Source organism: Papaver somniferum, unplaced genomic scaffold, assembly GCF_003573695.1.
Source record: "Papaver somniferum cultivar HN1 unplaced genomic scaffold, ASM357369v1 unplaced-scaffold_21, whole genome shotgun sequence".
Classification (NCBI taxonomy): domain Eukaryota; kingdom Viridiplantae; phylum Streptophyta; class Magnoliopsida; order Ranunculales; family Papaveraceae; genus Papaver; species Papaver somniferum.
Window position 1 is genome coordinate 2,360,505 of NW_020631041.1, and position 71,375 is coordinate 2,431,879.

At 36.3% G+C, this 71,375-nt stretch overlaps 7 protein-coding genes across 9 annotated transcripts; 4 read left to right on the forward strand and 3 right to left on the reverse strand.

Moving 5' to 3' along the window:
* Window positions 1–5,802: 5,802 nt before the first annotated feature.
* On the reverse strand, window positions 5,803–10,928 carry LOC113340353 (F-box protein At3g07870-like). 2 transcript variants are annotated; one of them, XM_026585561.1, is made up of 2 exons: window positions 9,675–10,928; window positions 5,803–6,295 (listed from the first exon to the last, which is right to left on the reverse strand). In XM_026585561.1, exons 1-2 carry the CDS (start codon window positions 10,209–10,211, stop codon window positions 6,290–6,292), a joined length of 543 nt encoding a protein of 180 aa, XP_026441346.1. In that variant the 5' UTR covers window positions 10,212–10,928; the 3' UTR covers window positions 5,803–6,289. The 2 variants fall into 2 exon arrangements, with proteins under 2 accessions (XP_026441346.1, XP_026441345.1); XM_026585560.1 differs by having other exon boundaries at window positions 9,670–10,928.
* Window positions 10,929–17,746: 6,818 nt separating this feature from the next.
* Window positions 17,747–19,450, forward strand: LOC113340159 (F-box protein CPR1-like). Its single transcript, XM_026585362.1, has 3 exons — window positions 17,747–19,044; window positions 19,151–19,289; window positions 19,427–19,450. The coding sequence occupies exons 1-3, from the start codon at window positions 17,747–17,749 to the stop codon at window positions 19,448–19,450; spliced, it is 1,461 nt and encodes a 486-aa protein (XP_026441147.1).
* Window positions 19,451–22,566: 3,116 nt separating this feature from the next.
* On the forward strand, window positions 22,567–24,672 carry LOC113339319 (UPF0481 protein At3g47200-like). The gene has a single exon (XM_026584610.1). It carries the CDS (start codon window positions 22,705–22,707, stop codon window positions 24,424–24,426), a length of 1,722 nt encoding a protein of 573 aa, XP_026440395.1. The 5' UTR covers window positions 22,567–22,704; the 3' UTR covers window positions 24,427–24,672.
* Window positions 24,673–27,084: 2,412 nt separating this feature from the next.
* On the reverse strand, window positions 27,085–27,729 carry LOC113340160 (40S ribosomal protein S26-1-like). Its single transcript, XM_026585363.1, has 4 exons — window positions 27,700–27,729; window positions 27,490–27,582; window positions 27,283–27,367; window positions 27,085–27,170 (listed from the first exon to the last, which is right to left on the reverse strand). Exons 1-4 carry the CDS (start codon window positions 27,700–27,702, stop codon window positions 27,085–27,087), a joined length of 267 nt encoding a protein of 88 aa, XP_026441148.1. The 5' UTR covers window positions 27,703–27,729.
* Window positions 27,730–32,082: 4,353 nt separating this feature from the next.
* On the forward strand, window positions 32,083–33,856 carry LOC113340273 (F-box protein CPR1-like). 2 transcript variants are annotated; one of them, XM_026585477.1, is made up of 2 exons: window positions 32,083–32,249; window positions 32,900–33,856. In XM_026585477.1, exons 1-2 carry the CDS (start codon window positions 32,113–32,115, stop codon window positions 33,351–33,353), a joined length of 591 nt encoding a protein of 196 aa, XP_026441262.1. In that variant the 5' UTR covers window positions 32,083–32,112; the 3' UTR covers window positions 33,354–33,856. The 2 variants fall into 2 exon arrangements, with proteins under 2 accessions (XP_026441262.1, XP_026441261.1); XM_026585476.1 differs by having other exon boundaries at window positions 32,083–32,666; window positions 32,900–33,854.
* Window positions 33,857–42,549: 8,693 nt separating this feature from the next.
* LOC113339735 (mavicyanin-like) lies at window positions 42,550–43,582 on the reverse strand. Its single transcript, XM_026584965.1, has 2 exons — window positions 43,268–43,582; window positions 42,550–43,084 (listed from the first exon to the last, which is right to left on the reverse strand). The coding sequence occupies exons 1-2, from the start codon at window positions 43,437–43,439 to the stop codon at window positions 42,741–42,743; spliced, it is 516 nt and encodes a 171-aa protein (XP_026440750.1). The 5' UTR covers window positions 43,440–43,582; the 3' UTR covers window positions 42,550–42,740.
* Window positions 43,583–44,548: 966 nt separating this feature from the next.
* Window positions 44,549–50,580, forward strand: LOC113339373 (histone deacetylase 6-like). Its single transcript, XM_026584661.1, has 2 exons — window positions 44,549–45,221; window positions 50,015–50,580. Exons 1-2 carry the CDS (start codon window positions 44,549–44,551, stop codon window positions 50,578–50,580), a joined length of 1,239 nt encoding a protein of 412 aa, XP_026440446.1.
* Window positions 50,581–71,375: the final 20,795 nt, after the last annotated feature.

Sequence of the window (71,375 nt, forward strand, 5' to 3'; positions counted from 1 at the left end):
AAACAAACTTTGTTAACCCTGTTGTCATTTCTCCTATATCTATCCAAACAAAGTGGAAGTCGAATCATCATTCTTTCTTGTCAAACTATTCTCTGTTTATCTGCAAAAAAAAAATGACTTCATCTTCGAAAAACCCTGTTACTTCCATTACCAATCAACTTCAGAATGCCAACATACGAAACATCTCGGCTATGAAACTTAGGGAATCTGTTGGTTCAGTGAAGGCTCTCTCTGTATCTACGGAAGAAAGAAGTCATACTCTCATAGGAAAGGTTTTCAACGAAGATTCTTTGTAAACAGATCTAGTGAGGAAGGAACTAAAGTCACTTTGGAAGTTCAGAGAAATCCGTGCACTTGACAGAAACATTTTTCTCTTCAAGTTTCACACACAAGAGAAAATGGAAGCGGTGCTCAAAAAGAATCCGTGGAATGTCTGTAAGTCTCATCAAAATCTACTTCCATATGATGACTTTGTGCCCCTCGGGGACTGGAAATTTACTCATTGTGAATGGACTATCCAATTTAAAAACTTATTACTTGAACATCATTTTGTACAAGTAATTGATGAAGCTTTGGTTGAACTTGGTCCTAAGATATCGACTGATCCTCCGAATTGTCGTCCCACTTACAGAAGTATGATATCTGCGAGGATTAAAATAGATCTGAGTAAGCCTCTTTTTAGAGGTGGTTGGTGGAATACTAGAGCTGGAGGAGTTACTTGGGTGAGGTACCACCGGGAGCGCCAACCTCATAATCTGTGTCCTCATTGTTGGACAATAGATCACAATAAGGAGGAGTGTGCAACCGTGGCACATGATCTGAAGGTTCACCGTTATACGAATGAGGAATACATCGATTACATACATAACTTGGCTACATCACATGGTGTTGAAATATGTGACGATCTGGATCTCTTAATTCAGAGAATTTGTGAAGCTAGCAAACAACAATTAGCTGCTCAAGAGGATGACGACGAGGAACAGAGAATGACTAGAAAATATCTAGAAGATCTGAAGATGAGGATGTTGAATCTATTGAGAACTTGGAGAACAATGAGTCGACTACCCATAATAAGCAAAATTCTGCTAAGAATCCATCCTGTGTTGAGTTTGATGGAATGGAGCATCACCTAATAGAGGAGGGAGAGAATACTTCCAAGGAGTACCCCTAGTTGATGGATGACGCTGCTGCTTCTCCAAACGATCTGGTATACTTTTCTTTTCTTTTTTTTTTTTACTTTTTAGACATTGTCTTTCTCTGCAAGTTTTTCCTACGATTTTCCCTTGCATTTACTTACTCATTCATTACAGTTCCCACGACTTTTTCAATATTAAAATAATAAGTTGGAACCGCTAAGGTTTTTCAGGCAAAGATACTAGAGACCATCTCCTTTATCTTAACAATTTACATCACCCAGATATTATTTTCATTTATGAGACTAAAATCAATCATAATATAATTATTAGATTATCAAACTTTCTAGGAATGCCCAATAGAGCTTTTGTTCGGTCTGTTGGTTTAGTAGGAGGCATACTTCTGCTTTGAAAGGATGGATTCTCCCTAAATATTACTCATCAAGATGACAAAATCTTTCATATGTGCATCACTAATGACCCTAGTAGAGGGGATTGGTACTTAACCTGCATTTATGGTACTCCCTACAACAATGAAAAAGAAGCTCAATGGGCTTTCATTAAGAATCTTAGTTTGACCATTACTAGACCTTGGGTTCTCATTGGTGATCTAAACATCACCTTTTCTGCCAATGATAGAAATACTAGGTGCAATAACATAACATCTAGTGATGTTCTAGACCTCATTAGGGAGTCAGATCTTACAGACTTAGGGTTTAGTGGCAAGCCTTACACCTGGACTAGTAACAAACATGGCACAAGCCGCTATAAATCTAGACTAGACAGAGCTATGGGCAATAGTGAGTGGTTCCTAGCTTACCCTGAATATGTCCTAAAGCACCTTCAGCATTATGGTTCTGATCATACCCCTATTATGCTTGACATTTCTAATAAAAATAGGGTTACTGGTAGAAATTGGAAGTTTTTTGAGCACTGGCTCAAACATGATTCTTTTTCTAAGAATATTAAAGTTGCCTGGTCTATTAATTTTTTTCTCTGGTTCTAATGCTTTTGTCCTTACTAATAAGCTGTCTAATACAAGACATCTGTTGTCTTGATGGAGTAAAGGTACTTTTGGTGATTTCAACAACCAATTGACACAACTTCAATCTGAATTGAATGTGTTACAAACTGCTGATGTCGATGGTTCCAACATAGAAGCGGTTATTAATATAGAGAGTAAGATCAGACAATTAAATGAAGTTCAAGCAAGCTCCAACATACAGAAGTATCGTGATCACTTTTGTAATGATATGGACTTGAATTCAAGGTATTTTCACATCAGAATGAACCATAGAAGATGTCGAAATAGAATTGATGCACTCTTGGCACCAGATGGGACTTGGTCTAATGATAGAGATTCTCTTTCATGTCTACTCCAGCGGCACTTCCAAGATATTATGACTACCTCCAATCCCCCAAGCAGCCAAAGTTTTCTTAAGCACACACCACGGTGCATCTCAATACAAGACAATGAGGAACTAAAAGCTATTCCCACAGATCAAGAAATCTATCAAGCTCTCATGACAATGGAGCCTTGGACATCCCCTGGACCGAACGGTTTACCCCCAGGTTTTTACCAAACTCAATGGAAGTTGGTGAAAGAGGATGTCTGTAAGATGATTAAGTCTTTTTTTCACTCGGGATTTCTACTTCAGCAACTTAACAACGCTAGAGTTTCCTTGATCCCCAAAGTTCAAATTGCAACCAAGGCGGAAGACTTTCGTCCTATAGCATTGTGCAACACACTATATAAGATCATCTCAAAGATTATTACTCTAAGAATGAAGAAACACATAGAAAGAATTATCTCACCAATGTAGTCGGCTTATGTACCTGGCAGACTAATTTATGGGAACATTTGTCTAGTGCAGGAAATTGTGCAAGCCATGAAGAAAAAAGAAGGAGTAAGTGGCCATCTTTCTCTCAAAATGGACATGTCCAATGAGTTTGACAGGCTAGAGTGGAACTTCCTTCTAGACATTCTCAAGCAGTTTGGTTTCTCGGAAAATTTCGACAACTAATAAGTAAATGCATCTTTACAACCCATATTGAAGTTATGCTGAATGGTTCCCCCACTCCAGCTTTTAAGCCAACTCGAGAGATTAGACAATGTGATCCGTTATCACCTTATCTTTTCATTCTGGCAATGGAGTCGTTCTCAAGATTCCTATCTTATTGTGAATCTACTGGGCAACTCACAGGTATGAAAATTTCTCGTTCATCCCCAAAGATCAATCATCTGCTGTTTGCGGATGATTGTATCTTATTTTTCAAAGCTAATGAAGTTCAAGTACACAATCTGTTGAATGCAATTCAACAATTTTCACTATACTCAGGGCAACTGATTAACTTTAACAAATCAGCAGTGTACTTCAGTTCAAATCTTTCTCCTGAAGACTGTCAATCTATTAGTGGAGAGCTGCAGGTTAGATATATGAACATTCCAGATGAGAAGTACCTTGGTCTCCCTTCTTTGTTAGTAGGAAAAACGTATTCCTTTTTCAGTTCTCTGTGATAAAATGGATAACCGGTTCTCGAATTGGAATGGAAGTAATATGTCGGAAGCAGCGAGATCAGTTATGATCAAGAATGTTTCTAATGCAATACCGATCCACCACATGACCAGTTTCATACTTCCAGATGTTACCATAAAAAAGATGAGCTCAAAACAGCATCAATTCTGGAGAAATAAGAAGACTTGTAAGGGCAAGCACATCATCACCTGGAGACGAGTTCAAAAACCTAAAGAGGAAGGGGGATTGGGCTTTCGTGATATGCATGTCTTTAACAGGGCTTTACTTGCTAAGTCTGCTTGGAAACTTTGTTATGACATGGAATCTATGATGGCAAAATCTTTACAAGCGAAATATTTTCCGGATAGAGATCTTTTCAATCTGAATAAGAAAACCAACACAACATGGTCTTGGAGAAGTCTGAGTTCCGAGTTACCGTTCGTCCAATCTAACAGTTGCTGGTGCCAGTGATATGGAAAGAATATCTTAATATGGCAGCACATATGGATTCAAGACCTGCCACATCTTCCAATTCCTAAACAAGGATCAGTGTCTCATCGAAATTTCAAATTTGTGTATAAACTGTTTAACCACAACATCAGTTCATGGAATCTGGACATACTGCAAGAACTATTTGATCCCAACACTGTTAACTTCATCACGAGGATACAGATTTATAACAGCTGCGAAGACAGATTAATCTGGCTCTTGGAAAAAAATGGTTGTTTTTCTATGAAATGCGCTTATAGGAAAATGTATGAAGAACAATCCAATTCAGAATTGATGGGTGCAAGGATGAACAAGATCTACAAATCTTTGTGGAAACAGTTCTTATGGAAATCTGTCTCCACTTTACTTCCCACTAGAGATATTCTGCATTCTAAAATTCCTGGTATCTCTCATGTTTGTCCCTTATGTGAATTGGTGCAGGAAACTCCATCTCATGTTTTGATGGAGTGTAATCTGGCTCGAGTTGTGTGGTTCTCCATTACTGGTTGGTCTGCAGATGGTACTATTCCCTTCTCAGTTTGCGCGCAGAGTTGGTTTGATGACCTTCATGCCAAGAGCATAACTATTAATGAAATCTGTAGAAGAGCTATCATAGCATGGTGTTTATGGTCTGATCGCTGCGACAAAGGTTTCCAAAATTCTAATCCTAATCCAGAAAGGACTATTCTAAGGGCTCGTAGTTTCATTAGTGACCACTTAGAACAATATACTATACAACATGCCTCACCAAGTAGGCTTTGTTGTTCTAATATACACTGGATACCACCACCTGTTGATGTTGTAACCATTAATATTGATGGTTCTTTTTTGCATTTAAACAATACCTGAGGCATTGACTAATGTGTCGTAACTTTGCATGTGAACAGCAGGCAGCAAAATGCATCTACTTGACGGAAATAAGGGATGCAACTCAAGCGGAATGTATGAGTTTGTGGGAGGCTGTAAACTTGGCAGAAAGATTAAAGCTGGAGAAAGTATACTTTCAACTTGATGCAAAGATTGTCGTGGAAGCCGTCAACAACAATACTTCCATCGATTGACAATTACTTAATTTAGTAAAAGATATTCAAAGTTTTTTTTTATTAGATTTCGCTTTTGGAAATGTTCATACATTCCAAAAGAAGACAATAAGGTCGCAGATACCCCTTCTAAACTAACTAGAGAGAATGCTTTATCAGTTGCTTGGTCTAGTTTTTCTCCTGTTGAAATTAGATCTCAACTTAGTCGAGATAAAACTTATGTACTGAACTAATTCCTCTTAATATATCATCTCATGTTTCAAAAAAAAAAAAAACAAAAGAAAACCACGATTTATAAAGGGGATACTAGTCTTACTAAGTGTTGAAACCATTTCATCGATCCAACGGCCAGGATCGATGGGATTTTTTTGTCCTATATAAAACGGTATGAACACTTAGTAGAACTGGTATCCCCTTTATAAATCATGAAAAAAACCCGCAGGTGAGAGAGGAATTACATCATTTTCTACTGTCAGTTTTGTGCAACCCATAGTTCATGTTCACAAGAGCAATCTGGTTCCTCAATCTCATTTTTCTATGCACTTGTACTCGGCAATCTAACAATGTATATTGTCTTGGTCTGACACTATCTTTCATAAAATTTACATTCCAAAAGCAAGATGATGAAACAGAAAGCAAAAGTTCCAATTCCGATTTTTTGTTATTGTTGCCACAAAGTATCAACATCAGACAAATATTTCAAAATCACCCGCTAAAAGCTATATTCCCTCTTCTATTTTCTTGAACAGCATCTGACATAAACAGTGTACAATCTATCAAAAACTAGCAAACTATGTATAGCAAAGCATGAGGTAGGTTCAGTAACCAGTGATGCATTCATTGGATGTATTTAGAAATTTCTCCTTTTCTTAAAAGGGAAAGCGTACTCTCCAGTATCAATAAGGTCCTCAATGTTGTGCAAGGATTCCTCTTCTGCGCCTAGCATGAAGTTAGCACGCGCCTCTGCTTTCTTGGCCAATCTCGCTGCTAAGTTCATGGGAAGTTATATCTGACGATATAGAGAACGGACTCGTCCTCTATTTCTTGCCACGTCCTTGGCTGTCGACGAGATAGCTGTCTTCTTTTGGTTAATCAAGTTACTTGATGTCGTTCACTCCTGTGTGCAAATCAAAAAAATTTAAGTCTGCATCCAATGCTTTATATCTAAAGTTCACATATTCCATAGTTTGGTCTAATTTTACTGAGGATTATAGAGCTGACACATCAAAAGCTAAAGCTCCAGGGAAATCAAAATTCTCATAAAGCACAATTAAACACAAACGAAGTAAGCTTATAAAGTTGATTAGTTCTGCATCTGTTTATTCATTACTAATTAAGTAAGACGTGGATCATTGTTCTTCCATATCTGACTGCGAATTAGAAATAAAAGAGAAATGGCTCATACAACTTCTGCAATCCAAAATGAGAGCATAGTGAAACACAACTACAACCCTGACTAAGGCTTTGACGGTTGATGTATCATTGTCAAAGACAAGCAAGTAATACATGGCAAAGGCAAACACAAGCTAGTTGTCGACTATAACAACGACTGATCTTCACATTCCCAAACAATGACTGATCTTCACATTCCCCATGTATTGCTGGGGGAAATTGAAGGAAAAACAAAAGAAGCAAGAGGGAGAGCAGTGGATTGTAACACTGGAGAACAACTTGAACTAAAGGAAGCCGAGGAAGCTTACCAGTGGGCAAAAACCTATTGGGAACAACACATCATTTTCAAATGTGACTTAGAACTGATCCTCAAACTGATCAGCAAAAAATATACAAAGGCAAGAGCTAGAAGATTTAAAATCAGTGAAGACGTCGATGATAAACCAATGGATTGTATAAAATTTAAGGCTCATGATCTCATCTTCATTCACATAACCAAATCATAAATGCAGCTCATGTATCACACAACTCTAATCGAGTAGCCAATTTTCCATTAAACTATTAAGCAACAACTCACATTTTAACTAGCACATGATGATGAAGGTCAGCCACCTAATGCAATGGCACTATTTCACTGTTCTGAATTCAATGGCACTATTTCATAATGCAACGATCCACTATACAACTTCTGTAACAAATCCAGAGACAATACTGGCGGAACAAAGCAAACTCAAAAGGTAACTACTTTACAGCTTGGAATTCTCTTTGCCTTAAAAATCCCAATCTTTTTAACCTTGCCATGTTATCCAAGCTAGCCTGGAAATGGCTACCAGAACCCAATACAATATGGGTACAACCGTACAAGCCACAAGAGCAAGATATTTTTATAAGAAATACCTACTTAAAAATCTTTTAAGCCATCGGGTATATGGATCTGGAGGAGTATTTTACAAGGTCTATAAAAGATATTTCTGGAAGAAAAAATGCATAGCAATCGAAACCCAAACCTTATAATGAGCAAGCTTAGAACATTAAGTGGTATAAGAAAATTTTGATGTGGGTGTATAAGACAGAAAAACATAGAAGGCTCATTAGTGGGTGTGGGTCACATTAGACAGAAGCTACATATTACCTTGGCATGTTCTTCTAAGTCATACTATCTGGGACAAAACATGTTTTTCTAAAGCTAGTCTCATATAAGCTTCACCATTAGGTGGTCACTATATGAAAATCAGCTCTGTTTTCTTCACCTTCCTGATCCTTGAGAAGAAAATTTTTATATGTACCTGGGCATGATTTTTTTGGACCACCCTTAAAAGGCAGGCCTTGCATTTGAACTTGAAGCATTGTTCTAAACACTAAAACAAGTCTAAGTGTTGGAAACCCACACAAGTCTAAGTTATCCACCCATTGGCGATCCCGCCAAAATGTACCAATTACGGCAGGAGGATGAATATGCCTCTAGTGACAGGGTGCACCTTTCGATCTTCTTTTACAGGGTGATCTTTTACAATTAGGATATCCAGAACAAGCAAAACTTTTCACCAGAATGTTCCACAATAGATACACCCAATGTACCAAAAATCAGATCACACATAGAAAGCGTCAAATGTTGCGAAAGATAATAGTAACACGTTTCTATTTGACTACTTTTCATTATTAACTAAAGTGTTGTTGTAGTTGCAGATTCAAACATATAACAACTGCAACAAAAAAGGAACAGAGGAAAGATAGACAGAGAGGAGACATGCCCAATAATAATAATTCAATGCCATCTAAATGCACATGATGCTAAAGCGTTATTTTACCTATTCTCTGATGCCAACAACAAAACCATGTACATAAAGATTCTAGCTGACTGCACTAAGGATATTGCTAACTCAACTGTTCTTGCATTTCGTCCGTTTGCAGGTAAACTCAATATGCAACAACCACCTGTAGGTCCTATACATACATAGTTTTAAATTTGCTATAAGAATAGCACTGACCACAAAATCCAGCAGCAAACATGGTTTACAAACAGATCCAAACAATGAGGTCGGGCCAAAGTCCGCACCCATTCTGGTTTTCGGTCATAACATGCTGGTCTTTTGTAGCACTGGAGTATATACCGATCGTGCTGAGTGAGACTTTGTCAAAATAGGAGTCACATTAATGGTTAGTGCATAACATTTTTTTTTCAAGAAGCTAAATAAACAACCAGATACAGAAATCATTAAATAGCAACAGCCAGAAAAATAAAAAACCAATCTGAAATTCTGAACCATTCAAACTGGTTTGACAGTTCCTAAAACATCAAGAAAGGAAGAAAAGAAAAAAAGACATGCCCCCAGCAATAACAGGTAAGGGCTACTGCATCAATGAATCTGAGAGACATTTCAAGCATCTTCTCCATTTCAAGGAAACCATACAATGAGCAACCTTAGAACATTAAGTTATATATCGAAATTTTGATGTTCAACATGACTTTTGAAAAGTCTAAAGTCACATTCAATCAAAAAAAAAAAATCCACTGAATCGCGAGAGAAAAACTAATAAAGAGAAGACACATTGCTGGAAGTTTTCTTATGTACCAAAGCAACAGATAATCAGTAACAAGAATATACAGGTTTAGAAAAATAGAGACGTCATAAGGCTCATTAGTGGGTCACATCAGCTAATCTGCTAAGCTTCATCATTAGGTGGTCAGTATATGTAGAACATCTCTATTTTCTATACCTAGACATTATGGTTCTAAATCATTCTTAGAAGGTCCTTACATTTGAAGCATTGTAATTTTGTAAACAATACACAAAATTGAAATGCACAAAAGGGTCAGAGTGATAGGCTCTTGAGTGATGGTAATGCCTCCCATTCAACAGTGTTGCAAACCCACACAAGTTTTAAGTTACTCATCCACTGGCTATCCCACCAAAATGTACCAACATGCAAAACTGTTTTGCAGAATGTTCCACAATATACACTCAGTGTACTCAAAATCAAATCAAACATAGAAAAACAATAGAAACGCCAAAATGTTGGGGAAGAAAAATAACTAAAGTGGAATTGTAGTTGCAGACTGAAATAATAAAAAAATGCATGACATGTTATGATTTTTACCTCACCTGTTGTCGCTGGGAATTCTTCACGACCCCATCTGTAATCGGTTTCTCCAGATAAGTACCAGATCCAAGTGAGACTATGCTCTCCACATAACTCTCTCGACTTCTGCCCATAGTAATATCAGGGATCACCACCGATGTAACTCTTCCAGTTTTTGGTTCATATAAAAGTATTTGCCTGCCACAATCTACTAGAATTTCACCATTGTTAAAGCACCACTGCGGCTTCCAAAATGGAATTTCTTGCAACTGCAAGCGCGCCGGCAGTCGTGTTGTGGTATATTTTCTGATCCAAGATTCCTTCACTCCATATTCCTGCATCACCCACACATCAATCCTAACTGGATCCCAAAAAATAGCTAAACCAATGCAGTCTCCCCACACTCCCACATTTTTAGTAACTTCTCCGGTGTAATCCTTAGGCAGCATAATATCTTCAGGTAATGGCATATTCACCACTATCTCATTGCTGATATCAAAAGAGAAGATAACTTCGGAGGACGTTTCTGACTGCCAATACTTCCAAACCAATGAAGACATCCATTGAAAAACACACCATTATATCCTTCACCACTGAGACATGAGAATTTAACTGTGCCCTGAATACTACTCCATGAATCTGATTTCACTGTATAAACATCAATTTTACGGCAAGCACCTTTTTCACAATCTGATATCATCACTAATTTGTAATCATCAATGCTGCTATCATAACCAAATCCATAGGCAACAACGGCTTTACACTTTTCAGGCTTTTTGAATTCCTTAAATTCTCTTGTCAATGGGTTCAGAATACAGAATTTAGTCTCCGAAATAAATTCCTTGTGAAAATTAGCTCTATCAATACTAAATATTCTTAAGCAAATCAGGCCATTACATGAACCCAAAATTCAAGAACATAAATTCGGGTAGATTCAAATGGGTAATTTATCAGAAGAGCTCCATCTGACGGTGGTGCTGATGAAATTGAAGAATAATCTATAGGCATAGAGTAAATCATAGGGGGCTTACCTCCCGACGACTGAATTTGAGTAAACAAGAGCTTAGGGTTGCTGGTTTTGCTTTGATTAGTGCGATTGGTATGATTTTTGATGAAATTAGGTTTAGAAAGTAGATTACAGAAAAGCTTACATACACACCTAGATACCAAGATGGATTTCGCTGGTAACTTCAGAAAGATCTCATCGTGAACTCCTTCGGGAAGATTTAAGAACAGAGATACCGATTCTCTTTGATTAAGTTTGGATCTGGTACGAGATGAAATGCTCATTTTTGCTGCAGGATGAGTGAGGGGCTAGAATTTAAGCGGTGCGTAGCAGTGGGCCGGGCTACTGGAGTAAGTCCTCGAGTGGGTGATGGTCAAGTGAATAAGTCGCGTCAAGCGTGACCCCCATATGCTGTGAACAATCCAGGCTCGGCAGTTGTTGCCTTGTTGGTGTTGTGACTAGAAATGCTGCCTGTGAATGCTTGTTAGTTTTGGCCTTGGTGAAACTGGAAATTATAAAGCCGAATTATTATAGCGTGTATGAGTGCACATTCAGAAGTTGATTTTCGATTTCTGGAAGTCAAAAAGTCAGAAGTCAGCTTGGCAATAATATTTCAGAACAATTTCTAAAAGCAGAAAAGTCAGTTTTTTCTGAAATAAAATAGTTTTTTCTTTTGATTTCTCCTTCTGAAGAAGCAGAAGTCAAAAACATATTTATATCCAAACACCTTTTTTAACTATCACGTACAGACCTGAGTTGACTATTCAGTTTAATTTTCGAATAATTAAGGTGTTGTCATATTCTTGCAACGCAATTCAAACCTGTGCTTTTGCAAATTTGCCTTGATGTATATGATATAGATTTTTAGCTCAGTTGCTTGTGCTAGCTATGAAATGGTAATCTTTGAGCATGCTCATTCGGAGATGAACTTTACAATGGATAACTTGGCTGAGGGGGGTTGGTCTTTGTAACAAGGTGAAAACGTAAGTAACATTGGGAAGACGGACTTATTAATAATATTGAAATCCCAATCACCAAGCAGTCTGGTGGTTGGTATGCTCCTTCGTACTACGGAGGTAGGGGTTCGAATCCTATAATTACTGAAATTCACTCCAATTGTAATATAGGGACCACTAGTCTAGAGCATAGAAAAAAAGAAAATATTGAAATGCTTCTTATAGCTTATTTTAGATATTAATAGTTTATGAGCAGTGACGGAACTGGAAATGTTAACTACCCCGGGCTTAAACCTAAAAATAATACATTAAATTTTGACCAACAAGATTAGGTAGTAAAAGAAAAATGTATCTTGTGGGCTTTAGCGATTAGGGGCGACCAAATCCGTTGGACACGTGCCCGATTCGTCTTTCGGAGGATTGGACACGGGTGAATTTTTAAACCCGCAATTTTGACGGGTTGGACGAGGGTAGAATATCACCCATCCGTTAGACACCCAATCCTAAGGTTGTATGAAATTGGTAGATAACATATATAGTTTTCTATTGAGATGCATTAAAGGTCTTCATATATATTCCAGAATTGCGGTCAATTTTGGATTGGTCGGAAGCCTTCATATCGACGAATATTTTGACTTTGGTGGTTCAAATAGAAGTTATGCTACTCTTGCTACGTTATAATTACTTTCAACAATATAAGTTTTAAAACTAAATTGTGTTATTCTTATTAAATACTCCCTTTGTCCCTAAATGACTTATTCATTTTTTAATTTTATCCCACTAATAGATGACTTATATCATTAAACAATGAATATTTATAAAACGACCGTTTTAATTGATTATTGTAAGTATAAGAAATATGTATAATTTGATACGCTTGTTTATATTTGTTACGTGAATCTTTTAAAATGCTTTTCAATTGTGTAATAAAGTTTTACGAATATCCGTGGTATAGTTTAAAAGATAAATTATTTCTAAACTTTACTAATTATTATTCATAAGGATATAATCATAAAAATATTAATACTTAAAAATACTCTCCTCGCCTCATTGCCTTAGGAATTGTGCAAACTTGAGCTACGTCATCTATTCAGGGAGGGAGGGAGTATCTGTTGAGATTATTAGCCACACATTATCCGGGTTATCTAAGATCCTGCGGTTTATAATCTTTATGGCCTCTCCACTCATTGCCAATTGGTTTTGATTTTGATGCCCATATTCTAGCATGGTATCAGAGCAGGCTATTTGTGTCGAGTCATTTGACTGCACCTTTACTCCGCGTCACCCGGTTATTGTCCACGTGTTAGACCCAACGAGACTACACGTGATGGGGCGTGTTGAGATTATTAGTCCAACATTATCTGTGTTATCTAAGATCCTGCGGTTTATAATCTTTAGGGCCTCTCCACTCATTTCCAATTGGTTTTGAGTTGGATGCCCATATTCTAACAGTATTTACCTACTTTCGTTTCTTTATTTTTTAAAATTCATAAATCTATCCTTATGTTGGATCTTCCATAATTTCTTGCCAAAAAAATGCTAGTAACCTGAGTTTGAAAATGTACAGATAATTTTTATTTTTTTTATTTTGTAGTTATTATTTGACAGCTCTTTTGTTACTTTTACCTCTTCATTATTCATTGGATTGTAGTATAAAAGCTTCGTTATGTCATAGTCACTCCTAGTTGTGTTGATTATTCCATTGACATAGTGCACAATTTTCTTGGTCGTTTGAGCACTGTTATGAATTTCTTTCTTGAAGACATGTTCCCATCTCGTTTTCTAGAGGTGCCAGCTTACAATACTACATAATACGTAACATTTCACTATCCTTCCATCTCTTCTGTATTTTGCAAAGCACCTGTTGACCCATTCGTGAAAGTTAATTAGTTGTTCCGTTGGATACAATATGTGCAAGTGTTTCTTCCCCTTGATTGCATAAAGTGCTTATTGTTGGAAGTTGAACCAAGATATGGCGATTTGGTTCGTGGATCAACATATGATGTTGATCCAGTCCGAATGGATCAACTGCTGCAGTTGACGCAGTCAAGTTGGATCAACATACGTTGTTGACACACTGTGCGATATTTGGAAGTTCGAGTTAACTAGAAGAGCAAGTTGTGTCGGTTGCTTGTTTTAGAGTTTTATTATATTTAGAGTTTCTTTGTGTTTCTAGAAGTGTGCATTATTTAGAGTTTGTTTTTATTAGGAAAGTACTTTGAGTGATTGTCAAGTTTGTGAGACTATAAGTAAGTTGTTAATCCATGAGAGAATGTACACCAAACTGATTATCAATATAATCGTTTATTTGCTTCGCGTTGTGCTCTCCTCTCTCTTGCTCGATCCTACATTTGGTATCAGATCCAGGTTAGAGGAAGAGAGAGGAGAAGGAAATAGAGTTGAAAAGTTTATTAGTATTTTCGTGAAGTTTGTTCGCGAAGGCGTTAGGAAAACAAGGATGGAGAGATGGATGTTGATAAAGAAAAGTGCATCAGATGAACGAGTAAGTTGCTGCCTTATAATTCATATTTGGTTGTTTTGTGTTAAGTGTCTCTTTAGTTAAAGAGGAGGTCGTTAAAAAAAAAAAGAGAATAGTTCGAAGGCATGTCAAAGAATGTTGTTGTTCGTTTAGAAGAAGTAAGATGATTTCTACCAAGATTATTGTTCGTTTAGAAGGTGAAGAAGCTTTAGGTGAGAGGTTAATTAAAAGGGTTAAGTCATGGATTCGAAATAGACGCAATAGGATCAAAGTTGGTATCACAGTCAGAGGATTGGTACAGTTTGATAGAGGATCAAAGCTGGTATTGCAGTTAGGAGGACTGGTATAGTTTGATGGAGGTCAAAGCTGTACACCAAGGTGAGAGATGGTTATGTAGAACCAACAGAAGGAGCTGTAATTGAAGGAACTGCGCAAACTCTATTAACTGAAAACAAAAAGAAGAATTCTAAATCCACATATATTCTTCATCAAGGTGTTCATGAATCTCTCATAGACAGAGTGATCTATATCAAGCAAGCTAAAGAAGCATGGGATGGTTTGGTTAGCTACTACACAGGGTCTGACAAAGTCAAGAAGGTTAGATTACAAAACCTAAAGAGAAAATATGAGTTATTGCAGATGGAAACTACTGAAACAATTTCAGATTTTTTCTCAAAAACATTGAATCTTGTCAATGAGATGAAGGCTAATGGTGATACTGTAGAAGATTCAACAGTTGTTGAAATTTTTTTAAGAAGCTTACCTGAGAAGTTTGAAGCAAAAGTAACAACTATAGAAGAGTATAACACAGTTGCAACTATGACTCTTAATGAGTTATTGGGTTCATTACAAGCCTTTGAACAAAGATTACTAGAAAAAACAGTTGCTGCAAAACAAGTTGAAGAAGCACTTCAAAGTCAAGTTAGCTGGAGAAGCAATCAAGGAAAACCTAATGCTAAAAGGTTTCAAGGAAGATACAACAATGGTGGAAGATCTAATACTATAGGTTATCAAGGAAGAAATCCAGTATACAAAGCAAAAATTCAGTATTACAACTGTGGAGACTTTGGACATTTTTCTTTTGATTTTCCAAAGCCTAGAAGGACAACAGAGAATAACTACAAGGTCACTTTCAAAGACAATATTGCTGAAAGTCAAGAAGAAAAAGAAGAAGAACAGAAGGATGAAAACATGCTACTATCATGTCATACAACAGAAGAACAACTACAGATTAAATGGTATTTAGATACAGGCCGCAACAATCATATGTGTGGGAGAAAAGACTTATTTGACAGTCTAGATGAATCTGTAAGATCCACAATGAAATTTGGTAATAATTCTACCATTCCAGTTATGGGAAAATGGAGAATAGGGATTGTTCTTAAGAATGGAGTGAAGACATACATCATGGATGTATTCTATGTACTAGGATTACATCAAAACTTGTTGGTATTGAAGTACAACAAACTGAAAGAGGAATTTTTATTAATCAACAAAGGTATGTTGAAGGAATTTTGAAGCGTTTCAGGATGGATAATTGTAATCCAATTTTAACACCAGTAGAGGAGAGATTAAAACTGACAAAAGAAGGATCGGGAGAACTTGTGAATTCAACAGACTTTAAAGGTCTTGTTGGATGTCTGAGATATTTGACTGCTACAAGACCTCATATCATGTATGCAGTTGGATTGGTTAGTAGATTTATGAAAGAACCTAGACAATCACATCTACAAGCTGCAAATCCTATTATGAGATATGTTAGAGGAACAACTAGCTTGGGAATTCTCTATAATGTTTCAGAAGATCCAAAGTTGGTTGGATTTACTGATAGTGATTGGGCTGGAGATACAGAAGGAAGAAGAAGTACATCAGGTTATGGATTTCAGTTTGGAACTGGATTTTTCTCTTGGTCATCTAAGAAGCAACAAGTTGTTGCATTATCTACAACAGAAGGTGAGTATATAGCTGCTAGCAATTGTGCTACACAGGCTGTATGGTTAAGAATGATGCTGAAGTCATTGTTTCAAGAACAAACAACACCAACAACAATAGTTTGTGATAATAAGTCGACAATTTCACTAACTAAGAATCCAGTGCTTCATGGAAGAAGTAAGCATATTGATATCAAATATCATTACATCAGAGAACTTGTAAGCAATAAGGAGATAGATGTTGAGTTTGTTGAGAGTGAAGAGAAAGTGACAGATATTTTCACCAAGTCTTTGAAGTCTAATACTTCATTTACTTGCGTAGAAAGTTGGGAATGATTAGCAAAGAGTATCTTGGTTTAAGGGAGGATGTTGAAGAACAAACCAAGATACTATAAAGAAGGCAGAAGGAATCAACAAGAGTTGTTGATACAATACTGTGTGTGTCAACATTGAGAGTTGACACAATATGGTCGGGTCAACTAGTACAATTGATATAAAGTGAATGGATCAACAAGAGTTGTTGACGCGTGGTACGGTATTTAAAAGTTTACTTGGGTTGCATGTATTACTGGTTTTAAGAGTTTGTTTACATAAGAATTGTCTAGAAGTTTCTTTTTAGAGTTTGATTATGATTACGAAAGTCTTTTTGCTTGAGAGTTAAGTTTGTTAGTCATATAAATAGGTTGTTGAGCCAAGAATCGTAATGTACATCAATTAAGAGAAGTATTTTCCAGTTTAGTTTTTCGTGTTCTTTCAAGTCTTTCTGAGTCGTAATATACTTATGGAATTGATATTTGTTAAGATTTTTGCTACTCTTGCACTATATGGACGGATATGGTGAGCAACTTTCCAAGCGAAAGCTTTAGTAGTAAATAAAACGATACAGAACTAATCAACTTAATAAACTTACTTCGTTTGTGTTTAAGTATGCTTTTATGATAATTTTGATTTCCTTGGACCTTTTCTTTTTGACGTGTCAGCTCTAGAATCTCTGTAGATTAGACCAAACTCTGGAATACGTGAACTTTAGATATAAACATTGGATGCAGACTGATGAAAATTTGATTTGCAAACAGGGGTGGGTGGAAGACATCAAACAACTTGATTTACAGAAAGAAGACGGCTATTTCGTTGTTGCTCGTAAATATGGCCAAGGGTCTGCTATGGGCAACAACCGAACCACTGGTTCCTGAGCCTCTCCCTGTCATGCCATACATAAGTTGACATACAATGTTACAAATTCTGTACAAGAAACACAGGACAGGAAATATAGCTTAATTTAACAGAATCTATGTGTTTGTTTATGTCATACACTCTAGGTTAAAATCTTTGGAATTGAAACTTTTGCTTTCACCATTTCATATTTTCGGCTAGGATTCAATACTGTCGGTTGCAGCAAAACTGACAGTACAAAATGATCTAATTCCTCCCCCGCTCTCATTCTCGGCTAGGATTCAACACTATCGGGTGTGGCTTAAAAACGCTAACGAATCCATACAAGTGGACGGTTAAGGTTCAGCAACTAAGAGTATTTTTTTCTAGCCGTTGATGTAAAAAACGCTTACAGCTAGAGATGGGTTTTGTTTTTGGAGAACTTTTAAAATGGTCACAACGTACCTACCAACATTCTACTTACACTAGCTCTTTCCCCATTTTAATTTCTTGAACCCTCTTTACTCTCGAAACCCCAATTCTGTAACCCTCACAAATCGCAGCAGCAAACATGAGCATTGCATATCGCACGAGATTCAAAATTAAGCAAGAAGCAAAATCAAAGGAAGAAGAAGAAGCAATAACTCGGTGGCTAAATCTTCCTGAAGAAGTATCTGATGAAATCTTTCTGAAATTACCAGGTAATTCCATCTTGTCATCAAGGTGTGCCTGTAAGCTTTTCAACACTCGTCTTTCTAAGCGTATCTTCATCAAGAATCATGTTAATCTTTGGATTCAGACCAAGAACAGCCCTAAACTCTTGTTTAGTCAATCCATTCGAGATAATCCCCCTATGATTTACTCTATACCTATAGATTTTCCTTCAATTTCATCACAATTATCATCTTTATCAAGTGTTGTATGTGATGGAGCAGTTCTGATGAATTACCCTTTTCTATCTAACAAAACACATTATCACCAATACTTGGGTTCATGTAATGGCTTAATCTGCTTAAAGATTGATAGAGTTGATTATGAGAGGGAACATTTGTGCACTAATTATTTTAGTGTTTTGAATCCATTCACAAGACAATTTAAGGAATTCAGAATGCAAACAGTGAGTACATTTTGTTACGGCATAGCCTATGGATTTGGTTATGATAGCGAAATTGATGATTACAAACTAGTAGCAATATCGGATAATGATGAACCAACTGGTTGCTCCAGTATTGAAGTTTATGCTGTGAGATCAAATTCATGGAGTAGAATTCAGTGCACCGTCAAATACTCATTTTATGTTGGTAAAAGATCTCGTGGTGTGTTTTTGAATGGTGGTCTTCATTGGTTGGGATGGATCGGCACTCGCAATAAATCGTCCGAAGCTATATTTTGTTTTGATATTAGCAATGAGATAGTGGTGGTTATCCCATTACCTGAAAATATTATCCCCCCTGTGGATTTCTTGGGACAAGTTTATAAAAATCTGGGAGTGTGGGGAGACAGCATTTGTGTAGCTTTTGTTTATGATCGTCTTAGACTTGATGTGTGGGTGATGCTGAAGTATGGATTAAAAGAATCCTGGACAAAACTATTTACTACAACCCGGCTACCGCGCTCAAACCGAATGCCATTTTGGAAGCCGCTGTTGTGTTTTAATAACGGGAAAATTCTCGTAGATTATGGTTTGGAGCAACTAGTTTTACTTGATACAACAAGTGAAGCACTTAAATCAGTGGTGGTCCGTGATATCACTATGGGCGATAATCGAGAGATTTATGTGGAGACCATAGCCTCACTTGGCTCGAGTACTTATCTGGAAAGGCGGAATACTAATGGGACCGTGAAGAATCGCAAACGCCGACTATTGAGGTAAAAATATCACATGTTATGCAGATTTTTTAGAACTTTCAGTTGTTATATATGTTTGAATCTGCAACAATAACACCAGTTTAGCTAATAATGTGATTACTCGTAGACATGTGATTAATAATCCTAACCAAGTACCAGAGCTTAGTGGTTCTGCTCTGGTGGAACTTGCTTTGCAAACACTTGCTTGTTTCAATTTTAAGGCAGTTCAGTCATTTATGGATGCTTATCTTTTGATGTCATTAAAGGTGAAACTAGTCTTTGTTTATTTATGTGTGGCAGCTATGTCCTTCTTGGGTTTTCTACAGCAAGTTTTAGGATGTCTAGACTGGATTTGATAGCTGAATTTTTAGTTTTCCTGTAAACATTCTTGATTTTGATGTAGCATCTGTTGCCTGTTTGTGTTTGATGTTATAGAAAGCTGCAGTGAACAAACTTCTGAGTATTCTTTGTTACCAGTACTGTCTCAGGATTTGATTCATAAGTTGTATAGTGAATTGAGGCATAATGAAATAGCGCCACACTGCCATTGAATTCCGAACAGACTGAATTCAAGTTGACCTTCCTGTTTAGTTTAGTAGTTACCTTGCCATCCTTGCAGCTTATGTTTTTCTGTGTTATCTTGTTTTGAGTACTTTGACTGTATATAGTGCGGAACATTCTGGTGCGAAGTTCTGCTTGTTCTTGATATCTTAATGAGATGCATCTTTTACCATCCTTACAGCTACATATGAGTATAAATTTACAAAATCTAAGAACAACCGTGTCAGTAAGCTTAATGTTGCGATTTGTTAGAATCTCTATGAACACAGTTTTTCCGTTGGCAAGATGCAATAGACAAGATCATTTGCATTTGGATGGAATGGTACTTTTGTGAGATTTTTAATTATCATTGGGTCTGTTTCCTCTTTCTTATTTCCCTATTATTTTCTTGTTTTATGTAATTATACTCTACTAATTCAAACTACTATTTCCAGATGAACAGGTACTGTCGGAGAAGATATCTCATCATTTATAAGAATCAGCACAACAATATAATCGCTTGTAACTTTAGACTGACCTTTAAGAAAGAGTCTTGTTCTCTATATCTTCGACCACAAATCCTAAATTCATCCCTTATCATCCCACCAAACAAATAAAGGTAATTAGATGTGTTAATTAATCCTAATTATGTACAAAAAAAACTTGAGATTTGAAGAGATAAAGAAACGAACACTTGATTAGTCATCGATTTCATGACTCGACACATATTTTCGGAAATTGAAATGGGATTTGTTAGAATCAAATGATCATCACCGGATAAACCTGCCAGGTAAACAAAACAACTAAATCCATTGAATAATCTAATACATTTCCCATGTCGAGTTAGACAAAATCCCGTATTTTCTTCTGGTGGATGCTAATCTTTATCTGTTTGATTAAGTTTTAAGATTCAATTGGTGAAGGAAAGGGCATAAACATATATATATATATGTAATTATTTTTTTAAGCCAATCATTTACATAAGTTATAAAAATGAATCAAACATAAATTTTGATACAAGCAGACTAAACCCATTCGTTGTGTTAAGTTGTTCCAGAAATCAACGAAATGTATTGGACAAGGCTACCAAATTAAAAAAATGTATTGAATACGTTCGACTCGGCGAGTTGACTACGATTTTCGTTCTCTTCGGATCGTTTTGTTGCTCTCCCTTGGAAAAAAATCTAAAACAGAGCCTATGTTCTAGTTAGTTATTGACATTTTATTATCGCTATATTGACTTATTTATATAATAACGCATATAATAACTAAATATTTGAAAAATATTTATGTTGGAAAATATTTGTATTAGAAAACATAAAATAAATGTGCCATGTACAACACAACACGACACATCACGTTTATTTTTCTTCCTTATAGCAGGGCACAACACGGCACATCTTAATATCCGGCACAGCATAGCAAGGCACACAACACGCTAAGCATGTGATTTCATCAGCTGGGCTGTACTGTGCGGAGATTAAGACGTGCCGGCCCAGCACACCCCATCCCACGAAATTATGGATTGATTCTCTCGAACTACAATATGATGGTTGCCATTGACCGCATCTACTACCGATTGTGCATCTAGTTCAAAACACGCGTAATGTATTTTAATCTCCTTTGCCCATTACATAGCCAGCAGCAAAGCTGCATATTTAGCATGCTGAGTGTAGATATCTGTACGTATATATACACTTTCCTAGTTGAAAAAGTACCTGCAAAATTATGAAATATTAGTCATATACCAGTATTGTGTATATTATTAATCTTTGTATATCACGCATCACAACAAAATGAGAAATATGCGCAATCCGGTGGATTCCAGATATATATTCTTTTTTTTTTTTTTTTTTTTGAAGCATCAGGTGTGTTATGATTATGGGAATTTGTTGAGCAGTAAATTTTCATTAAAATGAAAATTGAGTTTTCATCTCCTTCGCATTTTCTAGCACATCCTTTGGTTTCTTTTTTTCCAAAAATAGATTTCCTGTTTGTGTTGTTACCGATTAGTACGGATCACTGAAATGAAAATTGAAACCAAGTTGCATTAGACAACATATTTTGGCAGAAAGGTACTACTCTATAAAAGATGTGCTATTTGTGAACTACAACTTCTTTCAGTTAGATTTTAGTTTAGTTTATTGTTTCCATTACACTTGCACCAATCTGTCTCTAAAATTATTAATGTTTCAATCATGATTAAGATGTCCCGTGGAATATATAGATGAAGTCGACATGCAAGCAAGACTTATTGTTAGTCGTGAATCGTGATCAAGGAGTAGAGGAGCAATCACATCCTGTTTTAGTTTTTTAATTTTGCAAATTATACATCATTACAGCTCTGAATATATTACCCAATTCTCTTTTACACATATATTTCTTGACTTGGCCAAATATCTGCATTTTTTGAGAATAGACTAATGTCACAACCCCTAGTTGGACCAGAAAATATCTTTATTAATTAGAGCCAAATATCTGGATTTTTCTTGCCAGCACTCAGATACCTTAATTATTAGCTGCATGATGGAAATATAAGTGTTCTTCTTCAAATCTTATAAGCTAATCCGATACCAATAACCCGAAAAGAAAAAAGAAAAAATAATTAACAAAAAAGAAAACCCAAAAGAAAACACCGAATCAAGGTTAACCTCGTAAGAGTTGACTTGCTCGATTACTGCTGAGATAGTGATGAAGATGTCTTGTGGAATAGATGGAGACATGCATTTTATTTATTTTGTAAGATGCATTTTATTACTCCAGATGCAACCAGTCGTGATCAAGTAGTAGATGAAAGTGAAACATTAAAAATGAAACTAATTTACAGCCTGTCAGCGGAAAACAAAACGTCTACCAAACCAAGTAACCAACCTACCTTGATTGATGTCTCATGTAATATTAGTTAATTCGCAATAGGGTTGGAGATGAAAACAAATGGGAATATATATTGACTTCATTTCTTTAGCAAAAATATAATGATAACTTGATAACCATCTTGGCGACTAACTCTTCAATCGGAGCTTCGACGTCTATATATATGGGGTTGGCGATCAAAGGAAATCGCATTCCAAAGGTTCTCCCACTACTCTCAAGTTGATCACTCTTTTACCTTTTGGTTGTGTGATAATTGATTCGGATACAATGCAATCCGAGATGATTAGCGATGGTGGAGCCTCCATTTCAATTGAAATGGAAAAACTGATTTCTAGTTCTATCAAGAAAAAGCTTGAAATTAGTGCACCCAATTCGCGTATTTCCGGAGGGTGTTCTATTCATAGGGTTCCAGAAAGGTATCACAAATTGACAGAGCCTAGTGCATACAAGCCTGAGGCTATCTCAATTGGTCCTTATCACCGTACTAACCAAAGTTTAAAAGCAACAGAAGATCTGAAGTTGTTGTATGCACACAAATTACTTACCATAAGTGCTGAAGGAAAAATTTCGAAGTTGTATGCGCAAATAGTTAAAGCGTCCGAAGACTCATCGTCATCACCATCAGAAGAAGAAGAAGAAGAACAAGAAAAAGAAGAAGAACAAGAAGAACAAGAAAAAGAAAAGGAACAAAAACAGGAGGAAGAAGAAGAAGAACAAGAAGAAGAAGAAAAAGAAGAACAAGAGGAGGAAACTCGCACTATTAAGTTGGATTCATCGGGAGCTCTATTTGCAACCGAAGCGTGGTTCACAATAGTAGAGGAATGTGTTTCATCTATCAAAGAGATGGAAACAAAAATTCGCGAGTGTTATTCAGAACCTGTTAACATCAACAGTACAGAATTTGTAGAAATGATGGTAATTGATGGATTATTCATTATCGGGATGTTAGTAAGATCCATGTCAGGGAGTTTTCTTGTAGACGATCCTTTAGATGGTAACGATTGGCTCTTGGTAAAGATGGAAGAGGATCTTTTACTTCTTGAAAACCAAATTCCACTGTTTGTCCTTCAATGTTTGTCCAACATAATTTTCAAGGCAGGAGAGTCAAGTCATGTGCCCCTTGAGAAACTTATTCTTAATGTGTTCATGGACAATTTTCCGCATATGTTGCCAATGGAAGGAATGAAGCTTCTTGAAGCGCGTCTAAATCAAGGTGAACAAGCCAAGCATATACTTGATTTCCTAAATATGCTAATCCGACCTCCTGCTCATACAGATTCCTCCTCAGGGACAGAAGTAAAGATTCTTACTGACTTAAAAGAAAACAAGGTAGTCAAGCTCACAAGTTCATTGTATTTTTTTATACAATTTCAGTTCACGAAGCTAAAGCATGTTTTTGTTGCCGATAAGGAAACGGAAAATCTTTTTGATACATGGGATTTTATACCAAGTGCGACAGAGCTAAGTCGTGCAGGGGTCAGGTTCAAAAAGGGGTCTGCAGAAGGGAATTTTTTGGATATTAAATTCAATTCTACAGGTATTCTGGAAATTCCTCCATTATATGTCTATGATGGGACCGACCAACTGTTTAGAAATATCATCGCTTGTGAGCAAATATATGGTGGACGTTACTCTATGACTTCATATGTTTTTTTTATGGATTTTCTGATAAACTCTGCGGATGATGTAAAGCTTCTCCGCAAACAAGGAATTGTCACTAATTATTTAGGTTGTGATCAAGACGTTTCTGATATGTTTAACAAGTTTTGCCTCGGGGTATCTGATGGTGGTGATTATTATTCTACACATATCAAGGACATAAACAAGTTTTATACGAAGCGCCGGCATATTTGGAAAGCAACTTTGAAGCGCGAGTATTTCAGTAATCCATGGGCGATTATCTCGGTCGTCGCAGCAATTCTACTTATTACACTTACAGTCATATCCACTGTATTTGGAATTCTTTCGTTCTTCATCCCTAAGTCTTGATCAAAGTCTGAGTAGTTTTGGATGCATTTACGCGCATCCAAACGAAGCCGCGTGTCCTCGGTTTTATCCTTATGTTAAGAGTGTGTTTTTGTGTAATTAAGGTGCTTCTCTTGTTTGATAGTTGTTTGTGGTGGTGTGGTAATCAAAACAGGTGTTGTAATCGAAAAGTTTAAACTTTTGAAAGAAGGTGTGATTATGAGTTGCCACTTGCCAGTCGGTTGATAATTAATATGTTGTTGGAAAAATTATGGGTGAAAATTAATGCTAAATTGCTAATGCTGTTTCCAATCACTAATCAATCAATCAATCAATCGTTTCGTCAACAATCTCTCTAAGGAATCTTCGATTCAATTTTCAAGAGAAGATTTATCTAGAACTAAGGCCTTCGTCTATTTTTACCCAAAAAAATCTCCAAATCATTGGACAATCAGAGTGGATGCACACTATGCGATTTCAAACCAATCAATCAACGATCCCAAGCGTTGTTTATGGGAACTCATTGGCTTGAAGTGCTAACAATGGGCTACAATTTCCGAATCAAGTATCCCATAACTGATACAAGAGGTGCTAAACTTATGTAAGATGAATCATTCGTTAATTCTTGGCGCCAACTACCAAAAGTGCCTCCAACAATCTGTCAAAATGCAAAAAAAAAAACTCCGTTCACCTCAATGGCTTTAAACATCAGCTCTCGAAGTGCATTTGAAATTGGGATATGGGGGTTGTCCCTAATAGACCACTCAAAGCCACCACCTCTATTTTTGGAAGCGGAATGACATGATTAAGTTGCATTATTAACGCAGAACATCATGTTTAACCTCTTGTTTCCTAAACGTTCCCAGACAAACTATTAGATTTTTCCATGTTTTTAACATTTGGTTAATTTGAGTCATTTGTAATGGACCAAGTTTTTTTATAGTTAAATATCGATGGTTTTAATTGGGGCCTTCCACTGTAGGACCAAAAACTGCTCCTAAATTATTAGTGTTAATAATTAATTTATTTAAGTTAATTAATGTTATTAGATTAAATCAGATTTTAAGATTAAATTTTGGAAAAATTTATTTGGATTTTGTGAGTTGAGAAGAAGAGGAGGTTCTGGAGGAGGGTGCTAATGAAGATCAAATTGATCGAAATGAAGGAATCAACCTTCAAATTGAAAAAAAATGAAACTTAAAATAAGGGAGACTTTATGTTTCCCTCCAAAAAGATAATTATTTTACATTATTCTTTTTTAAATTGCTAACTGGTAAAACCCCTTTCCGTTAGCTAACTCAACAATATAATAAACCACCAATAACACCCTCATAGTTGTCTTCTTAAAAATGGATATCGATTCATAATCCACCACCGTCAATACTACTTCCTCCAAAGTTCCAAACCCATCTATAGTACTTGAAACATTCTACTGTTGGTTGTTGAAGATTAATGGTGAGGATTAATAAAGTGATTAACAATTTCAATGAAATTGAAAATTGGGTTACTTTCAAATCCGTAACGAGGACCTATAAAATTTTAATGAAACTGCAATGAAGAGTTTAGCTATAAAAAGTAATCAAATTTGAAGCTCCACCAGAATCCCTTTGAAAACAATTCATCTCTTTCCTTGAGATGACCCAATAAACGATCAACAAATACATAGATGTTTTTCCTTACCTAAAGCACAAATCAATATCAGCCATTGCTGCTTCAAATTCATGCTCTCCATCTCTACGAATATTTCATTTTCACATACAAATTGAAAACCCTAACTTGGGGTTTCTTTGTATACGGTATACCATCTTTTGATTCGTTTAACATTCTAAATTTTAAGACTTCAAATCGAGAGAATGTTGTCGAATTCTTTACGGCCGTAAATGCCCATTTCAATTGAAGACTGAAGAATTTCTTTGTTTGCAAATGGCGACGACGAACTCCAGAATCATGACTCTTTACAGTAGTTTCATTAGCCTCCACAAAAACTTTAATAGGATCACCAGAGACTTTTTTCCATCCAAGGAAATTCATACCTGTTTCTTTGGAGTCGTCGCCGTGTCTTCTCTAACCTAGATTTATATAGATCTAACTGCGACTAAGTAGAGAAATAAGATTGGTAATTTCTTAAGCTATCAATCGAATAATGATAATTGATGGCGATGACCAAAGAAATTTGTTTTGTGTTGATTGGTAATTTCTTTTAATTGAATGTTCTTTTTAGATCGCTAGGGTGATGAAAATGTTGGGAGTGAATTTCGGGTTTAACGAAGAAGAAGGCTAGGGTATTTGGGAAACGTATCTGACACGTGTTTTATTTTGCCACGAGTATTATAATGTTGAGTAGAGCTCGCAAACGGGCGGGACGGGGCTGGCTTGTGACCAATCCGCGGGTTACGGGTTAATACAAGCCTAAGCTTGCGGGTTGAAATTCTTCACGGGTGGCCATTTATCCAACCCGTGCCCGTTCCGGGTAAAGCTCGCGGGTTCACGGGTGCTCACGGGTTACCTGGTTTTTGTTGAGTCAACTCGCCAGAAATCGATTTCTGGGCTATTTCCTTCCACATTCAGGCCATCTAAAGTTCCTTAACCTACAAGCTACAACCTAAGTATCTAACATTCATCCAATTCATTTGATATATCAATTCAAAAACTCAAAATTGCAAAACTAAACTAATTTTGCATTTAAAGAAACACAGACACAGATACTATCATACTAGCACAGGACACACAGTAAAGCATCTTGGCGTACAATTTAGGCAAAGTGTATCCTACACATAAAGAATCAATCACCCACCCAAAATCAAAATCAATCTATAAATCACAGTAAACACCCAAAATCAATCCAAAAAACAAAAAAAATCATTTCCAAAAAACACATACCATCATAGACACAAGCTTCCTGAACATCTCTAACATCAGCTTGTTCAACGATGTTCCTCACCAAAAATCTCTTGATTGCCTTATCCTATTCCAAATCACCACCTCCACCACAAAAAACAACTACTGAATCAGAAAATCTACATCCATTCATATCAGATCCCAAGAAAAAATCAAATCAAATCTGTGAAAATGAAATCAATTAGTTACCTTAGGGCAACACTTTCCACAGTTTGAACAACGGATGAAGTTAACATGACCAAGGCCATGTTTGTTACGACCACCATTCCTTCGCTTAAACGTCTACAGAAATCAAAACAAAATCACCAGAAATTCAAAATCATAAATTTGTATAAATCAACATCTATCAAGAAGATTGAAACATGATTTAGGGTTCATTTGATTGAAAGAGGGACTTACCATGTTGTGATTTGCAGCCGCTTCTTCTTCTTCCTCATGAAATTAAGAAAATTAAAGATTACCGATCTTCACAGAATCACAATCACAACAATACTAAGAATATTAGAGATTTGTTGGGATTCCTATGTAAAACCCTAGATTCCTAGAAGAAGAAAATAAAGAAGAAAACAAAAATTAAAATCTGATTACATGCTAGCCTTGAATCTTTAGATCAAAGTAACTGCCTTTGATATCTAGATCTAATAGTTCGTCAATTTGTTGTTCTGTCCGTCAGGACTCAGGAGACTCTCTCTGAGTCAGGGAAGAAGAAAAAAAGAGGAAGAACCGAAGAAGAAAGATAGAAAAGCTTAGGGTTTTTCCGATTTATACGATGGAAATTTGGGTGACACGTAACAAGCTACGTGTTTCAGCAGGGTATGAAATTACGGGTTACGGGCCAGACCGCGGGTTTCACGGTACGGGACGGGTTAACCCGTTTCTTCACAAGCCACTAATTGTACAACCCGCGTCCGTCTTGTTTAGTTACCATCCGAAACGGATGCGGATTTTCACGGGACGGGACGGGCCAACCCGCGGGTTTTGGCTTGGTTTGCCAGCTCCACTGTTGAGTAAGCTAACTAGGTAGCGGATGGAATAGATAACGATAAGAAGTTTTACTGATTAGCAATTTACAAAGGTGTAATGTAAAATAAGTATTTTTTTTAGGGGGAAACACAAAATCCCCCTTAAAACAATGAGGTAAATTTTTTACTTGTGAAATTTATTTTGAGGGGGAAACACAAAATCCACCTTAAAGGTTTATGGGAATGAAGAAGTTTATAGTATTTTAGAGATTCAAAATACTGTCAACTGAAGCTGCAAAATCTCCTAGATGCTTCCCTACACTATCTACTAATGTGATTGTTGTTTGCTCTCCTAAACAATTGTTCCAAGATCTCCTCTTTTTTACCTTTGTATTGTGTGTGCAAATTTACCTTCATTAAATGTACGTTCGGTATGTCATATAAGGCACACGAATTACACAGTAGCTATGTAATGATCAATTTTAAAGCTGTCAAGATTGTAATTGTCAAACAATATACAATGAATTACTGTTGATACTTGTAAAATTGTGTAGATTTTAGTTCATGAATCCGGTCTTTAATTCCAAGGTTTATTTACTTATTTTCCAAGTTATGTTCTCTATAAATATGTTTGTTTGTTCTAAGGTTTTAATCATCCAATGAATATATCAGAGTTTTAAAGCTTGTTTTCTTGGTGGTTAATCCCCGGTCAAAGGATTTCTATCATATCGGTCTCGGTTCCTAACATCTCATGAATAATGTCTTCGGGAAGTAAACAAGAAATTGAAATTAAACACACTTTCTTGTATATGCTCTCATTGATTAATGCTATCTAAACAAGAAATTGCAATTTTCTAGATGTTTAAGTACTTTTAGTTTAGTGATCGAGATAAATTTTCAGGGGGGTAAATGCAGTTTTTGGAAGGTGACCTTCATCATGTGCTAGTTGAATGCAAGTTGTTTCTTGATTTTTTTTTTATAATTTTTTTTTTTTGTTCTTCTTGAGAATGGAGGAAAACCTCTACAAAGAGATTACATTTGAGTCACATTCCTCCCTTGGATGTATGCGATTCCATTCCCTTAGTTTGCCTACCAGAACTGATTATATAAATTGTTCACATTTTCTCGTGTCCATTCTTGGTTGATGGCTATTGGATTACAGTAGTTTGAAAACAATGAAATGTGAGCTGCATTTGTGATTTGGTATCTGTCTGTGAAGATGAAACCATGAGCCTTAAATTTGATACAATCTATTGATTTTGTCGTGGAAGTCTTCGTGATTTCATGTCTTGTAGCTCTCGTCTTTCCATATTTTTCGCTGGTCAGTTTAAGGATCCATTCCGAGACACTTTTCAAAATGACCTGTTGTTCCACACACTGAAAATCTGCCTAGGCTCCCTTTAGTTCAAGTTTTTCTCTAGTGTTACAAGCCACTGCTCTCCCTCTTGCTTATTTTGTTTTTTCTTCAAATCTCCTAATGTCATTCCTGTTCCTGAGTTGGTGATTGACTCCATGATGGATATGGCAATGTTGATGTTTACTGCCATAAATCTGTAGTTATTATATGAAATGTTCTGCTTTTCATTCTTGAAGACATGTTCATATCTCGCTTTCCAGATGTGCCAGCTTACACATTATCCTTCCATCTCTTCCGCGTTTTGCAAACCACGAGTTGAGCCATCCATGAAAGTTAGTTGTTCTGTTGGCTACAAATTATATATCAAAGTTAAGGTGCATCCACAATTGTTTAGCAAATTCACATTGTAAGAAAATATGTCCTTTCTTTCCCTTGATTGCATAAAGTGCTTATGGAATTGATATTTGGTAAGATTTTTGCTTTTCTTGCACTGTTTGGAAGGATAGCGTGAGAAGCTTTCCAAACAAAAGCTTCGATAGAGGGGGTTTTTCTTTTGATAGTTGAATTTTATGTAAGACGAAATTTAACATGGATAACAATTTCATTATCTCAACATAAATAAATAGAAGTTGAAACAGATTAGCAAGCTTTACACTATTAGTACAGCTAAAGGATTTGGATAATAAGTAAGTGCATCGTCTTTAGTGCTGGAGCTTGTTGTGTTCTGTAGCTCAAACCTGGAGTTGCTGGAGGAAACTAGTTTCAATTCCTTTTCAGAATTCAAAAGACTAGTTGACACCTCCAGTAGTTTTTGGTGCAGTCGAGTTAATATTAATGGCAGTACTAGAATTGCATTATCCCGGACTGAATCCATCACATGCTGTACACACTTACCAAATAACCGCTTAATGCGCCCACGATGCGGTACACTAAAGTGATCCTCGATATGTATTAGGCTGCAGTTGTCATCAATCTTGGCCAGCAGTTCCTCTGCACGCTCCATAGTGCTTGATAAGATGTCGCGTTCGACTCTCACATCTTCACATTTAAACAAGTTTTCTTCGTAATTACTATGTTCAGAGTATTCTGAACTTGTCTCGGTAGACTTCTTTTTGTGCACTTCTCGACCATCATCACCAAGATTATTCTTTCTTGGTTCATACTCACTATGCTTGCTAAATCTACCTGATTATTCTTTCTTGTCGAACGCTTATAACTTGGATTTTCACCCACAAATTCTAAAACGCCAGCAATCATAGATTTGGGTTCCTCAATCAGTCTCCTCCTTGTTGTTTGTTTTTGGCATGTTTGGCATGCCGTTAGCATGTTGGCATAGTTTTGGGAAGCCAACTTAGTATGGTACCCTTTTGACACAATTTTCATCATTTTTAAAGCTGTGACAGGTTTAGAGCAACCTGATTGGCCAATGGAAGCAGGGAGCCGGCCAAGCATGGGCGTGGTCACCCTTTTGGTGCGCGTGGCAGGTTTAATACGACCTGATTGGTCGATGGGAAAAAGGGCCGGCAAGTATGGGCCCAGACACAATTTATGTGCGTGTGACGAGTTTAAGAAAACCTGATTGGTCGAGGAAAATAGGACCGATTTAGGATGGGGCGTGGCCAATAGAAAACGGCGCCGTTTGGCCTAAGGCATGGCCACGCCTCTCTTTGCTGCTGATCCTATCTCACGGCTCCTTGTTTTCTGATTCTAGACAAGATTTTGCATCTGCTAATCGATGGCAGATCAATTACCTAGTTTGCCTAGGCTTAATTTCGACAAGCAAGGTCTGATATACTGCGCAAGGCCCGAAACCCTAACTTTTGCAAATTAGTCAGGATAATTGATTAAATTCTATGTGTTGACACAGAGTTCTTTTAAGTTCATTGCCAGAGAGCAGCATGCTTTCTGATTGAATACCTTATGCAAAGACCTTATCCTCGATACTTGGAAATTCGTGCTACTCTGCTGCGAGTGAACACAAATTGTCATGCCATATCAACATTAAGGGTTCAGCAGGGGAACATAGCACAGAAAGCATTCAAAGAAACTTATATTAATTGAATGTAGGCAAGGTGCCAAAATTTACAGAATGCCTGGGATTGTTGCTACATGTACCATTCTGGGTAAATTTCATAAGAAAAGATTGAGTTGCTCAATAAACGTGCCAGTGAAGAGGTTGACACTCATAGCTCCGTGACGTCACATCGCATCAGATGTAAGGTTATACAATTTTAACCCTAAGCTAAAAACCACCATCAACACCCTTGCACTTAAAACTGACACTACAAAACGATCTTATTCAACATTTAGTAATCGGCCGTTGATAAATCTTATAAGTGGGGCTGGCTATGAGTCCGACATCTATGAGTATTGTTTCCTTGCAGCGTAGCGTAACCTTCTACTTGCACCGACTGTTACACACACTCCATATCATATCGTCTACCACTTTATATTTTTCTCCTAAATGTAACCCTCTCACTTGCAGCAGCGAAAATGAGCGTTTCATCTCGTACCAGATCTAAACTAAAGCAAAGAGATGAAGCAGCAACATCCCTGTTGTTAAATCTTCCTGAAGAAGTCCATGATGAGATCTTTCTGAAGTTACCGGGGAAATCCATCTTGGTATCCAGGTGTGTATGTAAGCTTTTCTATAATCTACTTTCTAAACCTAATTTCATCAAGAATCATCTCAATCGCACTAATCAAAGCAAGAACAGCAACCCTAAACTCTTGTTTAGTCAATCCTCGGGAGGTATGCACCCTCTGATTTACTCTGTACCAGTAGATTATCCTTCAATTTCATCACCACCACCATCAGATGGAGCTGTTCTGATAAGTTACCCAATTGAATCTACCAGAAATTATCTTTTTGAATTTTGGGGTTCATGTAATGGCTTGATTTGCTCAAGAATACTTAGTATTGATAGACCTTCTCAAAATAGAATTATTTTGGAGTCTAAATTCTGTGTTCTGAACCCATTGACAAGAGAATTTAAGGAATTTAAGGAGCCCGAGAATTGTAACGGTGGTGTTACCTACGGATTCGGGTATGACAGCAACATCGATGATTACAAACTAGTGATAATATCAAATTATGAAAAAGGTGCTAGCTGTCCAATTGATCAGGTTCATGGAGTAGTATTTAGGGCACGGGTAAATTCTCATTGCACAGTGGCAAAGGATATCCTGGTGTGTTTTTCCATGGACGTCTTCATTGGTTGGCAAGTATCGACACTCACGAAACGTCCTCTGATGTTATCTTCTCTTTTGATGTTAGCAGTGAGATAATGGTGAATATGCCATTACCTGAAAATATTATGCCGCGTACAGATTATTCCGGAAAAGTTTACAAAAATGTTGCAGTGTGGGGCGACTGCATCGGTATAACTTGTATTTGGGGATCAGTTAAAATTGATGTGTGGGTGATGCAGGAATATGGAGTAAAAGAATCTTGGATCAAAAAATATACCACAACCCAGCTACCATCGCGGGCGCAAGAAATTCTATTTTGGAGGCCTCTATGGTGCTTTAGCAATAGTGAAATTCTAATAGACACTGGTGGCAGGCGATTATTTTTATACGAACCAACAACTGAAAGAGTTAGATTGGTGTTGGTCCATGATTTTATTATGAGCAATAGTCGACAGAGCTATGTGGAAAGCATAGTCTCACTTGGCTCTGCTACTTATCTAGAGAAGCGGATTACAGATGAGATCGTGAAGTATTCCAAGTGACAACGATTGAGGTAAAAAAATATCACATGTTATGCATTTTATTTCATTTCGTTTTGAGTCTGCAACTATAATTCCACCTTAGTTATTTGGCTTCCACAACATTTTGACGCTTTCTATGTTTAATTTGATTTTCAATACACTGTGTGTAACTGTGGAACATTCAGGTAATAGTTTTTGCTTGTTGGTAAACTTTGGTAGGATAACCTTATAGCATCTCTATTTTTCTAAACCTGTATATTCTTGTTACTGATTATCTGTCGCTTTGGTACATAAGAAAACTGCCAGCAGTTTGTCTTCTCTTCATTAATTATTGTCTCGCAATTCAGTGGATTTTTTTAGCGAATGTGACATTAGAATTTTTGAAGTTCATGCTGTACATCAGAATTTTCACATACCACTTAATGTTCTAAGATTTCTCATTGTATCGTCTGGGTTTTAATTGCTATGAATTTTTTCTTCCAGAAATATCTTTTGTAGACCTTGAAAAAGTCATCCAGATCCATATACCCGATGCCTTAAAAGAATCTGTATCTAGGTCTTCGTTATAAAAATATCTTGCTCTTGTGACTTGTACCCATATTGTATTGGGTTCTGGACCTTCTGGTAGGCATCTCCAGTCTAGCTTGGATAACATGGCAAGGTTAAAAGATGGGGATTTTCAAGGCAAAGAGAATTCCAAGCTGTAAAGTGGTTACCTTTTGAGTTTGCTTTGTTCAACCAGTACTGGCTCTGGATTTGCTTCAGAAGTAGTATAGTGGATTGTGGCATAATGAAATAGGACCATTGAATTCAGAAAAGAATGAATTTGAGTTGACCTTCCTGTTTGGTTTAATAGTTTACCTTGCCAACCTTGCAGCTTATGTTTACCTGTGTGATTTGGTTTTGAGTACTTTGACCGTATATATTGTTGAACGCTCAGGTGAAAGGTTTTTCCTGTTCTGAATATCTTAATGACATGCCTCTGTTAGCATCCTTACCTGCATATGAGTATAAACTAGAGGAAATCAATGAATGGGAGAAATTTCTGTCATTGTCGGATACAGATCATGCTATGGTAGCTGGTGAAAAGGAAAAATTATATAGAACTGCAATAGTGCAATATGAAAAAAACCAATATCGATGTCCATTTCAATTTTGCATGGTAGAGAGGCATTGCCATCACTCAACAGCCGGCCACTCTGACCCTTTTGTCCATTTCAATTTTGCATGTCGTTTACAAATTAAAATGCTCTACATGTGAGGCCCACCTTCTAAGGGTGATTTAGAAAATCATGTCTAGGTATAGAAAATTGATCTGCTCTGCATATACTGACCACCTAATGGGAAAGCTTATATGGGACTAGCTTCAGAAATACATGTTTCGTGCGACATAGTTTGACTTAAGAGGTACATGCCAAGTTAAGCTTCTGTTTAATGTGACCCACTAATGAGCCTTGTAGCATCTCTATTTTTTTAAACCCCTGTATATTCTTGTTACTTATTATCTGTTGCTTTGGTATGTAAGAAAACTTCAAGCAGTTTGTTTTCTCTTCATTAATTATTGTCTCGGAATTCAGTGGATTTTTGATTGAATGTGACATTAGTTATCGAAGTTCATGCTGGACATCAAACTTTTCATATACCACTTAATGTTCTAAGGTCGCTCATTGTATGGTTTGATTTTTTATTGCTATGGGAGAAATATTTTTTGTTCTTTCTTGTATGCTCCTCTTTGTAACCTTGTGCCCTTTTTTTTTTTTGTTTCTGATTTGTGTTTTGGTTTTGGGTTTCCTTAACCGAGCTGAGTGTATTTAAACCAAAGAGAATATTAAGGCAAATTGTCATGCGTAAATGCAGTATTAGGTAACTGATTTTCACCAAATAGAATGTTGGCATTTCAGCTTCATAATCAATGGACTTAATCCGTAAACATGATTATATAGAACTCATAGACTGAAATCTGATACACCCTAGTATTTACATGCTCTACAACATCTGAAATAGGTATGAAAACAATCATTACTTCCTGTCAATAGATGCACATAATCTCTAATAGTTGCGCAACCAACACAGTAATTTCTGAATTGATTAACATCAGTAAGAGCAGAACAGAAGCATGACACATAAATCTATAAGTATAAGAAGAATAAAACATAAATCATCAAGTAATTAAGGGTTCAATGACTTAGCTTCTACTTCTATTTCCTCTTGCTTGATCAATGGCAAATCACAAAATTATGGATATATACAAGAGGTTAGAAGAGGGCTTAGTCATCACTTAAGTAGCTATGTGTCATCCAACCTGTCCATCATTAGTCGGATGACATCTCACCAGGTGAATCATGCTTAGTCAACATGACACCTAAGATGTCCTTAAGCTAATCTTAATTCCTTGATTTAACTCTAATCTTTCCTTAATTTGGCATATATTTAATCCAGCTTAGATTAGAACTAAACATAGATTAGCTTAACCTAAGCCTAATCTGTTACTAAACCAACATAAAGTCTAACATCTCCCACTTTGGTTAGCAACAAATTCTTTACTGAAAACTACAAGCTCAAGATAAAAGAACGTTAGCATTCGACTATGAAAACCTACACAACATTTAAAATATGCATACTCCATTTCCATAATCAGAAAACTAAGACGTACAACAGTTCTAAGCTAAACTTTATGCATTCAACTGATCTTTACAACAAGGATTTGTATACTTCAAAATTGAGTATTCTAGATGATCACTGAAAAAATCGTTCGTCTCAATTAAGGGACTTCAATATAATCATAACTGAGATCATTATTTCTGATGCTAGAGATTATCCCATGATCTCAAAAGATTTTCCAATGTCTTATTTAAGAGACTTCTTTATCTTTATTATTACAACTGAGATTGTACCTCATTCGAGAGACTTCTTTAGGTCTTATTCGAAGGACTCTTTTAACATTTACACAAGCTGTAAAAGTGACCAAGCAACAGAATGACGACTGCAAGTGCTTCTAGAATTCATGTGCTTACTTGTAGTTCGTTTAGTTGCATCTGAAGCTGAGGTAGAGTGTGTTGCACTGTGAAAAATTGTTCTGGAACATAATATATAGAAGACATTGACAGACCTAATCCTCTTATGGACAACATAGTTCAGGTACCGTACAACTGAGAATTGGACGAGCTTAACAAACAGTTTTTTTTAGCAGAGTTTAGCTTGTTAAGGCTATTCTAGAATGTGCAAGTGGATGTGGATGTCAAGGCTTGTTGAATGTGAGTTGTGTTTTGAGTTAAACTTTGTACCTTGTTAGTCGGCAACTTAACTGTTTTCCTTTGCGATGTTTTATTTTCTTGCTTGTCTTTGGCAATGATACATCGATCGTCAAAGCCTTAGTCATGGCTGTAGTTGTGTTTCTCTATGCTCTCATTTTGGGTCTTGATTTGGCAGAAGTTATATGTGTCATTTCTCTTTCATTTCTAATTCGCAGGCAAGATATAGAAGAACAGTGATCCGCGACCTTACTTAATTAGTGGTGTGAATAACCCGATGCGGAACTAATCAGCTTAATTCGTTCTGCTTTATGATATTTTTGTTGTTCTTGGAGATTTTTTCTTTTGATGTGTCAACTCTAGAATCCTCTGTATATTACACCAAATTCTAGAATATGTGAACTTTAGATACTCCCTCCGTTCCGATTTACTTGACGTTGTAGAGTTTTTCACGGAGATTAAGAATAATCAAAGAGAGTAAAATCTTTCCAATTCTACCCATATTAATTCCTTCTTAAAATTTAAATGAACTAGTTTTTAGTTCCCATATTCTAGGGAAAGTTATCAATCCCATAATAATTTATCAATCCCATGGTAATTTACTTGGGATATACTACCAAATTCTCAACACAATAAATATTAGAGTAGATTTAAAAATTAGAGTATTGATTACAACAAAAATTAATGATACTGTGTGATTCCAGAGCAAGGGCAAATCAGTGAGATTATGCAAAAAATATTAAAACTATCATCTATTTTGGAACATAAAAGAAATCCTAAGACGTCAAGTAAAATGGAACGGAGGGAGTATAAAACATTGGATGCAGACTAACAAATTTTTGATTTGCATACAAGGGTGAAAGACATCAAAAACTTAGGAATACGAATGAATGACGCTGGGAGATTTCGAAGAAAAACAAAAGAAGCAAGAGGGCCGGAGAGCAGTGGATTAGAGAACAACTTGAACTAAAGGGATCTGAGGCAGATATTCAGTGGGCAACAACCTGTCGGGAACAACACATCATTTTCAAAAGCGTCTCTGAACCAATCCTTAAACTGATCAGCAAAAAATGTGCGAAGCCAAGAGCTAGAAGATATCAAATCAGTTATGACCTCAATGATGACGCAATAAATGCAGATACCAAATTTAAGGTTCGAGGTTTCATCTTCACCAACCGATACTACCAAATCATAAATGCAGCTCACATATCAAACTACTAGCCATCAACCATAGACAGGAGAATATATAAATGTTCTATTAAAAATTTACATTAGCAGTACCTGTATTAATGGAACCCAATTCACACCCTAGAAACACCCTAGAAAGTCCTACCCATCTTCACACCCTAGAAACAGTTTATCGCAGCCTCCTCGTCTTGCTCGGATCTAGTCCTCTTGGACTAGATCCGAGCAAGGAAATCATCATTTGTTTATCTGTTATCATGTAAATCCTTTGTACATCTATAACCATGTGAATCGTTTGGTCATCTCTCACTTCAACTCCCATCCAGGATTGAAGATGTAGATCCCCTTTTTTCCATCTATTAATCTCACCTCATCTTCATTTGTGGTGGTGTATTTACATACCACATCTTTATCTTTCATTTACAATCAGTGAAATCCTATGTAATTTTCATCAATTCAAAAAGCAAACACTTATTCTCAACCTAAGCAAAACCTCCGCCAAGCACTTTCATACCCATCTCATTCAATTTCAGTTCTAATCAACAATGGTGTTAGTTGCTGAATCACCCATCTCATACCATTTCAGTTCTAATCAACATAGGTGTTGGTTCCTGATACACCCATCTCATTCAATTTCAGTTCTAATCAACATAGGTGTTTATACACCCATCTCATACAATTTCAGTTTTAAATCAACAAAGATGTTGACTTCTGAGACATCTATCCTATAAATCCTCAGTTCTTAACCAACAAAGGTGCTGGTTATTGATGATCAGGATTCCCATCATCAGTTCTTAATCGTCAAAGGTGTCGATTTCTGATGGTAGTTAATCACAAAATCAACAGGAGTTTTTGCATTGGTGGCGGCGGCGCAACTGTGGTGAGCAATGAGGTTCGAAAAGATTGGAGTCTAGTTAGGGTTTCATCTGGGATATCTAGGGCAACTCCCTATGTCATTTAATGGGCTTTTAGGCTTTTAAGAGGTTGTGTCTCATGGGCTTCCTATTCTTACAGTTTGTAAGAGTTTTTTTATTTGGGACATCTTATTTTATACGTTACTCTTCCAGTCGGAAGTCGTATCTCTATAATTTTTAGTTTTTGGATGGACTGTAATAATTCTTATTTCTTCAATGGGTTAAAGGACAAAATGCCCTAAAATCGACCCCCCAGGTTTGAAAATGCCCCGGACGTTAGGCAAGAAATCAAAATGCCCCAAAATCGTATCAAAATGCCCCATTCTGTTATGTTTTCCGTTTCAGAGCGTTAAGTGGTAAAATGCGTAAGCATGTGGCCCGCACGTGGAAATCGATTGACATTTATACCCTTCTGTTCACCAAGATGAAAATCTAGGATCGTATTTTTGTCATTTACTGAGATTGCGACACGTGTCGATTACAAAAATGGACGGGATTTTGGATTTTACATTTACCGATTTTTTTTTAAATGACCACGGTGTCCTATTGCTAGGATCGCGACACCTGGAACATCCTAGCTAATCAACGGCTAGATTTTCCGACCGTTGTAATAACAGTCATTTTTTTTGTCTCCCCTGACTTATAAATTGTGAAGATGATCCAACCAAAAATCAGTAAAAAAAAAAAATTTCTTCATAATGGCTGCTACATCAAGCCAGGAATGTGAGATGTGCAACGAAAGAAATCATCAATCAATTGATTGTCATTGGATCTACACAAGGTGTAAATTAGTTCCTTGTAATGGTATTTATACATCATAAACCAATTTTCTTCAGTTTCACTCATACAAATCATCATACATAAAGGAAATACCCCATTCTGAGCATCTATACCTGTTGCTGAAAGCATCACATCACCAAAAAAAAAGCATAGCCATAAAAGCATCTCCACTGGTACCAGCTTTACAACCAAGAAAAAACAAGTCTTTAAACCGGCCACCGATATCTGTTAACCATAAATTCCCATCCTCACTCCCCATTCTGAAACAGTAAACAAGAATGAAACAATTAAAAAATTTACAAGTCCATATCTAATTGCAAACTGTTATCTAATACATTATCTAATATACAAATGGCATATGCATTACAAATGGCGTATACATTATCTAATACATTATCTTAAATTTACAGGTCCAGTACAAATTGCAATGCAGTTGTATAAAATTTACAAGTCCCTACAGAAATGCCTTCAGAATTTCCTTTAGAGCAAAAAAGAGATATATGTTCAAGTCGTTTAATCATTCTTCCTAATTTTTTCCACGGATGCTATCCAGGATCACCACTGACCCACAAAAATTTCGACTCTGGGTACATTAGTTGACCGACAAAATTTTGGCAAATTGAACTGCAGGAGAGGCAAACTCAAAACGCCAAAAACACAAGACTGGTTTTTTGTTTTTTGGTTTTTATCCAACAATGTAACACATCAAATATGCTCTTTACAGTCTCTCTGGGATCATTTCATAGAGTTCAGACAATGCTATTAAGTGCGTATTAAGTGTGATTCTTTAACTGAAAGCAGCAGTATCAAATGACACCAGGTGAAGAGAGCAGATTTCCTTTTCGAAACAGAAACTAGGCTTTGAAAGTGAGAACTGCAATGCATACAAATAAAGGCCTTTGAAGTATATATATATATAGCTAGTTGCAGAACACATGATACTCGTTGTTCATAACAAATATTAGTCCAGAAAAGATAAGATTTTTCAATGACCCAGTATGTACCTAAGACTTAATCATTTTAACAGGAGGTATGACAGCCGTGGCATTATTCAATTTCTTACCTAAATCCACTTCATAATGCAGTTGCATTTCATCAACATATTTCTATGCACTTCAGCACCACAACATTAGCATAACAATCAAGTTCATTTTTTAGTATAACAAATTAGCATGTCAAAAAGATGAAACAAACAGCATGTCAAAAAGATGAAACAACATTAGCATAACAATCAGCATTAGCATATTTCTATGCACTTCAGCACCACCTTGACTACAAAAACATCACCCAACCTGCGATTCATTTCCATTCTAGTTCATTTTTTATCTTCAATACAATCAAATACACAATCATCATAACTTACAACTTCATCTACATTTAACACAGTTCACCATCAACTCAACTCTTTTCTGCAAAAGTTGGATCACCAATTAAACTGCCCAAGATTTTCTCATGGAATTAAATATAATATCTATGGAATGGAAAGAACAACCATGAATTATGAACTTGAATTTCCAACTTAGGAAAACCAGCTAAAGCTTGATCGTAAGCACCATCACAATAAGCACAATGGACATTACAATAAGCATTTTGTCATTTAACCCTAACAATCCTCCATACTTATCAATTTAGCTCAAATAGCTCATGCTTTTACAGTAATAATAGCTCTGCAATAACACCATCACAATAAGCATTTTGTCATTTAACTCTAACAATTCTCCATACTTATCAGTTTAGCTCATGCTTTTACAGTACTAATAGCTCTGCAATAATAGCTTTATATTTGTTCCCTGAAACAAATTACAACTCATGCTTTTACAGTAATCATACCAAAAATTCAATTATCCCCTAAAAATGGAAAACCCCCAAATTATAATCCCCAAATTCGTCAAACCCTAATTTTTTTGTACTACAAAAACCCTAAATCGTAAAACCCAAAAAAAAATCGTAAATCGTGAAACCCATCCTACAGAACCCAAACCCTAAATCTTAAAACCCCAAAAAAATTAAGGAAGTTACCTAAATCGTCTTCCTGTCTCTCAATCTCTCATCGTCTTCCTGAAGTTCATCGTCTCGCTGTCTCTCAATCTCTCTCTGACACGAATTAGACAATGGTGAAACCCATCATTTGTACGATCTGAAACCGTAATCAAAACACAAAACAAAAGTAAGGTTAACTTTTACCTGTTCTTCACCTGTCCACGAACACCTTGCCTTGCATCTAATCCTTCTAATCGAGCAAGAAAATCTCTTCTTATTCCTGTCACTTAATCTCTCATGGGTGATTACAGATCTCGTATGTCTCTCTATCTCTAGTTTGTGTGGCTGAAACACGATAGACAGGAAGATAAGAATTGAAGCGCACGTACGAACCACACGTGTGGTACAGGTGTCGGGTTAAGGTCCACGTGTCGGAAACTTAGATGCACACGTGTCAATAAGTTTGGGGCACACGTGTCAGCTGTGGTACACGCTTCATTTATGAAAGGGCAAAAAAGAAAATTCACCTAACAATTGACTAGTCAAAGGAAGTGAAAATGCCCCATTTTGACCAAAATAGGGAAAACTAACGGAATGGGGCATTTTGATTTCTTGCCTAACGTCCGGGGCATTTTCAAACCTAGGGGGTCGATTTTGGGGCATTTTGTCCTTTAACCCTTCTTCAATATACTCCCTCTTTCACGATCAAAAAAAAATGGAACTCAATTCAGTTTTTTACATTTGTTTACGCACAATTGTTAGAAATTTCAATGGCTCTTGAAGATCAAAATTTCTCATTTGTTTGGGTTATAAGTCAAGAAAACAAAAGATTTCTATATTACCTTTTGCAGTTTAGTGGATTACAAGGCAAGATAGAAATAAATTGTGCGCATCTAATCGGCCATTCATTGTGAATATCTGATCGGGTGCTCAGATGATCTTAATGAACACAGGGATGAACTGATAAGCTTATACATCCAAGTAGGTACTGTTTTTTGAGGAAGTTGTACATATCATTTTTTGCTTCCATACTCTTTCCCTGACCTTACACACGGCATCGGCGTCAGGGTGTTTCAAGAGTAAAAAATACAGGTTCAGTATCATAATTTAATAAAATTCTACGGAATTTAGTATTTCTTCAAATAATCATAATAACATCCATCAAATTGATCCACTTGCTTGCATAAAACATTACAATAATCACTAAATTAAGATCAACGTAGCAGATACTAGACGACCGTAAAACAATATCCATACCAACCAATAATTCCATAGAAAACAGTTTAAAGCAAACCAACCTAGTAAGTGATAGCAGCTACTACTGCAAGAATAACAAACCCAAACTTTCCAATATGACCCTTAGAAATTGACACAGCATTGTTTGCTGAAGGAGCTGGAGCACTGACTGATGGTGGATTTTGAGTTGCAGGGGTATCACCAGTAACAACTCTAATATCAACTTTCTGTCCCTTTCCACAGTTGTCAGAAACTCCACAAATGAAAAAAAGGTGTACTTTGCGCTTAATTGGAATCGTATCTTTGCCGGAGATGAAGGTTTTCATTGGTGATGAAGAGTTGCATTTCTTATAGTCCTCGTAACTCACTTGGACCACACTGTGATTCTGTGGCGAGTACTCAAAAACTATCCAAATACAACAGAAAAGAAACAAAAACTAGAGATCAGAACTTCATATTAAGAATAATTAAACGTTCTTGGAACAAAATCATCAAAAATTACGTGTATGAGTTTACAAAGAATTTTTTTTCAAATGAAGCTTTAAGACCACAAGTAAAGAATGAAAGAAATAGAGGGAAACATACGTACCGATGGAATCACCAACTTTGAAGTCTTTGGAAGCAGACCATTTTTTGTAATCAGGCATGTTTTGATTAGTCCATCCACTGTAATCACCAACCTTGTAAACTTCAGCCATTGAAGAAGAAACATATAAGACAGCCAAAACCATGAAAAACACAACTTTTTGAACGAGACCCATGACTAATATTTTGTGATTACCAGTATGGGATTCAAGAAACAAACTAAGAACAAGAACAGAAGACTAGTATTGTTTATAAAGAAAGAAAGCAATTGAAGAAGAGACAGAAGGAATTGGGAGATTTTTCTGACGAAAGCAAATGCTAAGAGCTAAAGGGTGTGGGAAGTTAGTACCCAAGTACCCTCCTTATATAGACTTTGAGGAAAGTGCGTAGAAAGACAATTAATGAATCTGAGAGAAATGGAATTAATTACTGAGTCAATGTAATTAAAATCGTTCACATGTCCAAGAAATTACTACGTTCCAAGTTTGAATGAGTGATTGTTTATTGTACCAATTTCTTCTTTATTTTTGCATTTTTTGTCAAATGGTAATTAATTTCATTTTTGCTAGATATAGAACTTGATTTGGAAAGCCGCTACAGTGTGGGATGTCAGAAACTTCGCCATGGAATACTTGAACATGGGAGTAGGTCACTTTATTCATGGCTACTGCCATTTAGGGTTTTCTTTATTGTTACGTCTCTATCCAAATAAGGACCTATATATTGCACATGAAAGTATTTGTTGTTTACAACTCATGCCCCACGGTAATTCAACTTGGAATTAATTATCGATGACACCAATGTTTATTTTCAATCTCTTTTGACAAGTAAATCAAAGTTTGTTTATCATAAAGAAATTATGCAACCAGTTATTTACTCAGCGGTACAGATTCTTTGGCAGTCAAATACTAGTACCAATGTTACCGTGCGTGAAGAATCTTATTATGTCTCAAATATTGTGCATAAATGTCAAATTTGTATTCAACATTCCATTCTCGAGTTGGACTTATCTTTACATGAACCCTAAAATTTATGAATTTGAGTCCTAAAGCATTCGTATTTTATTTTCTTACGCGTACAGAAGGCTCCAGAACTACAACTGAAAGTGGAACTACTTGTAAATTTGCAGCCTGCCAGGAATAGGAAATTAATCCTAAATTAACATAGAAGAGAAAATAGAATATCAAGGTGCATCTGTATATATATATATATATATATATATATACCACACCCAGCATCACTATTTCTATAGTTTCTGCTTTTCTAAGAGACAACAAAGAAATTAATGGAGGAAGATAAGTCAGGGAATTCGCTGCAAACTGCAGGAACCGATGGCAAGAAACGCAATATTTCGTATTTTTATGAACCAACAATAGGTGATTATTATTACGGCCGAAGTCATCCGATGAAACCACATAAAATTCGTATGGCACACAGCTTAATAGTTGGTTATGAGCTTGATAAATCAATGGAAATCTGTAAACCATATGAAGCTACACCTAAAGATATTGCCAAGTTCCATTCAGATGATTACGTTGAGTTTTTGTCTGCTGTTAGTCCGGAATCTTTATCTGATCATAAGAGGTTTAATGTTGGTACTGAGGATTGTCCTGTTTTTGAAGGTTTGTTTGAGTTTTGTCAAGCTTCTGCTGGTGGTTCTATTGGTGCTGCTACTAAACTGAATAGAGGGGATGCTGATATAGCTTTGAATTGGGCTGGGGGTTTGAATCATGCTAAAAAGTGTGAAGCCTCAGGGTTTTGTTATGTTAATGATATCGTTCTTGGAATTCTTGAATTGCTCAAGGATCATCAACGTGTTTTGTATGTCGATATCGATGTGCACCATGGAGATGGAGTGGAGGAGGCATTTCTCACTACAAACAGAGTCATGACTGTCTCGTTTCACAAATTCGGGAACTATTTTCCATGGACTGGTCATCTTAAGGACATTGGTAAAGGTTAATGGCAACTGTAAGATGAAACTTAGCTTATATAAAGACAATTCTCTTTATTGATGTTTAGAAAATCTCTCAAAACTAAACACAAGCTCTAATCTTGCTCATACGATCAATCACAACTTTGGTGATCATATATATATAGAACTATGAATTCCTTTTCCTAGTCCTATTATCTTATTACATGTCTTTCCTTTTCTTAGAACTAGATGACTTCTAATTCCCTTAGGATTATATCAATTTCCTAATCTTGTCCTAACCAGCTTGTTAGTGACTTCTATGTTGAAGTTTAACCAACATTCTCCCCGTTAAGCTTCAACCTTACCCGTGATATATCTTGTACTCCAGTCAGTTGTCTCATTTCTTCAAACTTGATCCGAGCTAATGCCTTTGTCAATATATCTGCTTTCTGCTCAGTTCCCGGTATGTGTTCTACGTTAATGACCTCCTTCTCGATGCATTCTCGTATGAAATGATACCTTTTGTGAATGTGTTTCGTCTTCCCATGAAACACTGGATTTTTAGTGAGTGCAATTGCAGACTTATTATCAATCTTGATGAGAACTTTTTCAGGTTCTCTTCCTTTGATTTCACCCAACAGTTCTTGAAGCCATATTGATTGTTTAGCTGCTTCTGTTGCAGCCATAAACTCAGCTTCACAGGATGAGAAGGCTACAGTGTCTTGCTTCTGTGAACACCATGTAATAGGTGCTTCTCCTAGATAAAATATATGACCAGTTGTACTTTTTCCATCATCTTGGTCAATATTATGACTGCTGTCACTATACCCAACAATTCCTTTTGATCCTCCTCGACCATACTTCAATCCACAGCTGATTGTTCCTCTTAGATATCTCAATATCTGCTTTATTACATCACCATGAGACTTGCGTGGACTCTGCATATAACGGATTGCTACTCCCACAGAGAAAGCCAAGTCTGGTCTTGTGTGTAACAAGTATATAAGGCATCCAACATTTCTTCTATAACTCGTTGGATCAATCTCAGCTTCTTCTTTTGCCTTTGAAACTTTAAGTCCAAACTCCATTGGTATCTTAGTTGGATTACAAGTTTCAAGTCCTGCTTCTTTCAGAATTCTCCTTGCATAAGATTCTTGTTTAATCTGAATCCCATCTACTCCTTGATGGACTTCTATGCCAAGGTAATAAGTGAGTTTTCCGAGGTCTGACATCTCAAACTTTGATGACATTTCTCTCTTGAACTCGTGGATCACCTTAAGGGAGTTGTCTGTCAAAAATAGATCATCTACATAGACTGTAATCACAAGAAGCGTTCCCTTTTCTTCTCTTCTGTATACTGATGTTTATTTAGAGCACTTAACAAATCTTATTTCTCTTAAGATTTGATCTAACTTTGTATTCCAGGCTCGAGGAGCTTGTCTTAGACCATATAGAGCTTTTGATAACTTATAAACCTTATGCTCTTGTCCTTTTACTTCAAAACCTTCTGGTTGTTCAACATACACATCTTCTCGCAATTCACCATGTAAGAATGCTGCCTTAACGTCTAAGTGGTGAATTTCCCATGATTTTGATGCTTCTTCTGCTATTAAGAGACGAATTGCCTCTAGTCTAGCAACTAGTGCGAAAGATTCATCAAAGTCTATGCCTGATTCTTGAACGTATCCCTTAGCTACAAGTCTTGCTTATATTTGTTGACAGTACCATCATCATTCCGTTTTATTTTGAAGATCCACTTAAGACCAATCACTTTTGCCCCACCTGGCTTATCAACTAAAAACCAAGTCTTGTTTCTGTTGATTGAAATAATTTCTTCTCTACATGCTTGTGTCCATTTAGTCGAGACTTTTGCTTCCTGAAAATTCCTTGATTCATCATTAACAGAAAGTAGCATAATCTCACATTCTTCTGCAGCTTGAAGAACATAATCCTCCAGGTACTGTGGATTTTGTATCTGTCTTGTTGATTTTCGCAGTGGAATGGGTTGAGTTATTTCATCGATCTCTTCTTCTTCTTCTTCTTCTTCTACTTCTTCGTTATTCTCAGTTTTTTCATTATTCTCTTTTTCTTCTTGATTAACATCATTGTTTCCATTGGTATTGATGATTATGGGTCCTTCTCCTTCATCAATTACTTGACCCCATCTCATCTGAAACATTCCCGGATCCCTACTTGGTCCATCATTAGTTTCTTTCCAGTACCAGTTTGCTTTTTCATCGAATACCACATCTCGACTCACTATCACTCTTTTCGTTGTTGGATTGAATAATCTGTAAGCTTTGGATCCAGGCTCAATTCCTAGATGCACAAGTGTCTGAGATCGATCATCCAGTTTCTTAAGAGTTGCAGAATCAACTTTTGCGTATGCTTTGCAACCAAACACTCTTAAATGATCTATGTTTGGTTTTCTCTTTCGCAAACTTTCATATGGAGTCATGTCTTTCAGAGCTTTCGTAGGTATCCATTTTACCAGGTATGTGGAGTGTCGTACAGCTTCTCCCCATAGATAATTAGGTACCTGCATAGCCTTTAAAGAACTTCTTGTCATCTCCATTAGAGTCCTGTTTCTCCTCTCCACCACTCCGTTTTGTTGTGGTGTATTTGGTGATGTGAGTTGCCTTTTGATTCCATTTGACTCACAGAACTTGTTGAACTCTACGGAAGTGAACTCTCCTCCTCTATCAGTTCTAAGCATTTTGACCTCCTCTTTTAACTCTTTTTTTATCAGATTTCTGAAAGCTTTGAATCTGTCAAATGCTTCACTCTTTTCTTTCATAAGAATAGACCACATATATCTTGAGAAGTCATCTATAATAAAAAATATGTATTTTTTATTTGCAAGGGTTTGTGGTGTAATAGGACCACATAAATCAGCATGAAGAAGCTCTAATGGCTTTGAGGCTCTGAATGTTGTTGCTTTTGGGAAACCTTGACGAGTTTGTTTCCCAACTAAACATGATTCACAGATTTTTGCTTCATCATTTATCTGTGGTAGTCCTCGAACCATCTTGTTCTGAAACATTGTCTTTAAAGTTCTAAAGCTTATGTGTCCTAACCTTGCGTGGCACTTCCATGTATGATCTTCCACTCTCATATTCAGACACAATGACCTTCCAATCATGAGACTTATCTTGTAGAGTCTATTCTGTGAGCGTGAGACTCTAACTAAAAGTTTTCCACTTGGGTCATGAACTGTTAGATAATCTTGTCGCATTCTAACATCACATCCAACTTCTGTAGCTTGTCCTAAACTTAGAATGTTGCTTTGTAAGTTTGGGATGAAGTAGATGTTTGTGACAAGCTTCTGTTCTCCGGTCTTGCTCTGAAATAGAATTGATCCTTTCCCTTCAATTTCTACAGAAGATCCATCCCCAAACTTCACTTGTCCTTTGATTTTCTCATGGAGTTCAGAAAAGTAGTGTCTCTTACCAGTCATGTGATTGCTGGCTCCATTATCTAAATACCAGATTCCTTCTTCTCCATCCTTTGATTCGTAGTTCTTTGGTATTAGTTTCCCTTCGTTTAAGAATACAACTTCGTGCATGAAAAGAGTTGTATCTTCTTCCCTTGTTTCATTCTTGTTTGCTTCTTCCATCTTTTGTATTCTTTCTAGGCATACAGAGGAGAAGTGTCCTGGTTTATCACATCTGTAACAAATAATGTTTGATCTATCCTTATTTTCTTTCCCTTGGTTTTGATCATTCTGACTTGTTGTTATATCTTGTGAGTTAAACCTTCCTCCCCTTCCTCGGCCTCTGTTTCCTATACCACCTCTTCCATGACCTCTTCCTCTTGTCGCAGGGTTTTGTTGGTAAGAGTTTGTGTATAAGAGTTTTCCTTGAGTTTCTCCATTGTTTTTTTCATCAAGTATTCTCTCTTCATATGCTTTCAATCTTCCAATTATATCTTCATAGCTAGTCTTCTTTAAATCTAAGACTTGTTCGAGAGAAGCTATGATATGAATATACTTGGATCTTGGTAAACTATTGAGAAACTTCTTTACCGGTTTATCTTCATCAATGGATTGTCCAAGTGATGCAGCTTTTGAGGCTATCTTTGATAGCTTTCCTGCAAAGCTGTCAATAGTATCAGTGTCTTTTATCTTCATTCTTTCAAATTCAGACATTAAGGTTTGCAGACGGGATTCTTTAACTCTATCAACTCCGAGATTACGTGCCTTTATTGCATCCCAAATTTTCTTTGAAGTTTCCTGTTCACCAACTTATAGAACAAGACATTCTGGTATTGCTTGAAAGAGTAATCCAATGGCAACATTGTTTTTGTCTGGGTCCAATGTACCAGGATCAATTGTTTCCCAAACTTTGTAGATTTTCATCAGTACCTTCATTCTCATGGTCCATACTGTGTAGTTTGTGGCGTTGAGGATTGGAACTTGTATTGATGGTGGCGTGAACTGTTTTGCACCCACAATGGTGGTTTCGTTTGGTACCATAACTTGGTGTTTGACAAGATCACTTTTCTCGTCTGTGCACAAAAACTTGTAGCTCTGATACCAATTAATGACAACTGCAAGATGAAACTTAGCTTATATAAAGACATCTCTCTTTATTGATGTTTAGAAAATCTCTCAAACCTAAACACAAGCTCTAATCTTGCTCATATGATCAACCACAACTTTGGTGATCATATATATATAGAACTATGAATTCCTTTTCCTAGTCCTATTACCTTATTACATGTCTTTCCTTTTCTTAGAACTAGATGACTTCTAATTCCCTTAGGATTACATCAATTTCCTAATCTTGTCCTAACCAGCTTGTTAGTGACTTCTATGTTGAAGTTTAACCAACAAAGGTACTGGAAAGAATTATGCACTCAATGTACCTCTCGATGATGGTATTGACAATGAGAGCTTTAAAGGTTTGTTTCGGCCTATTATTGGGAAAGTCGTGCAAGTTTATCAGCCAGAAGCAGTTGTTCTTCAATGTGGCGCAGATTCATTATCTGGTGATAGATTAGGTTGTTTCAACTTGTCTATTAAGGGTCATGCGGATTGTCTAAGATATCTTAGGTCCTTCAACGTGCCTTTGATGGTCTTAGGTGGTGGAGGCTATACCATACGTAATGTCGCACGTTGTTGGTGCTACGAGACAGCAATTGCAGTAGGAGCTGATGAGAAGCTTGATAATAATCTGCCTGCTGGCAACAAATACATGGAGTACTTTGGTCCAGACAATATTCTCCATTTCGAAACAAGCAGAATGGAGAATAAAAATTCGGCTGAAGATTTGGAAAAATTAAGGAACTCTCTGTTGGAGCGACTGACGAAGATGGTGCATGCTCCAAGTGTACAGTTTCAGGAGAGACCACACACAACTGAACCCCCAGCGGAGGAAGAGGAAGATATGGATGAAAGGTGAGGATTCATGGATCAAAATATAAAGAAGCATATAAAGATCTTGTCTCCTATTCCTATAAGTATCAACAGTAATTCATTATGTATATTGTTTGACAATTAGAATCTTGCACAGCTTAAATTTGAACCTTATTTTAGCTATGTGTAATTCAAGTGCCTTGTGACATACCGAATCTACATTTAACAAAGGTAAATTTGCACACACTACAAAGGTAAAAAAGAAAAGAGACAGAACTTGAGTCAATTGTTTAAGTTGTCGACATCGTAGAATACTGTAAGGAAGCATCTCGGTGGTTTTGCAGCTTCAGTTAGCAGTATTTTGAACCTCTAAAATACTGTAAACTTCTTCATTCGAGAGAAAACTTCAGGGACCATTGCTCAATCAAGACTCTTTCTTGAAGGTCGGTCTTAAGAGTTGCAACGATCGTATTGTTGTGGTGATTCTTGTAAATAGAGCTTTCTTCTACAGTACCTGTTCATCTGAAAATAGTAAATTGAATTAGGACAGTTATAATTACATGAAACAAGAAAAGAATAGGGAAATAACAAACCAAATGACAATAAAAAATCTGACAAAAGTCTAATTCCGTGTAAGTGCAAATGTTGTATCGCATGACCATGTCTAATGAACCATGCCAATGACAAAACTGTGTAGAGTTTCTAACTAATTGGAACATTGATATTACTGACTCGGCCGTTCTTACATTTTGTAAGTTTATACTCAGTTTATACTCATATGCAGCAGTAAGGACGGTAAAAGATGCATGTCAGTAAGATATCAAGAACAAGCAAAACTTTCACCAGAATGTTCCTCAATATATACAGTCAAAGTACTCAAAACAAAATCACACATAAAACACATTAGCTGCAAGGATGGCAAGGTAAACTACTAAACCAAACAGGGAGGTCAACTCAAATTCAGTCTGTTCTGAATTCAATGGAACAATTTCATTATGCCACAATCCACTATACAACTTCTGAATCAAATCCAGCGACAGTACTGGTGGTGCAAAGCAAACTCAAAATGTAAACTACTTTACATCTTGAAATTCTCTTTGCCTTCCAAAACGACTTGGTGGATTAGGCTTTAAAAATCCCCATCTTTTTAACCTTGCCATGTTATCCAAGTTAAAGTTATCATATGATCCACATACATGTAACTAAATAAATCCAAGTGTGCCAAATAAATCATCCAAAAAACCTTCTAGGCGCATTCATCATCTTCGGAGTCCCACTCTTCTTCATCCTCTTCATCATCCCATTCACATATATACAACATATTATCTTCATTCCATAATGGACAATTGCAGGTTGCTTTCTTGTTTTTCCACTCTGCTCCGCATGTATAGCAGAATTCGAAATTACACCTGCAAGGAGAAGCAAGTTTAAATCATGTCACACTAAAAACTGGAGGTCTTTTAATATGGGAAATAGAGAAAGATAAAAAAGTTCACAACAAAAATCTTAAAGAGTCTAAAAGAATGAATACTCTTCTTTAAAACCATCATCACCTATTAAGCTAGAAGCACGCGAATAGAGTTTCACCATGGTAACGAAGGACAGCATCACAACCTTAGCTTACATACAAAATCCGATTCTTATGAGAAAACCAGAAACAGGTTAAGCTTCAGTAATATTCTAACTGGAGTTACTGAATCATATGTTTTCATCCTGTTTTTCCTATAACAAAGACCTACTAAAAGAATATTTCAAGACATCTGGTATATGGATCTGGGGTACTTTACAAGGTCTACAAAGTGTAAAGCAATATTCCATATGGAATTTTGCCTATGCTGCATATGGAATATTCTGTCGGGTATTAGAAGTTTGTTCTCTGCAGTTTCATATGTCGCATTTTATTCATGAATATAGCACTCAATGGAACCTTCCCAAGCTACAACAAGGTTTACCTTGCCATGTTATCCAAGCAATAAAAAAAATAGGAAAATAAGATAGAGGAAACAAACCCAATAACAATTAAAAATCTCACAAAAGTACCATTCCATCTAAATGCAAGTGATGTTGTCTATTGCATCATGCCAACGAAAAAATGTGTGTATAGAGATTCTAAAAAATCGCAACATTATACTCATATGAAGTTGATAAAGTAACCAACCTTTTTGGGAAGCCATAGCAATCACGGCTCTAATGGTGTCAAGACGAGCAACCGGTGCAAAAGTCTCATTGTAGTCGATGTCGGGTTGTTGTGAGTATCCCTTTGCCACTAACCTTGCTTTGTTCCTTTGAACCGATCCATCCGCATTGTACTTCACCTTGTAGATCCATTTCACACCAATAACTTTTTTTGTCACTTGGCCTTGCTACCTTCTACCATGTATCGTTCTCGTCAATGACAAAAACTGTTTGAGTTTTAATTAAACTCAAACTACAAAGTCTGACAGGGTCTTAGGACTTAGTCGTGGGTTAATGGTGTGCAAGTACTGCACCCATCTATTATTGCTTACCGAGTAGTTTTTAGTAGGTAACTATTAGTCCTAGTCTTTAGGAGTTTACGAGTCATGGTTGTAATGCCTATTAACTAGGAGTTGGTTGTGCCATCGTGCAACATTTAGTGGAGTTCATTAGAAAAAATCTTGTATATTGCAGCCTATATAAAGGCATCGGTTACATTAATGAAATTGCCAAGTAAGTTTACACAATGTAGTCTCTCTGTGTTTTCATTTCAATCCTCTCTACTCTCTCTCTATGCCAAATACTAAATTTGGTATCAGAGCTAGGGTAGAGGGAGAGTTGTTAGAGTGAAAGGGAGGTAGAAAACTTGAGAGAAAAGAGTAAGAGAAATCAGACTCGCGAAATGAAGCTGCATTCTGCTTTGATGTAGGAAGAAATCAAAGTCAGGAGAACATCCATGGAAATATCTGAAGGTACTGTTGTTACGTACTGTGAAGGGTTTGGTTCAAATGTCATATTCAGTAATCCTTTATTTTCATTTCTAACGTTCATCACGTCCCTTGATGGTGTTGTTAGTAGAAGGTTTAGTTTTGTAATTAAACTTGTTATTTTTGTGGAGAAATCCTTGGTTTGCAAAGATCTGCTCATGGGTTTGTTTTAAAACTTGTTAATGAATGTTCAGTTGCAAGAACACCGTATAGTGGAAACTATTTATAACGTTTCTCGACAGTGTTTGATGAAAAGTCCGAGAGAGAAAGGCTTGCATGTTTTCTGTTGTTGATTGTTATCCTATAGGCAGATATTGCGTTTGATTGTTTGAAGTTTCTCCTCAAAGAAGTTCTGGTGAGACACATGCTTGGAAGATCGTTGGATGAAATTCCTACGGATAGTAGGATGTTTGGTTTCAAGTAGTCACGGAACAAGCAGAAAGAAAGAGCCGCAGCTCTTGCTTGTTGACGATGAATTTGGGTACGGAAGTATCAAGGGATGGCCGGGAGGTTAGCAAATCTCTGTTATGGAGTTAATACTCCATGGATGAAACCAGTTGGACTGTTAAGCATTCTACCAGATGCATCGTGGGAATGCTAAGTAAAATTCCGTTGATATGGAGTTTCAGACTTCATTAATGAATCCTAACGTAAAGCAGTTGAGCAAGTCGGACAGTTGTGAGTGTTTTGAAATTTTTGGTTGGAGTTCTTTGCTTACGGATTTAGAAGTGAGAAAACAAAGTTGTTGTTATGCATACGATGATGTTCAAATTAATTGGTGTGACCGTATTCATGGGATTGCGAATTATATATATATATATTTATTTATTTATTTATTTGGTTCATGGTGCTGACGGTAATATGAAGATGTATTCAGTTGAATGAATATCCTCTTGGAAAGTACGGAGAAGTAGCAAGAAGGTGTTTACGGGTCTCCTTCACAGGGTGGTGATGTTCCGCAGCAGACACTATAAGTATATCTGATCTTTTGTGGAAGTTTTGTACACCGAAGTGGAAAATTTCAGTTGTGGTTTCTCGCATGTGTGTAATGATCAATTTTATTTCTTTTCTTGTTCATGATAGATGGATTAAACGCAGACCCAGCAGCGGTCTGATGCGGTACTGCAGATCCAATTGTGTTCAAGTTTGTCTTGCAAAAGTTTTGTGAGTCGTTGGTGAAAGACGGCGTGTTGAAGCTTGTTTAAGAAACTGTTTAGGATCTATGTAATAGGTTAGGCTTGTGAGGCGCATACAGTTTGATCAGCAGTATCAGTATGTCTCTTGGTAGAGAATTAGAAGCCCAGATTGCAGCCATATGTAACAGTGAACAAGTTCAACCAGGTATTCGTCGTTATTCGAGGTGTTGAAATTGACTTAGGATACTATTCAGAATCTATGAGATAGATTCGGTTTTTATGGGGCATATAGTTTGATCCGCAGTATCAGTATGTCTTTCAGGTGGAGTTTAAAGCTCGGTTGAAGCCAGAAGTGATAGTCAAGAAATATCAACCAGATTCTCGAAGGTTCTTTTGCAGTTTGTAGTTTGAGTTTAAGGGAGGATGTTGGAGTTTTAATAAACTCAAACTACAAAGTCTGACAGGGTCTTAGGACTTAGTCGTGGGTTAATGGTATGCAAGTACTGCACCCATCTATTATTGTTTACCGAGTAGTTTTTAGTAGGTAACTATTAGTCCTAGTCTTTAGGAGTTTACGAGTCATGGTTGTAATGCCTATTAACTAGGAGTTGGTTGTGCCATCGTGCAGTATTTAGTGGAGTTCAGTAGAACAAATCTTGTATATTGCAGCCTATATAAAGGCATCGGTTACATTAATGAAATTGCCAAGTAAGTTTACACAATGTAGTCTCTCTGTGTTTTCGTTTCAATCCTCTCTACTCTCTCTCTATGACAAATCCTACAAAACTTCTTCTTCCATAGCTTTTATCGAAGACGGTTTTTTTGATACTTCTTCAAAGTTTTCCGGTTCAACCGTACAAAAGTTACATCTTTCATACACTTCACTCAACCTTCTCATCTTCTTTGGAGGTGGTGTTGGTGATGTTGATGCACTAGTACTTGGAGATATACTTGGAGATGCTCCTTGTCTTGTATTTGGTGGTGTTTGAGGTAGTTCTTCCTCATTTTCTTCACCTTCTTCAACTTCATTTTTTTCTGAATTCTCTTGGTCTTCATCAACAATAACGGTTCTCTTTTCAATTTTACCTTCTTCCCAATTCCATGAAGATCCTTCATCGAACAAAACATCACGGCTTGTGATCATTGTGTTGCTCTTCAAGCTATACAACCTATAACCTTTTAATTGGAGGCTATAGCCAATGAATATACACTTCTCACTTGATTCATCAAACTTTGTTCTCTTCACCTTTGGAATTTGAGAATAACACACACTACCAAAAACTTTGAGATGTCTTACCGATGGCTTTCTCCCACTCCATGCTTCAAACGGAGTTTTATCCCATACGGCTTTTGTTGGACACCTATTCATCAAGTAGACGGCGGTGTTGACGGCTTCGTCCCAAAACACTTTAGGCATACCCTTCTCACGAAGAATGGACTTCGCCATCTCCAACACGGTTTGGTTCTTTCTCTCGGAAACACCATTTTGTTGAGGAGTATAACCCACTGTTAATTGCCTTTCCAAGCCTTCATCTTCACAAAATTTATCAAACTCTTTGTTGTTGTATTCTTTGCCTCTATCACTTCTCAAAACTTTGATGTAGTGACCATTTTGCTTTTCAACAAGGCTCTTGAACTTCTTGAAGATGCTAAAAACTTCGGATTGTTTCCTCATGAAGTACACCCAAGTCATACGACTAAAATCATCAATGAATAAGATAAAGTATCTATTACCTCCATGAGTTGGTGTCTTCATTAGTCCACACACATCGGTATGTACCAAACCAAGTAGTTCTTTGGCTCTCCATGCTACACCTTTTGGGAATGGTTGACGATGTTGTTTTCCAAGTGTACAACCTTCACACACTCCATCTTTTTGGTTGATATGTTGTGGAAGTCCTTGCACCATGTTCTTGTTGGAAAGTACCTTGAGACTATTGAAATTCAAATGCCCAAGTCTTTTATGCCATAACCATGTTTCATCAATGGTTTCCATACTCAATGCAACATTCTTCTCCTTTTCAAACACAATTGGGAAGCTTCTATTATTCTTCATCTTGATACTCTTCATTACTTGCATATTGTTGTTGTGCTTCTTGTCATAAATGATGCAATATCCATCTTCAAAATGAACCGCATACCCAATCTCCACAAGTTGCGCAACACTAAGCAAATTTTGTGCCAAATCTGGAACATATAACACATCTATAATTTATCTTTCTCCATTGATAGTTTGCACGCAAATTTTACCTCTTCTGTTAGCTTGAACCATGTTTCCATCACCAATCTTCACAAGAGAGCTTACGGATGTATCCATGTCCACAAACAAGCTTTTCTCACCAGACATATGAGTTGTACAACCACTACCCACAAACCACACTTCTCTTTTGGAAGTCTCCATATCACTTTGACAAGCATAAAACAAATTTTGTTTTTCTTCTTTCTCTTCGGCTTTACCGGCTTGTTCTTCTCCTTTGTACCTACAATCCTTCTCCAAATGTCCATACCTTCTTGCAATGTTGACATTGGGGCATTCATTTGTTCCAACAATTCTTCTTCAAATGACCATTTGCTGCAAAAATTGCATCCTGGTGCTTGTAAAGAATCACTCTTTGTGTAGTTGTTCGAGTTTGCTCCTCATTTCTTCCATTTACCCTTTCCTTCGTAGTTAGATGAAGCATTACCCTTAAACTCATTCTTCTTCATTGTTGAATTCTTTGAGTCCAAATTCATCTTTGATTGAAATACACTATCAATCGACTTCTCGGCGTGTCTCGACACTCTTGCTTCATAAACTTTCAATTGAGCCCATAAGTCTTGTGACTCCAATGTAGAAAGATCTTTTGTTGCTTCCAAAACCGCCACAATGGGTTCAAACTTTTCTGTTAAGCAATTTAAGATCTTCTCACAAAATTTTTTTGTTCTATATTTTCACCACACATCAATATTTGATTAATAATTTCAATAACTCTAGAAGAAAAATCATTCAATGTTTCATTATCTTTCATATGTAGATTTTCAAAATCTCTTCTATATGATTGAAGTTTCAACTCTCTTACCTTCTTGTTTCCTCCATACTCCTTTTGAAGAATATCCCTAGCTTCTTTAGCTTTAGGAAAATGAATTACTCTTGGTAGAATAGTGTCTCCAACTCCTTGTTGAATGTACATGGATGCTTTAGCATTCTTCTTCATACTCTCCTTAAGTGTATTCTTTTGGTCTTGATCTAGAGTTGATGTATCTTCAATTTCATCATACCCATTTTGTACAATCTCCCACACATCTTGTGACACGAACAAGGTCTTCATCTTGATGGACCAAAATCATAATTTTCTCCATGAAAAATTGGGATTGATGGTTGTTGAATATATATATTTGAGTTGCTAGAAGTTTCCATTGATTTGATTTAAGATTGATTAAAAAATTGGGTTTTTGATTTATTTTTTTTTGGATCTAGATTTTGAGAAATTTGTTTTTGCTGATTTTGATTTTTGATTCATTGGGTTTTGATTGTTTTCCTACTACCAAGATCAGATTCAATCGATCTTGGCTCTGATACCAATTGTTATTCTTTTTGGGTGATTTTTTGATATGTTTATGGTGATTTTGTTAATGGAGAAGTGGGAACTTGATAAGTTCTTCTCACTCTCTGTTTTTCATTAACTTTAGAAGATGATAATAATATCTTGTTACATTCTCTTTCATCACTTAGTCAATATAAGACCCAAGGGAAGAGTTACATGTGGACTATTCTTATCCATACAACTTCTACTAAAACAGACGCGATCCAGTGTCATGACAATAAAGCTTCTGGGGCATGACACTACTGGAACATGAGGAGAGAGAATGGCTCATGGATGTTTTAGGTGTTTTAGATGCGATCCAGTGTCATGACGATAAATCTATGGGGCATGACATTGCTGGAACATTACATTAACTCTCAACAGATCCCAAGTAGTGGTGATAATATTTTTTGTCAGATCCAAATGGGTAATTCATCAGAAACTGCCCCATCACATACTACACCTGATAAAGAGGATGATGAAATTGAAGCATAATCTATAAGTAGAGAGTAAATCATAGGGGGGTTATCTTGAGAGGATTGACCAAATAAGAGTTTAGAACTTTTGTTGCTCTGAATAGAAAGATAAACATGATTTTTGATAAAATTAGGTTTAGAAAGACGATGGTTGAAAAGCTTACAAATACACCTCGATGACAAGATTGAATTACCTGGTAATTTCAGAAAGATTTCATCAGATAATTCTACAGGTAGATTTTCCCACCGACATATTGCTTCTTCTTGCTTCAATTTTGCTTCTTCTTCTTCTAGCTTTAATCTTGCTTCTTCCTTCAATTTGGATCTGGTACGGGATGCAATGCTCATTTTTGCTGCTGCTGCTGCTGCTGCTGAGAGATGAATTGATTTGAGAGGTTTGCAGAATTGGGGTTCCATCTCGTCTGTGAAATGAAATGAGAGTAAAAAACAGGGTTCAAATGGGGAAGTGGTGGTAGACGATATACTACAAAGGAGTGTGTAACAGTCGGTGCAAGTAAAAATGTTACTATGTTACGCTGCGACCATTTTATATATAGTCCTCCAGAAACAAACCCATCTCTAGCCATACGTGTCTTTCTTTCATCAACGACGGCTATAAAAAAATTACTTTTAAGTGCTGAACTCTAGCCGTGTATGGATTTATCACCATTACCATGTGTTTTTAGGCCACAACCGATAGTGTTGAATCCTAACCGAGAATGAGAGTGAAGGGAGGAATTATGCTAAGTCCTTGATCTGCTAGATTAGCAGAAAAGAGTTGCAGTTCAAAAAAAAAGTGTGGTTTATTTGTTAACACTAGTTCTCTCTCCTAGCATGTTCTCGCAGGTGAAGTAGCAGCGAGATTGAAGCGCTGAATGGTTCAGCGAGATTGAAGCGCTGAATGGTTCAGCGAGATTGTATTGTCAGTTCTGCGCAACCTATAATTAGAGCCGATCCTGTGCAAACTTAATTACAGGGCCTTTTTACGGTCAAATCTATTTTACCCCGATAATTACGAATAACGATGAAAAAAATGAGACTAAAACGATTAATATATATATAGATATAGATGGCATAAACATGACAAGTTCTTTACGGCTGTAATATTGCTTTATACATATTGTCTAGTTCAACACAAAATAGGTCCAGAAAATGGTTGTCGGCTAGTTTTTCTAGTATTTACTGGATGTATCCCATGTAAATGACTTCAAATTCTTTTTTCTTTCAGTTGGCTAACTAATATTTTTGTACCTCAAAGACAAAGACTAAATTTTTTAGCAAAACAAAAAAAAAAAACAAAATAGGTCAGAAGATTAATTTCAAATTTGAGTACAACATGTATTTATATAATTCAGAAGATCATCAACGTTGTCATCTTGAATTTACTGCTGAAAAATCATCAATCAAGGAATCAATATCAACGTCGTCAAGAAGATTATGCTCAATCGTTATCATAGTCATCCCATCAAGTCTTTCTTGGCCATGGTAGTACAGCAAAAACAATTTCAGTATGTTTAATTTTGAGAAGCTTCTTTCTCCTGATGCCACTGTGACTTGATAAGAAGACAGTCAACGTGAAACAAAATTAAAATTCCATTACTAGTCTTACATTTTAAATAAAATATGTATATAAAAAAATATTACCTTGAATTTTTGAAAGAAGGGTGAGGAGGATGTTGATTGTTATCTTACATCACTGAATAAGAGTGATTGATTAGTATTATCAGTCGATCTGTTATCCAACAGAAGATTAAGAGTGGGGTTGGATTGGTTAGGTTTTGTTTAAGAAAAATTTGGGGATTTCACGAAACATTTCCACCAACAGGTCGATTGAATAAAGGAAAAAATACGAATAAAGTGAAGACGTGGGATGATTTACATGTGGGAGACAACTGGGCTTAATTTATGTGCTTGACAAAAGTCCATGACGTGAGATGTGTCATTTTCCTCGCACCCTCAGGACCGGCTCTGCCTACAGTGTTTAATCTTAACCGAAAATATGGAACAGAAAGAAAAAATTTCAACTACAAAGATTTTAACCTATTGTCTGTCACATAAACTAACAAATAGATTATGTTTAAAATTAAGCTACATTTCCTGTCATGTGTTTCTTGTACATATTTTGACATTAACATTCTATGTCAAATCATGTATAACATGACATAGAGAGGCTCAGGAATCAGTGGTGCACTCATTGGATGTATTTAAGATTTATCCTTATCTTAAGAGGGAAACAAACGAATACAAAAGCCTATTAAAAGTGAACATCCCTTATAGCAGTAGCATACTTATATCCCCTCGATTCAGGAATCAATTCAGTGCGGAAGTGCCTATATAAGTGTAAGCTTTAGAAGAAAAGGAGTACGACGTCCAAACCAATCTCGAGGAAGAGAATGGCATAAGTAGCACGGTATATCAATCGGATATGCAATCAATAATATCCTCAATGTTAATAGTGTTTAGTTTCCTTTACACCTTGTCATGTTTTTTGTATCGAGTTTGTGTAACTGTGTGAGGTGAGCGTGTATGTCTTGGTCATGTATATATATTCCTTGTCCCTCTCTCTAAATCTGTAAAAATTATTACTTTCAATTCAATCTGTATCCACTGTTGATGTGTGTCATAACCACAACAAATTAATTATTATTTTACTACCTAATTAACAAGTAATATTGGGTAGTCAAGTTCGTTCCCATGAGGAGCAAGAGGTTTTAGTTGTCTTATAATGTCACAAAAGGGGGGGTTTTGGTTTTAGATTTTATAAAGAAAAATAAATAAACAAAGCAATTAAAATATAAAGGCAATCAATAAGAGAGAAATACGATAAATGAATCCTTCTTCGTTGTAAAAAAATGATTCAAGTTACGTTTTTCATCCACTTATTACTAGTTACATATTATCACCAACCGTAGGCTAACAGGTTCGCTTAGCTAACCCAAAATTCCTTGTTTCACTGAGTAACAGGTCCGCTTAGTTATCATATTTTATTCTAGCGAACCACCTTGCAGTTCGCTTACAAGATGTAATTCAATTAACGCGTTAAGATCTATGAATTTAGGTTTAGTATTAGTAGTTAGACTCGGTTCGCTCGGTCCACTTGCTAGCGTTGTTTTCACACACAATTGCTCCACGGAATCCCTCCGCAAGTTCTCGTGTTTTCTACTTGTTAATGAATTATTCAACAATTACGTATTTCCTAACCACCACTAGCTATAGATTAAATTAACAAATCAATTTAGTGTGCACTCTAAACAATCTATCAATCAATCATAAACACTCATATTAGTAAAAAAAACGATAATCATGTGAAAACTTCAAAGTAGATTTAAAACAAAACTCAAAACATGTCAAGAACTAGGAATTCATCCTCAATCAATAATAAAATTAGCTACTCATGCTAAGGGGTTCACACACAAAGAATAAATAAAAGAGAAATGTTGTGTGTGTGGAGGTGTGGAAGTGTGTAAAAGTATGTGTAGAATTGCTCTCCAATCCTCCAAGGAATAGAATCTCTTTCCCATAATAACACCACTATCCCAATTTGAGCCTAATCCCAATTTCAAGTCCAAATCTCCAAATCTTCGTCCAATTTTCAAATCTAAATAGTAGGATCCACACAAAAATCTCTAATCTTTGGGTGGCAGCAAAATACCTGGTTCCACCGGAATCCGGCCGCAAAGCTCCCTGCCGATCATATGATATTCTCCGTCTATGCAATATTCTGTCACTGTTCTGTTAAAGTTAATGGTCGTTCTGGTCAGTCCGTCAGTCAATGGGTCAATGGAGAGTCAGCTTCTTAGTCAGCCAGTCTAACTCAGCTTAAGCATCTGATTCGGTCTTATTCAACGAGTCACTGAGTCAACTCGTCGGACTGAAAATCTGACAGAGCTATGTTTGTTTTATGGATAATCCCGGCCAAATTCATCCCTATCTCTACTTCATCATACCTGCACCCTAACATTCATCTAACTTGCAGGCTTCAATTAGTAATTCCCTGTAACAACACGGTCTATTCTCAGCAGCAACATCTTCTTAATCTTCAGTTCATGTCAGCAGCTTCAGCTTCAACTTTAGATAAAATCAATAGCATCACCAACATCTCTGAATTCCTTCTCTGCGGTACCAACTGCTCAACCAACACCATCTCAGTTCTTCAAACAGATTCAAGTTTCAACCCATCTTCCTTCTTCTATCTATTCACCAAACCCTTGAAAATCAACATTAAATCGAACCCAGACTCCATTATAGTTGCAGGGACATCCATATAGAAATATGATCGGAAATCTAAGTAATCATGGTGGAAATCATATAATCATTCATTAAGATCTCCAAATTGGATACAAGATAATAAGAAAACCCTAAATTGCTCTCCAAATAATCCTTATCTCTCCTAAGCTTCTTGTCTAAGCTCTCCAAAAGATCTCTCCTTTACATGGCCGCTCTACCCTTTATATAGGGTATTACATAGTGGATGACATCTCATAAAGCCCATAATTTCGGATTTACTGTGCGTTACTAACGCACATTTATATTGACTCTTCTCGCACACTCTTTAATCTTCGCATGGCTCTTCACACTTTTCTCGTGATTATGCTAACATCATCTGGTACGTCATCTTGGTTTAACAATGAGCGATGTCCTTCGCTCATATTAGGTCATCATTATTTCGCATAGATAATAAGTGTGCGATATTTCACTCCTAAATTTTGCCTCTTCTCATGTCGTTCTTTCTTCAGAATGAGTGATGTGAGAATCTTTAAATCTATAATGCCGCACATGTTCATCTTTTCATATTCCAATTAGCCTACATTCTTCCATAATTTCAGCTTTCCAACTTATGCGTGTCTTCTTAGCCACTCGTTATCTGACACGTCTTCATAACCTCCTCTTCATATCCGTTCATTCATCGCATTAATGAGGTAAAATCTCGGAAAACAAGAATAAACTTCCTATTTACTTTCATTCATCTTTTTTCTTTTACTTTCTCATTCTTTTCTCTTTTTCTCTGCATCTTCTTCTGCTGCTGCATCTTCTTCATTATTTTTAAACAATTCACCATCCTTTCTTACTACTCTCATCATTCTTTGCACCTTCCCATCTTCTTCCTTATAATTTAATCGTAACCTTGTTAACTTGATCGTGATTTTGTTGATCTGATCTTAATCTCATTGATCTGACCTTGATCAATTTTTTTTTACTTGTACGTGTAACAACTATTCCCATTCTTAATATCCCTCCTGATGGTTGGAGAAGTGAAACTGAGTTCACTAGATTGAAGAAAGAATTCGGTACTAGAGGCTATTCTCTTTTCCTTCCTCCTGGATCTAGCCATTCGTCGAAACTTAGTCTTGAATTAATTTCTTATGAAAAGTGGAATGATCAGAAGGTTTTAGTTACAATATGACAACTTCTTGCTGGTCTCCCTATTCCCCTGTATAATCCACAAATTCCTTTATTTTATGAAATTCTTTCTGATGCGATATTCGCACGAGGTATTTTTTAATTGAGTGGTGACAGTATTAGAATACTTCTTGAATATGCTCGTCGCGCAGCGGGATTAGAGTCTTCATATTTATATAATGTACGTAATCCTTCACACCGTGATAAAGAGATCAATCCTGCTGATTATACTCTAGAGAATTTCTTCAAGCATTACTATATCGCAATCATGAAGAATAAATCATCCAAATGGGCTATTCGCTTAAGAAGAAAGGATGGTTTTGCTGAAGATGATAAGATTATGCGAGATGTTGACTTTAATGATAATTCCAATAACACTTCTCGCAGGACTAATGATACAAGATGGCTGGATTGTCCCGTTATCTTAGTTGGCCCTTACATTGCTGGTAGTGGCACTGATGGTTCACTTCTTCCCCTTCCCGATGTATTTTCTAATTACCGTCCTTGGGAGTTCGTCTGGTCCGAAAAAGAGAAAGTGGTAATTATCTTCGCAGAAGTATTTTAGATTTCGCATGATTTCATTTTCTTTATCTCTTATTTTCCAATTCTTTTAATATCAGGCTGCTAAGCGAACAAGTAAAGCTAAAAAGGATAAGATAATGCTCGATGCGTCACCTTCGCATAACAATGAAGTAGGAAACATTCCTTTTCTAACTTCAACAATATTTTTGCCTCTATTTCTTATCTTGATTGTTCGCATAGGTGGAGACTTCCGGTGTTAAGACTAAGGGTAAAACCAATATTCAATCCAAGAAGGTCGTGTTTAAATCCTCTTCTTCAGATATTTCCAAGAAGCGTAAGGAGTGCTTCAAATCTTCTTCAAGTTCTGAATCCAATGTTGATGACCTTCTTCTTGCCAAAGACCCTTCAAATTCATCTTCTACAGGAGAATTTTATAGCCTTTTCTATGATTCCATGTCAGCAGTTGGAAACGATGAATTATGACACACTTTTGGAATGGTTTCAAAAAATTTCGATGCTCCTACTCTGGACGATGAATCTCTTCGTGGAGCTGTTTCTGTATAAAGTCCAAGTTTTCAATTTGCAGTTGGATCTCTGGTAATATTTATATCTTCGTATGTTATTTCCATATATTTATCATATTTTAATGTTCTCCTTTCATCTTCGTAGATGGCTCGTATGTCTTATGCGGTTTCCTCAAATTACAAAGGAAGCTTCGCAAGCTAGAAGTAGAAAATACCAAACTCAAAGCTGAAAATTCTATCAACTCCAAGACAATCACCAAGCTTCGTGAAAGGAACAATCAACTTATTGGTATGTAACTTTACATTTTTTCATTATTTTATTGTATGTGAAATTTCGCATCTCTTACTTCTCTATATTCGCAGAAATTTATAACTTGACCGATGAGGCTTCTAACCTCCCTGATGATGAGATTCTTCTTGAACACCTTAATTCTTCTTTAAACCAATACCTTACTGATGGGTTAGAGAATCTTAGTATGGAAGAATTAAGGTTGAAGTATGCTGCTCTTATAGTGGATCATAGATCCATGCTAACTACAAATAACAATTTCCAACGTCGCCTTCATGAAAATAAAAAGACAATTCAGATCTTGGAAACGAAGAAGAACACACTCATTAGTAAAAAAGATAACGTTGTTCTCAAGGGTGCGAAAGCATTAGAAAAGTTTCAAGAGACTTTTCTTAAAGTTCAAGTTGAGCGAGATTTAACTTTATGCGATAAGGACGCACTCATTGAGGAAAGAAATTTAATCCTTTCTCAGCTTCTGATAGAAAGTGAAGCTGAATTTAACTGGGCTGCTAGAGTTTTGAATGATGCAAGAAAAGGTTTAGCTGTGAATGTGAGCCTTGAGTCTGAACATTCTGCATTTAAAGACATTATTTTTAATAATGAAGGTCATTTGTTACTCTTTCATACTTGTTACTTCTTCAGAAGAACATCCTTTTTTGACTCTAACTTTTTGTCATTTTTCGCAGAGAAAGAGAAGAAACACCTTGAGGAGATTAAAAATCTAAAAGAAAAGTTAACCGCTGAAGAGAAGAAATTTCTTGAGGAAATTGAAAAGCTAGATGCGAAGTTAGCCGCTCGCAACTCCAAATATCAGAAACTTAAGAGGAACTATACTATCACTGTCTCCAATATTAGCAAAGATCACTAGTGGAAAAAGGATTTGTATCTAGGTTTTAAAGACACGACTTCCATTGACTGGTAGTACTTATATGAATTGTGAGAAAAATGAGCTTTTTTGATAAAAATTAAACAAGTTTCAGCCACAGTCGTTATATTGGGTGGTATTTTTATAATAAAACATGGCTCTCTTATCGAGTATAAGAACAACCATGAAAGCAAATACTTTCTATAGCCCCAGTTCCAGACGACAATACCCATACATACCTTTTCATTCACCCGTTTCTTAACTCATTCACAGCACACGGGATCCCCTTCTTCTTCATCCACAGATCATGTCCCCAAATCATAAACTCTTCACTTTCATCACCACCGACAACTCAATCTTAACAAGTTTTATTATTATTTTGTTCCATTAATCAAATTCAACAAAAACTCCAAGAACCCTAGATTCAAAATCCAGTTCGTTTCTCAATAATTAGAAATCAAAGTTAGAAATTGAAGACGAATCTCACTCTCATATCAAAGATCGAAACTTACTGTCCCAAATCATAGCTTCGTCGTAACCCCTATCTCAAAATCAAAACGCATGTATCAATAGAAATCTAAAGAAAAATTTGTAACCCTAGATTAGTTTTCTGCTCCTGAAATCATCAGGTATTATCAATCTTGTCCTTGTTTGCTAAATGTGATAGAATTTTAGTATCATTAATGATTTAATTTCTGTTCATCTTCTCTCGATTTTGCAGAATGATGTTTCCTTATGTATTTTTCCTTGCAAAAAATTCTTCAAGTGGGTTGAAGATCTCTTCTCCTAGTGTAAGAAATAAAAACCCTAAATCTGAAATTGAATCTTCTCAAAAACCCTTCACTTTATTTGATGGTCCGAGTCTGTTTTTAGTATTTGAAAACCTTGATATTTTTTGTTTTATTAAAGATTTGAGTGTTCATGATCGAACAAATCTTGTTGGTACTCGTAAGGTAGTACTTGCTGTAGATTTGATTTAAGGATTTTGATTATATTTCCTGATTTTTTTTCCTGCAGGATAAGCTAATGTCAAGTCCATCCCCTTTTAACATATGTTAGTAAAGGTGTTGAAGCTTTGCAAGAGATTTAGGTATATTTTAATTTTTAATTTGTGTTTGTATTTGTAGTAATCTCAATTTCTCTTTATCAATTTTGAATATTTTTCGTTTTATGTTTTAGTTTGGGATTTGTTTAAATTGTATGTCCCTAACTTGGTGAAGACCATTAATGTTATAAGGTTGTTTAACTTTATAGAGTTTCAATTTTGCTCATCTTAATTCTTTAGAGATACTACATGTTTGTTTAAATGTCATGGCCAAGTTCTTCACAGCATCAAAGGAGACCAATGTTTTTTGTTGTCCTTAGTGTGCACCTACTGTAGGTTCTGTATTGAGTTATGATTCACTTATAATGCTTCAATATTTGCTCTTATATGATCACCTAGACTGTATAGGATTTATTAGACTCTGAGTTCGAACTCTTCATGACATGGTTACTAGGAGAATAGGTGCTCATATGCAGTTTTGCTTACATATGTTTTCAGTTTTATGAGGATATGATGGTCAGGGATTTAAATACATTTACGTGATGATGTGCAGGAGAACAAGAAGTTGAAGAGGAAGAACAAATGGCTGCAGCTTACAATGTAGCTGGTAAAGGGCTTGCACTAATTCTTTTTATTTATTTTGCTGGATTCAAATATCATACCATGTCTTCCTTAAATCATTTAACTGTGTCTTTTATTTTTTTTGTGAAGATGGTGAATCCTTGAGCTTAGTGCTACTAGTCACTACGAGGTTCAATTAGTCTCCCGTAAAATTTGGAAAATCTAGCAGTTGAATTTGTTGTGTGTAAGTGCATTAGTGATTTTTAGGTTTGTAAGTTATTAAAGAGAGAATGGTTTTTTGAAGATGAGGGAAATGATAGGCCTTTACAGGCGCAAAACAAGAACTTGCCAAGCAAAAGAAGAAATTGGACCGCCTGATCGAAAAGGTAATGGTGCATTACTGTAAATAACTGCAACGAGTAACTTTATGAGTAGTGTGAGTTTGTTTGAGAATCTGAAACCTATCAATAATGATAATATTTGATGCTTTTGTTGTAATTGTGAAATTTAGAGCAAAATAGTGAAAATAAGATAAGTGTGAGTAGGTTTTATATGTAAAAATATTGAAGGGAATGTTTCATGTGGCAACAACCAAAAATTAGAACCGAGTATGTTAGGACTTGTAATATATGAGTGCTTGAGTACAAAATCACCCTAAAATGAAATGGAAATGATTTGGCATTCGTTGACTAACAAGTACAAGGGAGTGGATATTGGATAGGGTTCGTAGACACATTGAATTCAGTAGATTATGGTGATTAGATATTATTTCTGGACTGAGTGTTCCTTAAAGCTGCAGTATATTATTAATCCTTGCCACTGCCAGTATAATTGTTATGAACCTTAATGTGGTATTTGCACCCTAGAGTTTGTATCGGTAGTTGGTATGCTATAAGTTAATATTCTAGTCTACAATCTGTATTATTGTCGATGTATGTGGGATTCTGTCTGATGCACTACGTATCCACTATGGTATTTCCATCAGCTTATCTCTTGTAGCATTGTCGATTTGGTTATCCTGTTGGTTTGAGAATTATGTGAGTAAAAACTAAGGAGTATCTAATGTTCATCTTTGGGCCTCAGATAAATGGTCGTCCCATTAAAAATTAGGGGGCAGATGTAGCCAAGTGGATCAAGGCAGTGGATTGTGAATCCACCACGCGCGGGTTCAATTCCCGTATCTAGAAATTGATGTAGATTTTGTTGGCAACCAACTGACCTAGTATGTAGGACATTGTAAGATTCATATAACATCAGTGTTTGCTATAGTAGTTGAAATTTCAGTAACTTTATTTTCATTTTCGATTTTAGATACTGGATTTAGATGTACATACATTGAATATCTTTGTTTCCTAACATTGATTGTTTGCTCACTTGTGCATCTAGGAATCTGTTGGCCTGCGGAGGGTCATTACTTCCTGCAGTACTGGGTCTCACGTGTCTGTTTCAGCCTATTGATGTTTGATTTCCGTGTTTTTCTTTTTTTATTCAGTATCCAGAATTTGCAGAATTTTTGGAAGCTCGTGCTGATGAACTTGAGCAAGATAGTAATTGTAGTGTAAGTTGTTTGAGCTTCATACCTTCTTTGTATTGTGCTAATGTTAGAGTTATTTGGAATGAGAATTCTACTAAAAATTTTTTTTATAATAAATTGCTGGGGTTATATGTAATATGTTACTTGTTTTGCTTTACCAGCGAGAGTTATGAAATCTGTATTGTCCTCATTAGAGTTTTTTTCCCAATATTTTTGGGTTTGATTGTTGCGGGATTCTGATGAAGAAGCCGAAACTAGTGACCAGGATATGGTGGAAGCTGATTCCAGCATTGGCAATCCTTTGACTACTGCAATAATTGATTCATGGTGTCGACTGATTGTAGAGGTAAGGAACTTGTCTGTTCTTTCTAATCTGTTGAATGCATACTGGGCTGCCTGTCAATATGGATCTGGTGATGCCATCGATGCGATCTCATAGAGAATTCAAAGTAGCAAGATATTTGTTAAGATAGTGAACTTTTCCCTTCATGAAGCCGATAACATATATCGAACACATATAGAAATCCCGGGTTTGACTGCGAGAAGCATACTGTTCTGGGGTTGAAGATAACTCAAAAATGGAAAGACTCAGAGCCTCTGATTCAGTCTTATATGAGTAGTACAATTATCTTTCTCAACCACGTTACTGACTCTGAGATACTTGCATTCGCTCTAACCCGTCTAAGATATTCGACCATATTCTTTGCTGCATTTCCGTCACTAATGAAGAAACTCATCAAGGTACTACTATGGTTCTGTTTTCTTGGTTATTTAATTGTTAAAACTTACTATGGTTCTATTTTCTAATCATCGATGGATGAGAATCTACCAAACTAGTTGTGGATTGTAATGCTAAGAGGGACCTCTTGAAAACTCAGGAAGGCAATGATCCATGGTGGTTAGATGCAAAGTGGAACTTATCCAATTTCTCAAGTCTCTTGGGTACCTATATTTGGTTTTAATTCTCTCATATTCTTGCGGGTTAAATATACTAAATTGTGTATGAGATTGTTGAAGTTTTTGGTTGCTAGGTTTGTAAATGAGACTCACGTTTAACATTGTTCTTAGCATTGAAATTTTCATATTTTAAACTTGGGTGATTTTAATGATTGAATTTGTACATTGAATCCATCTTTCAATATGAATCTTTACTTGGTTTCCTTTTTAATTTTAGTTTTGCTGTCACTTCTGATTCCAGCTTAGATTCAGTTGAATCAGCTTAGAATCAGCAGAATCAAATCCTTTTTTTTATTATATATAATAGAAATAAACAACTGCGGTCATCAGTTTTAAAGTATATAACTTCCGGCAGAAGTGGTTTTTTAAAGAATTGCACGTTTGTGAGACACAGTCGTTTCGGAAAAAACCACTTCAATATTAGAGCTTATGAACACAGTCGTTTTTAGTGATATTACCTCATGTCTAGATAGTTGTTTAACTTCCATTTTCCACTAGTGGATGTTGTTAGTGTTCGCGATGCAACAATTAAGAAAATCTGTGCCAATAATAACATTCCTCTTTCAAATTATAAGCTCGCTGATGTTGCTCCCAACGAAGTAATGTTTGACATTTCTGATAGTGAAGGAGAGTATGAAGAATATGAAGAAGAAGAAGTAGGTGATACTGATGTTGAACGAAATGACGGTGGTGATTCTGAAGATGAGAGAAATGATGAAGATAACCCAGGAAAAAATTAATCATTTTTCGTCTATGTACATTCTTTTCCTGCCTCTTGTATATCTTCATGTTCTTGAAATTTCTTCTCCAATGTACACTTCTTAAGTATCAATTTTGTTTTCTTAATATAGACTTTCTTTGGTTTACATCCATTTTGTAAATAGAAAAGAACCATTCTCTCTCACATGTGCATGAGTCTGTCATATGGGGAAAGTAACACTCTTTTTCATGCTTGCATTCCCATTCTTTCCTCTGTTAGTTGCCACATAATGATGGACGAATAAACATGTCTATGCTTCCTGCCTCA

What these genes read in the sequence shown, in the direction of transcription:
- LOC113340353 (XM_026585560.1), bottom strand. Translation starts at nt 10,211, where the DNA reads ATGTCTTCATTGGTTTGGAAGTATTGGCAGTCAGAAACGTCCTCCGAA. An exon ending in TCCCAGCGACAACAGGTGAG is followed by an intron (nt 6,296 to 9,669) that starts GTAAAAATCATA and finishes ATTTGCACACAG; the next exon opens with GAGTGAACGACATCAAGTAA.
- LOC113340159 (XM_026585362.1), top strand. Translation starts at nt 17,747, where the DNA reads ATGAGCATTGCATATCGCACGAGATTCAAAATTAAGCAAGAAGCAAAA. An exon ending in CGCAAACGCCGACTATTGAG is followed by an intron (nt 19,045 to 19,150) that starts GTAAAAATATCA and finishes GATTACTCGTAG; the next exon opens with ACATGTGATTAATAATCCTA. An exon ending in ATCTTTTGATGTCATTAAAG is followed by an intron (nt 19,290 to 19,426) that starts GTGAAACTAGTC and finishes ATTTTGATGTAG; the next exon opens with CATCTGTTGCCTGTTTGTGT.
- LOC113339319 (XM_026584610.1), top strand. Translation starts at nt 22,705, where the DNA reads ATGCAATCCGAGATGATTAGCGATGGTGGAGCCTCCATTTCAATTGAA.
- LOC113340160 (XM_026585363.1), bottom strand. An exon ending in GTGGAAAGTGTTGCCCTAAG is followed by an intron (nt 27,368 to 27,489) that starts GTAACTAATTGA and finishes GATTTGGAATAG; the next exon opens with GATAAGGCAATCAAGAGATT. An exon ending in GGAAGCTTGTGTCTATGATG is followed by an intron (nt 27,171 to 27,282) that starts GTATGTGTTTTT and finishes CTTTATGTGTAG; the next exon opens with GATACACTTTGCCTAAATTG.
- LOC113340273 (XM_026585476.1), top strand. Translation starts at nt 32,113, where the DNA reads ATGAGCGTTTCATCTCGTACCAGATCTAAACTAAAGCAAAGAGATGAA. An exon ending in GGTGTTACCTACGGATTCGG is followed by an intron (nt 32,667 to 32,899) that starts GTATGACAGCAA and finishes TGATGTTAGCAG; the next exon opens with TGAGATAATGGTGAATATGC.
- LOC113339735 (XM_026584965.1), bottom strand. Translation starts at nt 43,439, where the DNA reads ATGGGTCTCGTTCAAAAAGTTGTGTTTTTCATGGTTTTGGCTGTCTTA. An exon ending in CAAAGTTGGTGATTCCATCG is followed by an intron (nt 43,085 to 43,267) that starts GTACGTATGTTT and finishes GTATTTGGATAG; the next exon opens with TTTTTGAGTACTCGCCACAG.
- LOC113339373 (XM_026584661.1), top strand. Translation starts at nt 44,549, where the DNA reads ATGGAGGAAGATAAGTCAGGGAATTCGCTGCAAACTGCAGGAACCGAT. An exon ending in TCTTAAGGACATTGGTAAAG is followed by an intron (nt 45,222 to 50,014) that starts GTTAATGGCAAC and finishes TAACCAACAAAG; the next exon opens with GTACTGGAAAGAATTATGCA.